We start from the raw sequence: 72,089 nt of genomic DNA, 5'->3' as shown, positions 1-72,089 counted from the left end.
TAATTTCCTGGTTGACCCATTCATTCTTTATCAGGATGTTTTTTAACCTCCAAGTGTTTGAGTTCCTTCCAAATTTCTTCTTGTGATTGAGTTCCAGTTTCAAAGCATTGTGGTCTGAAAATAAACAGGGAATGATCTCTGTCTTTTGGTATTGGTTGAGGCCTGATTTGTGACCCAGCATGTGATCTATTCTGGAGAAAGTTTTATGTGCACTCAAGAAGAATGAGTATTCTGTTGTTTTAGGATGGAATGTTCTGTATATATCTGTGAAGTCCATCTGATCTAGTGTGTCATTCAAAGCCCTCATTTCTTTGTTGATATTCTGCTTAGATGATCTGTCCATTGCTGTAAGTGGGGTGTTGAAGTCCCCATCTGTTAACATATTATTATCAATATGCTTCTTTACTTTGGATATTAATTGGTTTATATAATTGGCTGCTCCCACACTGGGGGCACAGATATTTACAACTGTTAGATCTTCTTGTTGGATAGACCCTTTGAGTATGATATATTGTCCCTCTACATCTCTTACTACAGTCTTTGGTTTAAAATCTAATTTGTCTGATATGAGGACTGCTACCCAAGCTTTCTTTTGAGGTCCACTAGCATGAAAAATGGTTTTCTATCCCATCTTCAATCTGGAGGTGACTTTTGGTTCAAAATGAGTCTTGTAGACTCCATTACTTATACTTAATGAGTCTTGAAGCAAATCCTCTGTATGTCTTTGTAGAAATGAACTGAATTCTTACACAACTGACTTCTAACAGTTAAAAATAACACTTCAGTCAAAACAGAGTTTTGCTCATGGTCATGTTTCTTATAGAAACATCAGATTCACCAGTAGTACTTACATGTATAAATTCTGGGCCGAAAGAGCCTGGGTTGTTTTTTAGTATTTTTTTTTAAAGATTTTATTTATTTATTTGAAGAGAGAACGAGAGCACACAGGAGACAGCACAAGCAGGGGGGCAGGAGAGGGAGAAGCAGACTCCCTGATGAGCAGGGTGCCTGACATAATCTGGGTTGGTTTTTAATAATCACCTCAGGTGATTCTCTTGTACATAAAATTTTGAGAACTACTTCTGAAGAGGCTTGAACTGCCCTACTTTGTTTATGTGAAATTAAATGTCCCATGGTCCATTCAGAACTCTGACGCCACATGACTGGTTTTTAACTTCAAAAATGCATTATAATTCACATCTTCCCATGGCTCCCTTTAATTCTAACTCTGATCCACTGATTGTTATTTGGCTATTTGTGGCTCATATTTTACTTTTATGTAACTTTATTCTCCAAAGCCTGGAGAATATAACAAAGAGAAATTCAATATAACAGTGTTCTCAACATATCATTGTTCTAGTCTAACAAAACATTTATTTGTAACCTTTGTGTCTTTGTAATTTAAAGTTTTTAAGAATGCATTTAAATACATTACCTAAGAGAACAATTTGTTCATTGTGATTATCACAGATTATTCTTCATCTAATACAAAACAAACTTGGCTGGCCCCTCACAGTTGGCTGAGCATATGAGAGAAGGGACCTGTGCCCCTTGTGGCCAAATCTACCCTAACATCCTAGAGTACTAACCCTGGAATTATGTGAGAGAATGATACATTTAAATTGCTTATGAGCCTTTTTTTTTTTTCTAACAGCTAAAACTAATCTTAACTGAATAGTTACTTTAGTATCACTTTGAGGGTGGGGGCCATACTTTATGCACCTTTTCATCTCAGGAGAAGTGATAAGGCTTAGGAAGCTGGTCTGTACAGATGGTAATAAAAGTAATGATAATATTATAAGTATTTTATTTTGAACAGATTCTGTCAACGTGACAAATATATTGTCAAGCACTTATCCTAGGTTTTCTCATTTAATTCTCTCAAATACTCACTGAAATATGGACTATAAGGTGCATGCAGGTTAAATAAATTGCCTAATGTACATCCAGCAATGGCAGCAGCACAGATTACAGGCAGCATTGTATGTTGGGAAGATGATCTAGGGAATCTGAAAAAAGGGGTGTAAAGTAAATCTTGTTGTATTTGCACCTGTTACCAAAGTTGAGCTCTTACGAGTGGAAAAGAGCCCCATGAAAAAAAAAGCATATGCAACAATGTGAAAGCATTAAAGGCTACGTGTTTTTAAATAATGTCCCCTTGGTATATGCTGCTGTACTGAAAGATTCTAGAATGATTTAACAGAGCCAAAAGTAAATGGGGTTCCCAGGGCATTAAGTAGAAATTCCTTTTTTTTAAAGGTTTTATTTATTTATTTTAGAGAGAGAGCACGTGAGCAGGGGAAGGGGCAGGGGACAGAGAGAGAGAACCTCAAGCAGACTGTGCTAAGCGCAGAGCCTGACATAGGGCTCTATCACACGACCCTGAGATCATGACCTGAGCTGAAATCAAAAGTCGGATGCTTAACCAACTGAGCCACTCTGGTGCCCCTCAAATAGAAATTCTAACTGATCGTATCTAATGTAAGTAGAAAATGGGTTGCTTTACCAAGGTCACTGCCAATTAGCAGGAATCCTACAACCATCCAAAGGGCTGACATAGACACATGCTGACCCAAAACTAGCAGATAAGCACAGACATAGAAACACTGCAGTCATTTCCAGGTGAGGATAGTCTGCCTGAATTAGCACATGGCATAGTGAGAATTCTCTTATTTTCCTACCTGGAAGCGTTTCTATCAGATTTCTGTATCAGCTTAGAAGTTCTCATTTTTCTTTTAACATATGGGTGAGAATTAATGCCATTCAGACCATGAGCTCTCTCCCAGTAGCATAATTTTGGCTAGAAAATCTCACAGAGATTGTCCTCTAACCTGATATAACACTCAAGTATCACCCTCATAATGGGTAAACAACAGGCAGGGCGTGATATCCTTCATGTTTTCTAGACTAAATCCAGCATCCTCTTGCATATGTCCTCTCATGATCTAATGAGAGAAAGTACCTTTAAAAGAAAAATACAGACAATTTTACAAATTGTTAATATAAAATCTTATTCATAAAAGAATGAGGATGTTTAACAGTTCAACTTTTACTAGCCAATCCCCTTGCTTTTAGATCCTAGTTAATAGGCTTACATCTAACAATAGTTAGAATTCTGAGTGTGCCTCTGGGGTCTACGTTTGGAAATAAAGCAACAGAATACACTTGAAAATAGAATCAAATGCATATGGGAATGCAGTCTACGTTAATCCTCCTTCATTCTGGTTACCCAGTGTTAAACACTATTTAGACTTCTATCACCAAGTAAAATTTCATCTGTTTCTGAAATTCATATAAAATAACTTCATGTACTCTTTTCTGACTGACTTCTTTACTCAATATTCCGTTTGTGGCAGTTATTCTTTTTTATTTTTATTTATTTTTTTTAGAGAGACAGAGAGAGCACAAGCAGTGCAGAGGGGAAGAGGGAGAGAGAGAATCTTAAGCACGCACCATGCCCAGTGTGGTGCCCAACTTGGGGCTTGATCTCACGACCCTGAGATCGTGACCTGAGCCAAAATCAAGAGTCGGATGTTTCACCGACTGAGCCAGGCAGGCGCCCCTGTGACCAGTTATTCTTATTGTGTCCAGCGGTTTATTCTTTCATTGCACTACAAATGTTTCTCAGCCTTGGCACTCATGGGGCTGAATAATTTATTGTGGGAGCTGCCCCGTGATTATAAGAAGTTTAGCAGCAACCCTGTCCTCTAATCATCTGATGCCAGCAGCACCTGTTCTACTAACCAATCCCGCTGTGACAATCAAATATGGCTCCAGACATTGCAAAAAATCACCACTGGGGCAAAATCACCATGGCTGGATACTACTGAGCTGAAATATATAAAACCATCTCTATTTAATCACATTCTAATCTCATAAGAGGTATTCCAGGGTCTAAGCAGCCAGAAGGACTGGGTGAAAGCATGGAAGGAGGGGCTACTTGACCAAAGGAAGAGGGCTTCTTTGCTTCAAAATATGTTTAAATTTACTCTCTATGGAGAAGATAATGGTAACATGAGCCAACTCACTAACACGAGGCATAAATCCTCCCAGTCTCTGTTTTTTTGTTGATCTATCAATGGGTAAGAATGCTTACCCAATTTTATCAAGCTTTTAAATATTCTGATGTGAAGTATTCTAATATTTAAATATTTTAATATTTAATAACCTTCAAAATGTCTAGTTCAAAATATTGCCAAATGTCAAAGGTTCTTGTAATTCTCCTTTTTACCTTCTTACTAGGGATAATATTAAGTAATTGAACTCAGAATAAAACCCAAAACTTTCATTTACTGGAAAGACATAACAAATCTAAGCCTCTAAACTCACCACCTCTGGTCCAACATATTTATCTCATAAAGATAAGATTAATTAATCTTTGGATTAATGACCCATGGATTGTAAAGATAACATGATAAGATGATGATGATGGCAATGACAAGGATGACAAGAATGTCAACACCAGGTAGGTTAGTAACACAAGCTCATATTCATCAAGTAATTTTTGAGCATTCTGGGATGGATTTTCCATAGTTTGTCTCATGAGATCAAAAAGCCAGGATGCTATGAATCAAACTCAAACATAGTCCTTACTAACACCAAAGCAGGGGCTTCTAAACATGACTGCATCTAGTTATTCAATAAATATATATTGACCCCTGACCATTTCCTACACAGTGTGGAAGGGAATCAAGGATTTCATGCTTAGCAAAACGACATTGGTCCCTGTGCTCATGCAGTTTTTCATTTAGAAATAAAACATTAATCAAATTGTTATACCAACAAATGAGACTTTGAACATCTGATAAGCATAGTAAAAGAAGACTAAAGAGTACTAAGAACAAATGTAGGAAGGAGCCCCAATTTAGATTAAAGAGTATGATGCATTTACAAGAGCACAACTAGGAAAGATAGGAGAGAAGTGAGTTTCAGGAAGAAGACTGCCTACTCGCTTAATGGGGAAAAGAGACTTTGTGTTTACCTGAATGATTATCCATGTAGTGAAGTAGAGACGACAGCCCACATGCCTTTAGAGAGGCGCAGGCAGGAGCCAGACTGTGCAGGATCTTACAGGCCTTGTATGGAGACTGAACTTTATCCTAACTACAATCAGAAGCTTTTAAGATTTTGTGCAGAAAAGTGACATGACTTAATTGGTACTTTTTTAAAAATCATGGAACACTGCATTGAAAACTAGTGATGTGCTATATGGTGACTAACGCAACATAATAATAATTAAAAAAAATCACTGTGATGACTGAATGGAGAATGAATTAGGTGTGGCCAATTCAGTGATGATTCCTGGCCATATCAGCAGCCCTGACAATAGATCAACTCACAGCTTCCTAAAATGACCAGCTTGTTTGTACAAAGATTTAAAATACTCAGGGCTAATCTATATACTTGGTCCTGACAAACAAAAAACATTTTCCTTCCCAATTGCACATACTTCCAGTCATTATTATTTCTTGGGCTTTTTTTATTTCTAACTATACAATTTAGTGTTAAATATAGACACATTATGATGTTACAGATCTCCAGAATTTTTTTATCCTGAAATGCTGAAACCATACCCATTAAAAATCTTAACATTTCCCTCTCCCCTAAAACCTCTGGTAACCACCATTCTACTTTCTCTTCCTATGTATTTGACAAGTCATTATGTTTTTTAAAAATATGTTTATGATTGAAGAGTATTGATAGTATTTTTTCCTCCCAAATTCAAACATTTGAAATTTTTTGTTAGGTTGGTACTTTTTTTATTTAAGAGGACTTTTATACCTTTTCTGTCCCTCAACCCAAAACAAGCTGAAATTTTCCACTCTCTCTTTTTTCATCCACATACTTCTATTACATACACCTGTATTCAGACCTAGACACAACACACTGATTTTTCTCTGTTTCCGTGGGAACCACATAAAACCCCCAAGGGGTTAGTCAGAAAGCTGACCCAATGGAAAGCAGATGCTTGTTGCTGTTACCGGGAGCTGCACCCAAACTCTGCCCTTGTTATCAACCTCTGCTCCACAGACTTTCCTGTCTGTTGCAATCCCTTATATCCTTTGAAACTGATACTCATGTGTTTTTTTTTTAATATTTTTTTTGATACTCATATGTTTTAAAAGAAACTCACATAAAGGTTTCAACCCAGAAAAACAATCTTGAGGTCATTCAAGTCCACTTGAAACAAACGGTCCTTCCTGCAATTTTAATTCAGGTCGAAACTGAAAACAATGAAGAGCTACTTTCGTAACAGGCTCAATTCTAGGAAATCAGTTGCTTTTCCTAGAGAAATTTTTAAATCTCTTGTGTAGGATCTTACAGGCCTCATATGGAGACTGGACTTTTTCCTAACTGCAATCAGAAGCTTTTAAGATTTTGTGCAGAAAAGTGACATGACTTAATTGGTCTTAGCAGACTGCATAAAGGTGTTCAAGGACAACTAAACCACTGTCCCTGAGGGGCCTTTGCAGACTCTCTCTAGACACCTCCTTCCATACACACCCGCCATGTTTCAGGACTTAGAAAAACGTGACTGCTACTACGTGTTTTAAAGCGTCACCAAAGCTCCAGAGCCCTCATTTCAGCTCCATGCTTCTGTCCACCTGTGGAAGACTGCGCCCCTGAGTTTCCAAAACAAGGGTGTTGTTGCCCCATTTGTAAAACTCACAGTTTACATATGGCCTCCTCTCTCACAGCAGAGTAACTATCGGGATAACATGATTATTGTCTAAAACAAAGGTTATTATTCTAACAGGTTATTATTCTTGACATAGAGGAAAATGCAAATGTTTATAAAAATACTTTGAAGTGCTTCCTGAAACATACGAGGAGACTACCAGGTTGTAAGTCCCACAGAAAGCTAAATAATGAAAAGTGACTGCTAACTTGCCTTGCTAGACCATTTTATTTCCTCCTAAAGCAGATCATGGGTAGAGAAAAGAAAACAGAAGATGTGGAGGAGAGAGAGACAGAGGACCCACAGGTCAAAAGGGTTTGGGCTTTGGAGGACCGGAAGGCTTATCATTCTCCCCAAAACTCAGAGGCAAAGATAGATGAGAAAATACCCCTGAATTAGAGGAGCTTGGGGAGACACAGGAGCAGGAGGACCTTGAGCTCAGCCCTGCCCAAGGTTTCTTGATGGAAGTCAAGAAACCAGAGAGCAAACCGAAGACTCGGCAGCACAGACTCCACAACTCAAAATAGAGAAGAAGCTGCATCTGGAAGGTTAAGAAGGTGGAAGGAAGGCAGAGGGAGGCTCCCTTCAGGAGGGAGGGAGCTGCATGCAATGAGAGGGCAGAGAAATGAGCCCTTACACCTGGGAGCTCACATGGGGAACTAATCCCCATAACTTATAGCTTTAAAAACTAGAGGGGCTGAATTCTGTGAGTTTGCAAAACCAGTGGGGCCTGGAGCCCGGAGTTTTAAAAGTCAGCTAACTCAGCACTGGGCGAGTTTGGAGGGCCACTGATGGCCAGGTTGCTGCTGCCCTTAAAGAAACAGCACCCTGCCCAGCAAGGCAACATAAGATGAGGAATTTACACAACCCCAGGGCAAAGGGGAAACAGATCTGTTCTAATTTTAGAACGTGTTGGGGAACTTCTCGGAAAACGGTGGAGCTCACAGATGCCATTTCCCTCCCCCACCCACTCCCCAGCATAAACATAGAGCCTTGTGCCAGAGGTGGGGCTGCACTGACTCCTTTAGCCTCCACCCAGGACTCAGGGCAGATTTTGTTAGAGCGGCATCCCTGCCCAGCTGCTGGGTGCTCAGCTGCCCCCACCTACAGCGCCCAACCATGCACCTCACCCACTGTTGCAGGCTATGTCCAGATGCCAACCTTGCATAGCTGGCACATCACACCCAACAGTGCCGGGGGGAGCGAGAAGAGGGGGCGGGCTGGCAGCCATTGTTGTGTGCTGCACCCAGCCTCCTCCTGGGACCCTGGCACCCAGCCCCCAGCCAAGGCAGCACTTCAGGGGATCCAACACAGGACTAGAGGCCCAACTCAAATTTTGCTAACACTGCTGCCCCAAAATATATAAAGAACTTACATAACACCCACAAAACAAATAATCCAATTAAAAAAGACATGAACAGACATTTCTCCAAAGAAAACATCCAGATGGCCAATAGACACTTGAACAGATGTTCACCATCACTGACCATCAGGAAAATGAAAATCAAAACTACAATGAGAGGGGCACCTGGGTGGCTCAGTCAGCTAAGCATTCAACTCTTGATTTTGGCTCAGGTCATGATCTTGGGGTCCTGGGATCGAGCTCCACCAGGCTCCACGCTCAGCAGGGAGTCCGCTTGAGGATTCTCTTGCTCCCTCTCCTTCTGCCCCTCCCCCGCTCATGCTCTCTCTCTCTCTCTCTCTCTCTCTCTCTCAAATACATAGATCTTTTTTAAAAAAGCATAAAAAAAAAACTACAATGAGATACCAGAATGGATAAAATAAAAAACACAAGAAACAACAGGTGTTGGCAAGGATGTAGAAAAAAAGGAATCCTCTTGTACTGTTGATGGGAACACAAATCTTTGCAGCCACTGTGGAAAACAGTATGGAGGTTCCTCAAAAGTTAAAAATAGAACTGCCTTATGATCCAGCACTTGAGCTACTGGGTATTTACCCCCCAAATACAAAAACACTATTTCAAAGGGGTACATGCACCCTTATGTTTATTCCAGCATTATTTACAATAGCCAAGATATAGAAGCAGCCCAAGTGTCCACTGATTGATGAATGGATAAAGAAGATGTGGTGTATGTATACACAATGGAATGTTATCCAGCTATAAAAAAGAATGACATTTGCAACGACATGGATGGAGCTAGAGAGTATAATGCTAAGTGAAATAAGTCAGTCAGAGAAAGACAAACACCATATGATTTCACTCATATGTGGAATTTAGGAAACAAAACAAATAAGCAAAGGGGAAAAGGGAGTGACAAACCAAGAAACAGACTTTTGACTATAGAGAACAAACTGATGGTTACTAGAGGGGAGGTGGGTGGGAGGATGAGTTAAATAAGTGATGGGGATTAAGGAGAGCACTTATCCTGAGCACTGGTGATGTATGGAAGTGCTGAATCACTATACTGTACACCTGAAACACCTGAAAGTTTTAAATCTCTTGTGTAGGATCTTACAGGCCTCATATGGAGACTGGACTTTTTCCTAACTGCAATCAGAAGCTTTTAAGATTTTGTGCAGAAAAGTGACATGACTTAATTGGTCTTAGCAGACTGCATTAAGGTGTTCAAGGACAACTAAACCATTGTCCCTTTTAAGTCCGGAAGCTTTGAAGATTTTAAGATTTAAAAGTGACATGATTCCAGACTCTCTCTAGACACCTCCTTCCACTGCATACCAAATCTAGAAAACAGTCTCAGAAAAAAACTAAAAAATTTTAAACTGCCTAAAGTATTTCAGTTGGGAAATACAAATGTTATATCTAAGCAGCTATTCAAGAATACAACACACACACACACACACACACACACACACACATGCATCACAAAGATCTCCAAATAGAAACATGAACGAGTGAAAAAAAGCATAATATTAAAAACAGACACATACATAAATGTCAATGTTTTCGTTATAAAAAATAACAAAAGAGAATATCCAAAAAGCTAAAAAACATATGAAAAGACACTTCATTTCATGAATTATTAAAACCACAACGTAAAACCACTACTACTCATCTACCAAATGAGGAAAAGGCAGATTTTACTGAGGTTTGATGATCTTGAACAGCCCCTGGAATGCTCTACACTGCTGGTGCAAATATAAATTTGTACAACTATGAGACTGTTGGACAGTGCCTGTCAAATCTATGGGCAGAACATATGCACTTCAACAATTCACTCATAGGTATATATGCAAGGGGAATGTGCACATATGTGATCTAAAAGATGCATGCAAGAATGTTTATAACAGCCTTTTTCATAACAGCCAAGAAACTAGAAACTACTCTAAAGTCTGTCAATAAATGAGTGGATAAATAAGTTATAGAATATACTTACTACTGAATACTATAAAGCAGAGAAAATAATCTACAGCTATACACAAAAATATGGACAGATCTCACAAGCATAATATTGAGTACAAGACATCGGATATTACAGAATACACACTTAAGGGATCCAGCTGTATCAAGTGCAAAAGCAGGAAAGTGTTACTTTGATGTGGGTATGGGAGACATGGTGATGACAGAGGAAGCATGAGGAGAGAGGGGTATCCTGCAATCCTAATGGTCTTAGCAGAGCTCTTAGTGTCTCAGGACAAGGTCAAAGCTTATGCATCAGGTTACTTATATTTGAAAAGCTATTTTGGGGTTGTTGTTGAGACTGAGCTCCTGGCTTCAGAATATCAAGTCAGTACAGGAGCAGAACTTTTCATCATGAGCTACATATGGTCAGACCATCCAAATCTCAAGTTTATTTGGGTGGCTATGGGACAAAACAAAGTTACATTGAGCAGGTGGCCTAATTTCCATTTCACCAACCTCTATTACACTAATGACTCTCCCTTCATCAGATGCTTTGGGCAATGAGGCATTCTCTGAGACTCCTTGAATTTCACTCACAGTACCCTGGCAGATCTGAGCCCCAGGGCTCAGAGAGGCTCCATAACACATCCTTGGATCTCTTTGCTTACTTTCCTTGCTTCACTCTTTCCTACATTCGCCTAGCTGAAAGTGAGTAAGGCTTTGAGTATGTAGAACTAATGCCTTCTGAAACCAGGGGTCGATAAAGGATATTTATCTATTCATTGGCTCAAGGTAAAGCATTACAAAAAATATATGAAAGAAAGAATAACCAGAAACATGCATGATTTGTGAAAAACATTAATCAACTCATTCAAGAAGCTCCACGAATTCGAAGACATAAAAGTACAACAGAATGCACACCTACCTGCATCATAGCCCTGAACGGACCCAGTTTGGGGAGTTACCCAAACTACCTACATTTTTACCTCAGTCTGTACTTTCTAACTGATTAAGTTCTCTTAAGACCAGCAAGACCCTGTGTGATTGACTCCAAGGCAACGACCTGACCTTTATTGCCCACCTGCATGTACCCACTGACCTTTGTCCCACATTTTCCTTATATGAACCTGGAAGTATTTCCAGCACTTTGGAGACAGACTTTGGGACACTAGTCATCTGTCTTCTGGGTGGTGGCCTCCCTGAAATAAATCCCTTTCTTGTTTCACCACCACTGGTCTCTCTGCTTTTGGGTTTTGTCAATGGCAAGCGGCCGAATCTGATCTGCTTGGGAGCCCTGGGGCCGGGCGCTCTTGTGCCCTTGGCCTCCAGTAATAGCCCATTTGTGGACATTTAGTAAGGCCCAAGTACAGAGTGACTGGGATCCTGTAAGCTCCCTCCGCCCTATACTTTCTCAGGCTCTGCTGGCTGGGTTCTGGCATGCCTTCTCCAAATATTTAACAAACAGTTAAAGTAGTTTTGTTTTCAGGTTCAGCTTCTTCCTCCTTTTCCGTTCTTAACTTCCTCAATCTGTTCTCCCGTTCTCTGGGCGGAAGAAACAGAACAAGTGTGAGTTGAGAGACAACAGGAAGCTCATTCTTGAACAGACCAGCAGTGCTGTGAAGCAGGTATGTTCATTTCTAAACTTTCTTTTACAGGCACTTTAGGTTTGGGCTTAAAACCTTAATATCTGAAATAAAAATGGGAACTGAGAAGAGGAATGCAAAAGATACATCAAACTATGTAAGATATAAAACCATGTATTTGAGATTTCTACTTAATGTTGTTTACATATTCTTGCTCTAAAATCTACATATTCAAAAAAATCTATGTATTTTTAAAAAATCTGAATTACAGAGGAAGCTTAAGACTACAATGAAATCTTATATACCATTCATTTAGATTCACCCTGTGGTGATATTTTGTGACATTTGCATTCTCTTTCTCAACAGATATAGAAGTTTTTCTATTTACATTCTTATTCTGATTATTATTTGGGGGGATATATATATATATATATATATATATATATATGTAACAGAGGCCGTGACTCTTCACCACTAAATACTCTAGCACCTATATCTTGGGATCCCGCCACTCCTTCCTCTCCCCTGCCTATTTCCATCACTCCAGTAAGTCCGCGCTCACTAAGGACATCCCTGGCCATCCTACTAATATTTGCAGTGAATTCTTTGGGTATTTAACATATCTAACCTCTCCCTGCTTCTGGATGCTCACTCTGTCTGCATTGCCTGTGAAACCCCATGCTCTCCCAGGACTCCCACCCCTTAAAATTCCCCAAGGCTTTTCTTCTTTTGTATTCTTAAACTGAATTAAGTCATCTCAAACACATAACTCAATTAGCCCCTATCACTCAATTATATCTCTTTCCTCAGTATTATTTCAGTTTCGCAAATCTACTATGTGCCCAACATGGGGACTGAGCAGGGAACAGAATAGACATGACACCTTTCTCCTCAAGCTTAGACTTAGTGGAGATAATTACAATTGTTAAGAAACAACAACATCGTTGTTGTTTTGTCTGTCCTCTCCCTAGTTTGAGATGGTTACTAAGAAACACTGCTGACTCTCCCCTTATCTCCATTCTTCCTTTCTCCTGTACTAGCAGGACTCCTGCTTACTTGCCAGGCACATAGTTTCCCAGAATAATATGACAAGTCCAGCCTGTCTTTTGGTTGGGTACGGGAATACAGACTAATCTAAGAAGCAATTTGTTTTATGTAGACATGGTGAGTTAGCAAAGGAGAGGCCTATCTTCCCCTTGTTTGTTCCCTGATTAGAATACAAATATGATGGCATACCATCTCACACCATGGACCACCCCTTATAGATGACTGAGCATATGATAAGAAGGTTCTAAAGCCTCAATCCTTATGAAACAAAAAGCATACCATCTCTAGATTATTGACCCTGAAATTTATGAGGGAGAAATCAATGTAAATTGTTGAGAAGACATTTTTTTCTAATTGTCACAACTAAGCATAATCCTAAGCAATATATTTACCTTAGTATCACTCTGAGGGCAGGGGCCACAGCTTATCTTTTTATCCAAGCGCACAAGCACAATGTGTAGCACATAACAGATGTTCAACCCATGTGTTGAAGCAAAAAAAAAAAAAAAGCCACAGTAAATGAGACTGAAGATCAAGGAATAAAAATATGAAAAGATATCTTTCCTAAACTTGAGGTGAGCTGGACCCCCTAGTGAGGCACCTGCTATGCCAGGAGAAAGCCAGGTCTGGAAAGTGCTGAGTGGTTTGTGGGATGACAACCTGACGCTGCAGAAGTAAGAGGAACCCATTAGGTCAGAATGATAACACATTAGAGAGGGTGTTTTGGGGATGAGAGAGTCAAGAGAAATCCTCTGGAGGTTACTGATTATGGAATATGGGTAGCCAATATTTTTGAGGAAAATTATCATGCCAGGTAATTGGGTGCAAAATATAGAACAGTAAAACAGATCTTCCAGGTTTCCAATCATGAGTATACCATTTATTTACTATGTACTTTGGAAAAACTCCTTACTTAGACTTTCTGAGCCCCACTGATCTCATTTGCGAAGCAGGTATAATAAGCCTACTTCGCAGGTTCTTGTATCAATGACAGCAAAACATTGCACACTGGTGTTACCCAGTATTTCATCCTTAGCTTCATCAGAGATTTGGAGAATAATGAAGGCAGCACTCTGCAGATGGCCACTCTGCATTCTGCGCCATGGAAAAGTACAGAAGTGTTAATGTATGCATCCTTTGGGTAACTCTGAGGCAAGACAATGACTTTGTGGTCTTATTCTACTGTGAGACTCACTCTTCTGGGTTTGCAAGTTTCCACTGTATCTGAGGAGACATGGTGTATGATAAATGCTCCTCTCAAAGCTTATATATATATATATATATATATATGCCAGACAAAACTAAATTTCCAACAATTGGTTCCTTAAAGTAGGTGGAATTTTATTTATTTTTTGAGAGAGAGAGAGAGAGCATGTGCACACAAGCAGGGGAGGATCAGAGGGAAAGGGAGGAAGAGAATCTTAAGCAGGCTCCATGCCCAGTGCAGAGTCTGACACGGGGGCTCGATTCCACAACCCTGAGATCATGACCTGAGCCAAAAACCAAGAGTCAGACACTTAACCAACTGAGCCACCCAGACCTCCAGTAAGCGGAATTTTAATAGGAATAAATATAATCTCATTTACCATGCCTCAGTTGTTCACCACTTATTCTATTTTTATTTTTATTGATACAACATCGTGTAAATTTTAGGGTGTAAAACATGTTGCTTTGATACATTTATATACTGCAATATGATTACCACCTTAGCCTTAGCTAACATCTCTGTCATGTCACTTAATTATCATATTTGCGTATATGTGTGTGTATGTGCTGGCAACAGTTAAGATCTAGTCTCTTAGCAACTTTGAAGTGTATAATCTGATATTGTTGTCTATAATCATTATGAAGTACACCCCCAGGCCTTATTTATTTACTAGTTGCAAGCTTATACCCTTATAAACCACTAACCTTCAAATTCCCTAAATCCCAGCCCCTGGTAACCACCCTTCTACTGTTTTTATGAGTTCAATCTTTTTGTTTTGTTTTGTTTTAAAGATTTTATTTATTTGACAGAGAGAGACACAGCAAGAGAGGGAACACAAGCAGGGGGAGTGGGAGAGGAAAAAGCAGGCTTCCCACTGAGCAGGGAACCTGATGAGGGGCTTGATCCCAGGACCCTGGGATCATGACCTGAGCCGAAGGCAGACGCTTAACAACTAAGCCACCCAGGTGCCCCAGAGTTCAATCTTTTTTACAAGATTTTATTTATTTATTTGTCAGAGAGGCACAGGGAGAGAGAGAGAGAGACACAGAGAGTGTGACAGGCAGAGGGAGAAGCAGGCTCCCCACTGAGCAAAGAGCCCAATATGGGACTCAATCCCAGGACCCTGGGATCATGACCTAAGCCCAAGGCAGACGCTTAACCAACTGAGCCACCCACACATCCCCAATTTTTTTTTTTTTTTTTAGATTCCACATATAAGTAATCTCATAGTATTTGACTTACCTCACTTAGCATAATGCCCTCAAGGTCCATACATGTTGCCACAAATAGCAGCATTTCCTTATTTCTCATGCCTGAACAATATTCCATTGTATATATGTAGACAACTTCTTTATCCATTCATCTATTGATGGACACTCAGGCTGTTTCCATATCTTGGCTATTGTCAGCTTTGTGGCAATAACACGAGAGTGCAGATATCTCCTTGAGATCCTGATTTCAATTCTTTTGGATAAATATCCCCAAGTGGGACTGTTGGATTATATGGTAGTTCTATTTTTAATTTTATGCAACCTCCATACTGTTTTACAATGTATATTCCTACCATCCGTGTACAAGCGTTCTCTTATCTCCACATCCTTGCTAATAATTATCTCTTGTCTTCTTAGAACAGCCATTCTAACAGGTGCGAGGTGATCTCTCATTGTGGTTTTAAGATATCCCTGATTTCCCAGATTAGTGATGTTAAATATCTTTTCATATACTGGCCATTTGGATGTCTTCTTTGGAAAAATGTCTGTTTAGTTCCTCTACTGATTTTGTAATCAACTGTTTGTTGTTGTTGTTGTTGTTATTGCATTTTATGATTACCAACTGTGTTCTTAATATGCTTCATTGGGAAAGATATCAAAGATATCCAAAAGATACCAGAGCATGTTAACTAAAGGAAGATACTTAAAATTTTTACCTGCAGTGATTGGAAGGAAAACACTAATTTAGTAGGAGGAGATGAGATTGATGAAAAGTTTCAAACTGCTTAGGGTCATTTAAAAAACTGTTTTAGAATTGTAGTCTGATTTTGGATCTCATTGATCCCCTAAATTTCTTGCCTCATTCAGGGCTGGGGATTCTAACAGTGACCTTTACGATGTCTTCCACAGTGGAGCAGTTCCTTGTCTGGACGACGTAGTGATACCCCTGTCCTGGGGTGAGATTCCCACAGAAATGGTCCTGGCACTCCCACACCTACACCATGAGGCAGCCTCCACAGCGCAGCACTCCCAAGATCACGAGCTACAGAAGCAGTACCTGGTACTTGGTTTTAATAGTTGATTCTTCATGTTACCCCCTCTACCTAGAGGCTACCTGATTGGCCACAGATTAGCTAGCATTTATGGTGGAAGGATTCTGATTCTTCTGAGTAAGAGAGTTATAAAGGACACTATCACTCTATTTTATCTCCTTCTCCAAACTCAGACACTTTGTCCAAAGCAGAGTCAGTATAGACACTCAGATGGCCTCCTTGACTGAATATTGGCAGTTTCCCTATGTGCTTGGAACATGCTTATGTTATTTTGAGCTTGCTGCTTTTTCTGTGCACTCTCTCCCATTCACAGAAACCCAAGTTTCTCTGAGAAGATTCTGCTACCAGATTAATTTATATTTTTACTTTGCTTTTAGTTGTATTACTGTTAATCATGTCTTATAGGTACAATCACAGGACGTTACAGTTGCAAAGAGCCATCGAGTTTATATAATGCAGACTCAACACATCATAAGGAAGGCTCAGGGAGTTCAGAAACGGACCAATAGTCTTAATGGAGTATTTCTTTCTGAGATGATAGTTACTCAAGTTTCTTTTAACACTAATTCACTGGTTGTTATACGCAACTAATGAATAATTGAACACTACATCAAAAACTAATGATGTACTATATGCTGGCTAATCGAATTTTTTAAAAAATCAGTAACTCACATACCATATATTTCATGCATTTAAAATGTACAGTTGACAAAAATGTACAAATGTCAATGTGCAATGGTTTCTTTCACATGGGGAAGATGGTCTAGGAAATCTTCCTGGAAGAGGAGTGTGACATAAATTTTGAAAGATTTGTACATACTATCCAGGGTGGGAGGTTACTGGAGAAGCCACAAGCAGAAAAAAAGAGCAGTATTTTGAATACTGAAACTGCCAGTATTCAGAGTGTCCGTACTGACTTTGCTTCAGATAAAGTGTCTGAGTTTGGAGGAGAAGGAAAACCCAAGGTTGTGTTTATAAAATTTCACATTCTTCTGGAGGCTGGAGGGGGTAGGGAGATAACTAGGATCTTGGAACATTCTATTTGTGGGAAGAGGGGGGTACTGGGGGGGGGCAACTAAGGAATGTTAAATCAGTTTTTTTCTCCACATATTTCAATGGAAATTCAGGTTTGACCTGCCTGATATGTCTTTGCCCTTGTGGTCCCCAGGACTTGCTGCAGATGAAGGAGGAATTAGAGGAAAGCTGTAAGAAGAAAGACGAGCTTCTTCGTGATGCACAAAGAGCCTTAGCAGGTACGGGGAGGGCTCAGTGCACGATGGGGCGGGAGGTTCCTTCCCCGACAGGAATATCTTCCTGAAGCAAGGCGTTTCCTCTCCTTCTGGGGAAAGCACACTCTACTAAATCTGAAAATACCAAGGCAGGGTGTGGTGGCTCATAGGCAAGGCGGTCAGGGCCTTTCCCACCATGTTCTCAACCTGCCCTCGAGGTGTGGTCACCAGTTGAATTCAGACATTGCCCTCTGCTCTTTCAAGGTGGTTTGGTGTCTGAGAGAGTGGGGGCTGTGGGACGGCGCTGTAGCTTTCAGGCCTAACCTCTGTGATCTCTCCTCTCTGACTGAAAATCTTCCTGGAGCAGAGGAGCGGGACAAAAGAGAGACGGCAGAGAGGGAAAAGCAGCTTCTTGAGGAAAGATGTACACGGTTGCGGCGACAGTTAAATCTTCTAGAAATATATTGCAAGGAATCCATGATCCAGATGAAAGAGGAGCTGAGACGGAGAGAAAAGCATGAGAAAGAGCAGGATGAGAGGATTCGGAGGCTTGAGGTAAGCCTAGCCTGGGACCGAGCAGGGTCTGCCGAACAAAGCCCTGAAACCCCAGAAAGGGAGGGTTGAAAGTTGGGCGAGGTCAGAGAGAGAAGCACCACGGCCACTTACTGCATTTGATTCACTACACGCCCTGAATTTGTCATGGCTTGTGTCAAGGCACTTGAGTTGTGTTCACATTGAGTTTTCGGAGAGTCCAGTAAGAACTTGGTAGCTCCAAGCATTTACAGATGATAAATCACCTTCCCAGAGCACGTGCTGCTACTCTGAGGGATTCCTGGATGATCTCATGGAGCAATATTAAATGGGGTCCCCAGATTTATCACGTAGATATTCTAACTGGGTGTATGTAAGAGAAGAAGCAATTGGTTCACTTTCCCAAGATTACTGCCAGTTTTCAGGCACCCTACTCACCCAGTGACCCTAAGACAGATCCCTGCTGACCTAAAACTATCAGCTCTGCACAGACTCAGAAATGAGGGGGACTGACAGCTCCTGACCTGGTGCTGTCTCCAGGTGAGGACGGCCTGCCTGAGTCAGCACACAGGGGACTCTCTCTTCTCCCGTCTGGAAGTGTTTGTATCAGATTTCTAAACCAGCTTACAAGTTCCCACTATTTCTAAGATGTGGGTGAGCATTTGTGCCATTCAGATCAAAGGCTATCTCCTAAAAAGCATGATTTTTAGCTAGACTATCTCACAACAAGTGTCCTCATGCCTGTTTCGCACCTTGCAAAACCCTAGTGATGGATGAACATAACTAAGGTTGTACTATGCCTCTTCTCATTTCCCTACCCTAAACCAGGAGATATTCCTGCTGTAAATGATCTAACAAGACAGAATACATTAAAAAGGAAAATGCAGATAATTTTATAAATTGTTAATATAAAACCTTATTCCTGAAAGTTTGGAGTTTTTAAATGTTTTCCTTTTATGCATATATCACACGCTTTTAGGCCAAAATGGAAGATTTGACTGAAAAAAAGCAAAACACTGAAAATTACGGCACTTCAAAGACAACGGCAAATGATAAAAAAGAAAATACTTTGGAGCCTTCATGGTGGTCTAAAATTTGTGAGCTGATACAAGAGCTGCATTTACTAATTGCCAAGTTTTTCTCTTGTGGATAATTTCAGGTAATTTTTACAACTTTTCAAAACAGCTTTTTGATGTGGCTTATTTTTACATGCATGTACCTTTTCTGCTTTTAGCAAAATTTTAATAGAAAAATATAAAATATCTACTACAGGGCATCAATGACTGGTAAATAGAAGATATAGGCAATGTGGCTGGACAGTTAATTCAAATGGACATGGAAGTAACAGATTTGAAGACAAAGAGGTCAAATCTGTAATATCCTGGAAAAGAAACATATTGGAATATATTTATCAAAAAACGCAAAATGCTTTTGAAAGTCGCACATGAACCGTTACACAAATGGCTATCCATACTGTGTTCTTGAGTAGGACAGGCCAGTTCCATATGCAAATCAATTCTTAGTTCACTTATAAATTTCATGTGTTCTGAATTACAATTTCAGAAAGGTTAATTGTAAAATTTAAATGGAGCTGATCAAAAAAAAAAAATCAAAAAGCCAAGACAATTCAGAAGAGGTACAATGAAATTTATAGAACTGCAGCAATTAGAAGAGTGTGTCAACTGAGCATAAAGACACAACAAAAGAACACACTGTGCGGTCTAAATGTAGAACCCCACCACATACAGGAATTAAGTGCAAGTGAACAGTATTACTTCAAATTAGTGGGAGAGCATGAACTGCACAATACCTGCTGTCAAACAACTGGACAGCCGTGCAGAATGAAAGAGTGATTAGATCTATCGTAAATTTTGCACAAAGTAAATTCCAGCTTGACCTCAGATTAAACATTAAAAAACTGCATAAAATCAGTAAATGTCAGATAATTTATAAATTGTTTTGGAATATCAAATTTATTTTTAAATGCCATCAAACCTGAAGACATAAAGGTACTGACAAAACTACATAAAAAATAAAGATACAATTTGTTGTGGTGAGAAAGAACCTAAAGAAATCCAGAAGGCAAAAATGTTCTGAAGACAGCCTTGATTTATGTCTGAGGAAAGAGCTGATTTTATAAGTTATATATCATAAAAAGCCACAAGTCAATAAAAATGGGCAAACTCTAGCTTATAGAAAAGATATTCAAGTAACTCAAAATAAGAGAAATAAACCTAAAACTATGAGATGTAGTGTTTCACCTCATATGCTATCAAACTGCTTTCCCAGTTTCTGAAAACGTTCTTTCATGGGAGCCCAAATGGTATAATATCTATTGCAGATTGTGTCTAGTATTTCTTAAGTTCTAATAGATGTCCATTTTGGCCCCACAGCTTCAGTTTTAAGGCATACATGCACTCCCTCTCATACACACAGAAAAATTATGTATTTATAAGATGTCCACTGCAGCACTGACTATAACTTTAAAGACTGGACCTATTTATATGTCCATCTATATGGGAGTGGTGATATAAGTTTCAGCACACTTATACAGTGGAATATTATATTGCCAGAAAATTGAGTAACAGAGTACTATTTGTAATGATATAGAACAATTTACTAGATATACTGTAATGTGGGGAAAGTGGGGTGCAAACCAATAGGAACAGTGCACTGCTTTTGCCAAAAATTGGCATTCATATCTACTTGTATGGATATGCTTAGGTGATCTCTGGAGTAACATGAGGAACTAACAATGTTGGTTCCTTCTAGGGGAAGCTAGGTTTCTGAGATCAGGAATAAGAGGAATACTTATCTTATTTTGTGTAAACCTTTGTATCTTTGGAAATTTTATAAGGAGTATGCAATTCTTGCTCAGGAGGATAAGAAAGAAAAAACAAGGATGACAGTTATGGTGATGATGGTGGTGGTGGTGGTAACAGGGAATTTTGCATTCTTAGGAAAGCATCAGCCAGTTCAAAAGATAGGTCTGATAGTGAGGTCTGACACTGGAAAAAACAAAACATGAATCCTAATCTTGTATTATGGAGTTGATTTCTACCTCCTCAAATGTGATTCTGAAATCCCGGCTGGTGTCTTTCACTTTCCAGCTGCAATTTACAGTTTTAGGTGTTAGTTGGATACTGGGTCTGCAGGGTGTCATTGGTGTTTTTGGACTTCCCTTTCAGCTGACTTAATATCTGCATGTTATGCTTTTGTTTTAATGAATTACTACCAGTTGCACAAGCTTGACAGGTTACCCCTTTACTCTATAAATAGCTGTGCACAGTATTCGGACTTCTTCAAACAACCCCTCTTACTGATCCTCACCTTTATTTTGCAGACTGGTTTCTCCTTGAAGCCTTGGATTTCCTGAATCCCCGAAAATGGGTAGGGTAGCCCTCCTTTACACTCGCTTTGCAACTGCAGCATGATTTTGAAAATTTAAATTACCCATTTAATCTGTCTCTGGCACCTGGTGATGCCTTGCTACCAAGGACTAGTTTATCTTTATCATTGTAATCTTAGCTCCTATTTCCATGTCCAGTACTTGATCAATAACTGGATAATGTTGAATAAAGTTTTCCACTTTCTATATCCTCATTATGACAGATGCCTCAAAGGACTCTTAAAACAATGAGTGTAGTTTCTGATATGGAGAACAAAGGCAAAAGGAAATGTACATAAAATTAAATTTCCTTATAACTTGCAGCCCACTGACAAATACTTGAGACAGGCAGAGTATGACATTGCTCCAGGAACTCCCAACTGTCTTAATATAATGCTTTGCTAGTGGCAAAACACAGCCTTAGCTTACACAACAGTCAGGCCTCCAGGATCCTGTAATGTTAGGAGTTAGCTGGACAGTTAGGTGGTCAGGGCCTGGGTCCCCAACAAGAAAATATGAAGTCAGGACAGCTAAAATAAAACAGCACTAATACACTGTTTTTGCAGCTTAGACAGGACTGTACTAGCATTCTGTTTTATAGTCTTTGCAAAAAATGACTTCTGCAAAGCATCCTAAAGTAAAACCTTAAAGCATTTGTCACCATCATGAGCAAGGAGCAGTTAAAACCTAAGCCCCCAAGGCACCTGGGTGGCACAGCAGTTAAGCGTCTGCCTTTGGCTCAGGGTGTGATCCCGGCGTTATGGGATCGAGCCCCACATCAGGCTCCTCCGCTGTGGGCCTGCTTCTTCCTCTCCCACTCCCCCTGCTTGTGTTCCCTCTCACTGGCTGTCTCTATCTCTGTCGAATAATTAAATAAAATCTTAAAAAAAAAAAAAAACACAAAACTTAAGCCCCCAGAAGTCAGCCAGAAAAAAAGACCATCACCACGGAGATTAACCTATAGGCAGAAAGAAACTTTGAAGCCACATGACCAAGAACTGCGGGCATTAAGGGGATACAAAATCCTGTATCAATAGGAAACTTGAACTGAATACATGGTGAATCAGCCCTTTCCTCCGGAAGAACATTGTGGCAAGTGTCAACTAGCACGCATGTCCTCACAGCCTTATTTTCTAGGAATTACAGTCCTAATTCATTCTACCCAGTGTGTATTAAGATATTAAAACTAATGTGATTTGATGTGGGGTTCAGGAGCAAACGGTCAAGACACAATTCTCAAGATGTTTTTGGTGCAAAAAAAGGTGGTTTTATTAAAGCATGGGGACATGATCCATGGGCAGAAATGACTGGATTATATGTGAGGAGTGACTGATTATATATTTTTAAGTTGGGAGGGGTAGAGACAAAGGAAGTTTCCAAAAGGATTTCCATATGTTAAAGAAGACTTACTGTTGCAGGACTTCTCTGCTTTAGTGCCCACAGTTCTTGGTCATGCCACTTCAAAGAATGAGGAGGTAGACCAGACAAAGAGTGGTGGGCAGCAAAGCAAAGTTTATTGAGTGATAGTACAAAGCTCCTGGAGAGGGAGGGTGTACCCAAGAGGGTTGCCCCTGGAATTTCTAAGTTTAGGGGTTTTTCTGAGCTCTTTTGTGGAACTTTTTAAGCAATCAATGTGTGCTGAGTTGTGCCAACCAGGGCTTTGGTCATGTATCTGTCTACCTATTAGGTTAATATCCACATGCTGATGGTCCCTTTTTGCTGACATCTCGGGGTTTAGGTCTTAACTTCCCCTTGCCCATGATATTGACAAATGCTTTTGGACATTTTAGGATGTTATGCAGAAGTCATTTCTCCAAAGGCTGCAAAGCAGAATGTCAGTGCAGTCCTGCCTAAGCTGCAAAACAGGATGTCAGTGCTGTTTTATTTTAGATGTCCTGACTATATTCTCTTGTTCAGGACCCTGGCCCTGACTACCTAACTGTCCAACTAACTCCTAACATTATGACAACTGCTCACAAATGATATCACTCACTTTTGACTCACACGTCAATTGTGAGGTTTAAATTTTAAAAGAACATATGAAAATATGCTCAATATCACTCATCATCAGGGAAATGCAAATTAAAACTACAATAAGATATCACCTCACACCGGTCAAAATAGCCACAAGTAACAACACAGGAAACAACAGGTGTTGGTGACGATGTGGAGAAAAAGCAACCCTCATGCACGGTTGGTGGGATTGCAAACTGGTACAGCCACTGGAAAACAGTAAGGAGGTTCCTCAAAAATTAAAAATAAAACCACCATCTGATCCAGGAATCACAGTACTGGGTATTTATCCCCAAAATATAAAAACCCAAATTCAAAGGGATACACGCACCTCTATGTTTATTGCAGCATTATCTGCAACAGCCAAACTATGGAAGCAGCCCAAGTGTCCATCGATAGATGAACGGATAAAGATGTGTGTGTGTGTGTGTGTGTGTGTGTGTGTGTGTGTGTATAACTCATCCATAAAAGAGAGTAAAATCTTGCCATTTGCAATGACAGAGATGGAGCTAGAGAGTATTATGCTAAGCAAAATAAGTCAGAGGAAGACAAATACCATATGATATCACTCATATGTAGAATTTAAGAAATAAAACAAAAAAGCAAAGGAAAAAAGAGAGAGAGAGAGAAACCAAGAATCAAACTCTTAACCATAGAGAACAAACTGATGGTTACCAGAGGGGGTGTGGGTGCAGAGATGAGTGAAATAGGTGATAGGGATTAAAGAGTATACTTATTATGATAAAAGGGAAGGAAGGAAGGAAGGACGGACAGTAAATACAATTTTACAAAAATATGAGTTACTCAGAAAAAAAAATATTTTAAAAGAAGATTCCTTAATTATGGAAATCTCTCATGTGCATCCTGTTCCTTCAGTCGGATGAGGTTCAACTTCTTACTGAACTAACCTCCAGGGAATTACTGAGGATTGTGACAGCCTTCGTCTACTCCCCACTGAGAGGGCCAAGAGGTCTCAGTCCTGCTCTTTGAGAAGACCATGAGGTCAGGATTCATCCACGAACCAGACGTTTCCAAACAAAAGCCATGGAGAGAAAAAATTCATGCAGCCATGTCTCCCCCACTGGTAACACCCAGAGGTTTGCGCCCCCACTTGGTGTTCCTAGCAATATCCCAGCTGTGTCATCTTGTAGAAGGGGCTGGGGTCAGGGCCAACCTCCCCTTTCCCATGAACCCACCGTGACCTGAACCATCCTCACCCTCAGGGCCAGTCCTTGATAGGCCTGGGCCTCTATGAAACTCCAGCTGTTTTTATCAGCAAACACTGCAAGTATAAGGAAACCTGCTACCCACACTTATTTAAAGCTCTTTGAGGGAAACAGGAGATTATTCTGCCTAAGAAAAAGATTTACAGTGAATAATGGAAGAGGTCATAAGTTGTTTAACTAATCACAGAAAAGACAGCAATGCCATTCTATAAAAGTTATCCCTTGAAGAGTTTGCTGAAGTTCATGCCAGCCTTTGTGGTTCAAGCTCATCCCTTCTCCTTTGCTAGGCTTCTAACACCTCGGATACATGCCCAGTATAGGAGGACTTTATAAGTAATTGTTAAATATATGAAAAAATAAAAAGTTTTCTTCAGTCTTTTTCCCTCACACATTTGAAGATGTGGGACTTATACAACCACTCTTGCACATGATTTTTAGAACTATGAAAATTCTGGTTCTTTGGCCATTTCTTACGTAAAGCATACTCTTCCCTTTGCCAGTCTGCCTATAGTCTGCCTCTTGGCTGCTACCTTTTCACCTGAAAGAATAAACTGTAGAATTTCTCACTGAATTTACTTACAATAGAACTACCTCAGCTCTGGGGGGCCATAAACTCTTCCCAGAGTCAAAGACCCACTCGAATACCCAGAGCAGGAATTAAGTTGAGATGTGTGAAGGGGGCAGGGAGAACTGACAGGTCCCCAGGTAAGTGGGATTCCTTGTCCCTTTCAGGGTCTGATGGAGAAAAACAAAGCAGACAGGCCAAAGAGAAAGCCCAAGTAAGATAATGATTTAAATCAAATATATCAATGAATACACTGAATGTAAATGACCAATATGCTTCACTTAAGAGGTAAAGATCCTATTTAATAACAAACCATATGCTAGTTAGAAAAGAATAATAGAAATATGAAAATAGGGATGCCTGGGTGGCTCAGTCAGTTAAGTGTCTGCCTTCAACACAGGTCATGACCCCAGGGTCCTGGCATCGCATCTGGCATCAGAATCCTTGCTCAGCAGGGAGCCTGCTTCTCCCTCTGCCTGCTGCTCCCCCTGCTTGTGCTCTCTCTGACAAATAATCTCTCTAACAAATAAATAAATAAAATCTTAAAAAAAAAAGAAAATATGAAAATACAGAAACATAAGAAGTCAAAGGATGTAAATGATGAATTATTGATGAGGGAGCAAAAGGAAAGTTGAAGGCAAAGCACAAGCTAACACCCCACAAACCCCTGCCCCCTGCCCCAGGTTGGATATATGTGACATTCCTCAGGCACTCCTGGCTGCCCTAGAACAAAGGAAAGGGAAAAATAAATGGTTAACTGATAGAGATCACAGTCATGCAAGACAGGAGTCTCCACCAGTTTGCAACTGCCTTAATGATTTACAAGAAAAAAGTAATCTCCAGAAACCTACAGACCCAATTTCCTGGAGCCCTAACATCACCCTCTCCTCCCCTCCTCCATAGGATAGAAAATCTTATATCATCAGTCACTCCTCACAATCCCAGTGCAACTCCTTCTGCCCACGGTCCTGTCCTCGTGCTATAACAAAACTATCTTTTTGCACCAAAAACATCTCAAGAATTCTTTGCTGGCCATTGGCTCATCGACCCTACTCCAAGCCACATCATTGTGATACACCGGACAAAGTAAAGCATCCATAACCAACTTTATATTGAACAAGTAGGCTTTACAACAAAGGAAAAATAAAAGACCAAACTGAAAAGCGTCATTTCATAATACCAGCTAAGTTTATCAGAATAATGTACGAAGTTGAAAACAACAGCTTCTAATAACATTGTCTAAGATGTATAAGAAAACAGAACTTATATAGAACTTTATGGAGAATACACAGATTCATAATCAACACGAGATTTTTACACATCTTTCAGTAACTCAGAAAAAATGCTGACCAAATATATCAATAAAGTTAGAAAATACTTGAGAAAAAAGATTAACAAATGTGGCTTATTGCATTAATATACAGACCTAAACCCAAAGAAGTAGGATAAGCATTACCTCAAAGCACACTTGGAACTTTCACATAAAATTTACCTGTACACAATCAAATAGCAGGGTTCAAGAAATTTGAAAAGACTGGGGCGCCTGGGTGGCACAGTGGTTAAGCGTCTGCCTTCGGCTCAGGGCGTGATCCCGACGTTGTGGGATCGGGCCCCACATCAGGCTCCTCCGCTATGAGCCTGCTTCTTCCTCTCCCACTCCCCCTGCTTGTGTTCCCTCTCTCGCTGGCTGTCTGTATCTCTGTCGAATAAATAAATAAAATCTTTTAAAAAAAGAACAGAAATTTGAAAAGACTAACACCATGCAAATCAATGCATATAAACTGGGAATTATTAATTTTAGAAGAGCAACTAGAAGCACCTCACATGTGAAAATTGAAAAGTACATTTCTAAACACTTCAAAGATGAAAGAGGTAGAAATGTTTGAAAGTAGAAACTATTTTGTTTGAACACATGAAAATGTCACATATAAAATGTAGGATGCTGCTAAAGCAGTCCTTTCAGAGAAATTTATAGCCTACAAATCTACATGTTAGGAAAAAGAAAAGTTAAAATATAGTTAAGCAGGCCATCTACTTAGAAAATTAATTAAATTTAATTAAAAATTAAAACAAAATAATCAAATCTTCTGGAAAAAGCTTAACAATTGCCACAAGAGCAGAAATGAATGAAACAACAAAAATGTACCACAGAGAGAATAAACCACGCCAAAACTTTGTTACTGAGAAAAACTAGGAAAACTAACAAAATTCTATCAAGTTTGATAAAGGAATAAAGAAAAGGGACAAATGTTCAATATCTAATATAAAAGAAGAGAAATCAATTAAGCTGTTGTTGACATCTTTTTATGCTTATTTACGAACCGTTGTACTTGAATTACTCACCAATATTTCCTAATACAAATATTCCTTTTTATCTGATAAAACTATGTGTACTTTTGATGTTTTGAAACTGTAGTTGTTTTCTTAATTCCCACATAGATACATTCTTTCTGATTTTGGCAGCTTTCCATATTTGCTCTCTCATGACAACATGAACAGGCTGCAAGGATGTGTAACATTTTTTTCTGTATGACTTTAGGTAATATTTTGATGAGGGCTTCAAGGAGCTCCAATTAACTGCAGATACTCTGAACCTCAATTAGGGATTTTAATCAACTTATCCATTAAAAAATCAAGCATATTCGTATTCTAGGGTTTTTCAACTGTGCTGTTATTCTTAGGGATAATTTAATGTAACAAGGAGCTGACGACTTTAATTAAAACAGTAATGATAAATTACTGAAAGATTAGGACTACATATAAATTCCAGAAATTCAGCATTTAGGACACTGTGAGACACAGCCGATCAATAAATTTTATGAAGGTACCAGTGAAATTCCAGATTAGAATTGCTTCATTACTTTGGTTTTTATGTCAATTTGTGGTGAAGAAGAGAAACAAAATCCAGCAGTTGTCAGGTTATAAGGTATTTATTTCAGTGCCTTTTTGTTAGTTATCATTGCTAGTCATGCCTTCATCATTTAAAGGAGATGTACCACGAATGTTTCATCTCTGAAACAGACAGGAAGGACTAGTTGGAATGTTTTAAAAGGATATGGAACAGTAAGTGTGAAGTGGCCTTATGCCTTCTCATCTTTAGGTATCTTTATAGAGAAGAAGGGACTCACATGTAATAATACAAATTTCTCTTAGCCAGTAATACTTAACTGCACAGATATTTGCAGATTCAAGGTCTTAGAAAACAAAAATGATGGGGTGCCTGGGTGGCACAGCGGTTAAGCGTCTGCCTTCGGCTCAGGGCGTGATCCCGGCGTTATGGGATCGAGCCCCACATCGGGCTCCTCTGCTGTGAGCCTGCTTCTTCCTCTCCCACTCCCTCTGCTTGTGTTCCCTCTCTCTCTGGCTGTCTCTATCTCTGTCAAATAAATAAATAAAATCTTTAAAAAAAAAAAAAAAGAAAACAAAAATGAAAGCAAACCATTGTATTCACCTTGGGAACTGTGATGGGATATAGTAAGAAATAACACATGAGATCATTGTCCCAGGTTCCTGGCACAGAGCTTCTAAATCTTGGAATTTCCTGATCAGAATGAGAGGAGTGCTTTTTGTTACTCATAATAAGCCTATGCTAATGAGTGACTCTAGGAAGAAGGAGGCTGGTTACCAGGGGAACTAACTGTGTGATTAGAGAGAATTTTCAGCACCTCTCCCCAAGGTACAGCAAGAGGTGAGGGGTTGCAGACTGACTTAATTACCAATCATACCTATACAATGAAGCCCCCATAAAAACCCTAAACAATGGTGTTTGGGGAGCTTCTGGGTTAGTAAACACATGGGAGATCCTGGGATAGTGGTGTGACCTGAGAAGGCATGGAAGATCTGTGCTCCTTTATACCTTGTCCTCCGTGGCTCTTCCTCTGAAGCTTTTCATTTATATCTTTTATGATAAACCAGTAAACATAAATGAGTTCTGTGAACCGTTCCACCAAATTATCAAACCCAAGGAAGGGGTCATGGGAACCCTCAAATCATGGTCAAGCTGGTCATAAGTACCACAGGCCTGGACTCATCATTGATATATGAATAGGACTTGATGTGGGAAACAAAGGCAAAAGAAAAGTTAAATTTCCGTACTACTTCCAGCCCATTGACAAGTCCTTGAAACAGGCAGTGACATTCCTCTAGGAACTCAGCTGCCTCGATGTTGATAACTTTGCAAAGGGAAAAAGGCAATCTTAGCTTAATATTATCCCCACCCCCCAGGATCCGGTAAGTCTACTTTAACATATAAAGACTCCTTTGGAAACTTCCTTTTGAAGAGGGAAAATTGACCAGAGCAGGCCCAGGCCAGGAGGCCCCAGAAGATGGAAAGTTACTAACAATAAACTAGAGATAACCAGAAGTCCTACTGGGAGCAAGAGATAACAAGCCGTTTCTGTTTCTGGACACAGGCTTCCCACCTAAAGCCCCCCCCCCCCCCCCCCCCCCCCCGGTTTAAACCCACCTACCAGCAGTCACCATAGCCCTTGGAACCTGACTGCCTGCAGTCCCCTATAAAAGCCTGGTAACCCCATTGCCCAGGGCCCAGAATTTGGAGCACAAGCTCATCTGGGTCCGCTGGCGTAAAATAAATCCGAGTTCTCCTACTTTTCCAAGTGTCACTTGGTCTCTCACTGGTCTGATTCTCATTTTTCTGCAACACTTTATCTCTACCCCCCCAAGATATAAGTTAGCCATCATCCTCCAAGCATATAATCCACTGATATACAACTGAAGGGTCTCATGCCTGAGTCTTTAACAGTAATAAATGACCTTTTCCTAAACAGAGCTAGCCCCCCTCGAAGTCCTGAAAACCTTGTTTCCAAAATACCTTGGAGGCTTGTGCTATCCCTAACCACCCCCCAACTTGAAAGTATATAATCTGTCACCTGTCACGACCCCAGTGCAGCTTGTTCTGCCCATGGATCCTGTCCCCGTGCTTTAATAAAACCACCTTTTTGCACCAATAATGTCTCAAGAATTCCTTCTTGGCCGTTGGCTCCAAACCCCACTAATTCAAATCACATCAGGACTGAGCCCTTAGCCTGTGGGTTCCGATGCTCACCCCAGGTAGGCAGTGTCAAATTGATTTGAATTGTACGACACCCAGGCAGTGTATGAAGAGCTGGAGAAGTGGTTGTTGGTATGGAAAAACCCCCATATTTCGTGTCAGAAGTGTTCTAAGTGCAGAGGAACAGTTTTCTTTTAGAAACCAAATTAATTTTTATGGAAAAATCTAAGCTATATTAGTGCATCCGTGGTTAAAGGACGGGGGATGTGTTAGGAATGCCAGTACCCTCTGTTTGCTTTAGATGGTGGTAGATGAGTTAATCACAGGACTGTTTGAAAAAAATAAAGACACTGAAATCTTTCCTTGCTTGTTATCTATTTACCATTCAATTCAGAAAACAAAAACCATTAGAGTCCTTGCCAAATGAAGACAAAGTCCTCGATTCTGTTTGCTGCAGTTCATATGACTGACTTCTAAAGGCCATGTAAAGAAAGAAATAACTACACTCTCTCCTCTAAAAAAAAGTGCACAATGTGGTCACCTACATAACAGTAATTTTAAAAAATCTCTGCCAGAATAGCATCTATTATTCATCTTGCCATGTAATATATACATAGACCTAAACAGCAACAGTAAAAGCTAAGCATCATCAGATTTAGAAAAAAATGAGATAAAAATAAGGAAATCAGAAAGTACAGTTACGAGGATATTTGTTTCTATCTTGCAAAACATTAAGTGTGTGATTTCAAAGTCTATAGATGTCAGAGTCTATAGCCATAAACACAGCAGACCTGTCTAAAGTCATGTTTCTGAGTCAGTAAACAGTGATATCAATGAAAAGACAAAATACACATACACACACACAAGATAATCAGACTTATTTCAGATGTATTCTTCATATATATATATATATATATCCCGGTAACTCCCACCAGATCAAAAAGGAGAACATTACTAATATCCCATAAATTTCCCTCATTGTGGCTAACCCAAAGTTAACCACAATTCTGACTTTTATCACTGTAGAATAGTTTCACCTGTTTCTGTACTTAATATAATTTCACGTAGTCTTTTCTGACTGACTTCCTTCACTCAACATTATGTTTGTGATGGTTATCCCTGTTTCATACAGCAGGAGTTCACTCTCTTTCATTGCCCTATAGATTTCTCAGCCTCAGCACTCTTGGCATAGGGACTAGACAATTCTTTGAGCGGGGACTGTCCCATGCATTGTAGGATGTTAAGCAGCATCCGTGGCACTACCAGTTTGATGCCAACGCACCTGTTGTGCTAACCAACTCAGCTGTAACAACCAAAAATGTGTGCAGACATTGCCAAATACCCTCCAGAGGGCAAAATCACCCCCTATTGGAAACCACCGAGCTAAATTAATTAAAATGGTTCTATTCAAACATTATCCCACTCATGGGGCGCCTGGGTGGCACAGCGGTTAAGCGTCTGCCTTCGGCTCAGGGCGTGATCCCGGCGTTATGGGATCGAGCCCCACATCAGGCTCTTCCGCTATGAGCCTGCTTCTTCCTCTTTCACTTCCCCCTGCTTGTGTTTCCTCTCTCGCTGGCTGTCTCTATCTCTGTCAAATAAATAAATAAAATCTTTAAAAAAAAAACATTATCCCACTTCATAAACGATATTTCAAGGTCTAAACAGCTATGAGAGCTAAAGAAATGTGAGGAAGGAGAGGTCACTTAACAATGTCTAAGAAGAAATCTTCTTTACCTCAAATATATTTAAGTTATCTGACTCTGCATAGAAGATGAGGTAACATGATCCAACCTGTGGGCTTATGCTTTATTTTCCCAGATCTCTGTTTTTTTTGTGGCTGTTTGTCACATTCTGGTAATTTTTTTCAATGTTTTTGATGAAAGAATTTTCATGTTTTCTAGTTCAAAATGTTGCTAGATTCAGGAGTCTTTTCTAATTCTCCCTTTCATTTTTTCCATGCAGAATAATATTAAGTAACTCAGAGTGAAATCCAAAACAAAACAAATCTAAACAAAATTTCTAAACATACTGCCTTTTGTACAATATATTTATCTCACAGAGACAGGGTTTTCTTTGGGTCACAGAACCATCATGGCCCAAACCAACAAGATAAGATTGGGGGGGGGGCAATGACAACAATGACAATGGTAACAGCAACAAATAGCTTTGTAACAGGAGCTCACATTCCCAGAATCATTTTTGAGCACTGTGGGATGGACTTTCCGTATTTTGTTTTACTAGGTCAAACAGCCAGGAAGCTGTGAGCGGAACTCAAATGTGGACCTCCCTGACACCAAAGCAGGTGTTTTTAAACGTGACTGTGTTTAGTCATTCACTGGGTATGTACTGACCCCTGATCATGTGCTGGGCACTGTGGAAGGTACCCGGAAGGCACTGAGAATCCTGTAATTAGCAAAATTGTCAAAGTCCCTGGGCTCGTGCTTTTATTTATTTATTTTTTTGATCGAAGTTAGACATTAACAAATAGTTAAATCAAACAATGTAAAAACTTCAATTTCTGACAAGCATTGTAAAGAACAAGTGCAGGGGGTCAGGGTCAATATAGAGGGGAGACCCAAGTTAAATAACCTGTCAGAAATGTCTCCCTGAGAAAAATAATTTTTAATAAGAGTGCAACTAGGAAATAAACTCACCGCCTGGTGAGTTCCAGGCGGAAGGTGAGCATGTGCTGAGTTGGTCCTGAATGAAGGTCCATGTGGCAAAGCAGAGAATATAAGATGCGCACCGGGTGACACATGGAACTGTCCTATCATTATATTGTACACTGGAAACTAATGTAACAGTGTATGTTAGCTATCCTGGAATGAAAATAAGAGCTTTAAAAAAAAGGTAAAAAAAATGATTAAAAGTCATGACATCCATTCCCTCTATGTATCTAGGCGAGAAGCTGTTAATGAGGGAAAGCCGTGGGAGATTTGTGAGGCAGAATTAAAGCCAATGCCGTTATCCTTGGGTAGTTGTGGCCTTGTTTACAGTGTTGGTTGGATAGAGCAGTTCAGCAGACTTCTCTGGTCCCACTTTGGCAGTCTGACAAGCATAGCCTTTTGGACTTGTTCAAAGCTTCACTTTGTCCATCCTCACCTGTGCTTTGGGCTGATGTGGTTAGTGATTTTAATCCTTCAAGTTATCCCCTTCCAGACCTTCACATGCCAGTTTTCCTACACCATTTTTGTCAGTCTTATAGTCATGTAATTCCTACATAAAAAAAAAATGTTCTCTCTGTAATGCTTGGTAGTGGTTCTGTTTTCCTGACAGAATTCATACCAATTCACCAAAATCATATGAGGACAAAATTCTAATAAAGAATAATTTCAACATTTTTTAAAGTGTTTACTGTCTCTTCCCTCTACATTGTTCACATAGTACGAGCACTGGACAAAAACAGATGAATAATTTCATTAGAGTATGGTGTCTATAGATCATTTTTTTTTATAAAGCCATCTTTTTGTTACGCAGAAGCAAAACTCTACTTTAAGGCCTTGTATACATTCTAATCCTGAAACAGACATTTTTGCATGCATATAAAGTAATAAAAGAGAAATTAAATATTAATAGGAACAACATAAATGATAATACATTATTACAAATTTTGTGCCCTGAAAATTTTCCTAGAGGGAGCATTATTTAATTAACAAGATCAAGAAATGTTTTGATTTTTTAGAGTTAATTAAAAGTTACCAATTTTTTTTTAAAGATTTTTTTTTAATTTTTATTTATTTATTCGACAGAGATAGAGACAGCCAGCGAGAGAGGGAAAACAAGCAGGGGGAGTGGGAGAGGAAGAAGCAGGCTCATTGCAGAAGAGCCTGACGTGGGGCTGGATCCCATAACGCCGGGATCACGCCCTGAGCCGAAGGCAGACGCTTAACCGCTGAGCCACCCAGGCGCCCCAAAAGTTACCAATTTTTAAGTGATCATGATGAGCTTGATACGTGGTAAGTCTTTTATATATATTATCTCAAGCCTCACAAGTCCTTATGAAGTGGGTATTATTGTACCTATTGAGAAGATGATGGAGGAGGTCACACAAAACCGAAAGCTGATGAAGGACAGTTGATTTATGTAAGTGTTATGTGGGCAGCTCCTTCTAGTGGTTGTTTTTCCTCCACTTTCTTAATTTGACAGAGTGTGAGGTCGATTAGATGCCCTTCCTGCTCCTTATTATGACTTCTAGATCATTTATCCCTTTTTTTTTTAGCCCCCCAGCCCTCCCATAAAAAACACAAAATAACAACAATAACAAAACACAAAGTATCTTTGAAGCACATGTCACTAGACTTCTATTACTCATTACTCCCTCTTATTCCAGGGGTCCTAGATCTCACGATCCTTTCATTCACCGAAGATTTTAGCACCTGATTCTTCCCCACTTTACTACTACTTTTGCTGTTAATCTTGGGGTCTTTAGCATCCAGTAGATAGCCATCTAACACCCTGACCTCTTGGTCCCTTGACTCTCTCATATCCAAAGTCTTGTCAACCATCTCACCTCAGCCTAGACATTTTTCCACTGGTAACTAAACCTCCCCCATAATCTCAATTTCAAGCATCTGACACAATCAGTCCTTCTCAAGACCTCCTCCATGCTGCCAGAGCAAGTGGTCAATTCTCTGTCCTCATTTTATGTTTCAGCAACACTTGACAAAACTTATCACCCCTTCCTTCCTTCCTTCCCTTCCTTCAGTATTTTATTTTTCTGGCTGCTTCTCTGTCACACACTCCTTGTTTTTCTTTATCTCCCAAGTAATTTTTTTCAGTTTCCAATTCCATATTCTCTTTACTTTTTAATCTGTAAATACTATAGCTTCTCAGTTCTAGAGATTGCTTTTTAAGATTTTCTTTCTTTATTTGAGAAAGAGAGAGCACAAGCAGGGGTGGTGGCAGTGGGAGAGGGAGAAGCAGACTCCCTGCTGATCAGAGAGTCCCACATGGGGCGTGATCCCAGGACCCAGGGATCATGACCTGAGCCAAAAGCAGATGCTTAACCTACTGAGCCACCGAGGCATCCAAAGACTTTAATTTTCTTTATCCTTGGAATTCAGAAATTCCAGGATTGGTCGAAGTTTTGTCTCTTATGATGAAGAAAATTTTCTTATAGTAGTCTTTGATTATTGTTTAGATTGCTTTTGCTCCTGTTCCTCTATCTGGAACTCCCAAAATGTAGATAATACACCTCCGGGACCACTCTCGGTGTCTATTTTCCTTCATGTTGTCTCTTTGTTCTTTTGCTCTGCTTTCAAAGACTCCTTGGTTTGATTTTTTTTTAATTTTTTAATTTAAATTTAATTAGCCAACATATAGCACATTAGTTTCTGATGGTTTGATTTTCTTATTAGTAATCAGTTTTAAGCAGTATCCATTTTTCCTCTTCAGTACCTCCTTTCATTTTATATGTCAACATATGCATCTTTTTATTTTGAGACTATTTTTGTGTCACAGGATAGTCCTTTTTCATGACAGCATTCTCTTCTCATTTAATTAGAGCAAAGGTACATCCATTCTCACTGAGGATGTGAATTAGAATTTCCTAAATTCCTGTTCTACTCCCCACATTCTTTTTTCAATTTTGTGTATTAACCCTGATTGTTTAGCATAGTCAAACTCTTTTGAATTATTGATTCACTAGACATGTCTAAATATATTTTTGTATGTTTGGTTGATCTATTCTCTCATCATGTCATTGAAAATCCAGATCAGTGGTCCTTAATCGAAGAAGCACTACTGAATTAGCTCCGTTCAGGTGCCCACCATTGATCCAGTGAACTGTGGACAGTGGGGAAATGACCTATGAAAGGTTATAATTCAATCAGCTCTCCATCCCAAATTGGTATCACATCTTACAAATATTATAGTTACCACAGGTTATTTGTTCATTCATCTATTTATTCACTCATTTAATCAGTATTTATTCATTTTATGTTATGTAGCAGTTGAAGTGTTAGGGATACAGCAGTGAACAAACCAGGTACAAAGACCCATTGCATGGATCATTCTAATAAATGAAGATAGGAAAAAAATAAACATATGAATCAGTAAAATATATCAGATGATGGTAAATGCTCTGGGGAAAAAAAAGGGGAGAGACAGAAATTTAGGTCAGAAAAAGTGGGAGGTTTTGTAAATTGAATTAGAGAGTAGCCATGTAGATATTTAAAGGAAGAGCCCTGCATGTGAAAGGAGCAGCCATGTACAATGTATTGAACCAACGCATCTCAAGAAACAGCAAGAAAGCAGCAGTGTGCACTGTACAACAGTGTGCAGAGGAGTTGACTAAGAGAAAGGGAGCCAGATTTATTGAGACAATATAAGAACTTTGGTTTTTACAGGTCTTTTAAAGATTTAGCGAAATCACTGAAAAATTTGGGGCAATGGAATTACAGTATCTGACTTACATTGTAAAAAGGATAACACTAGATGCTGACAGGGGGCAAGAAAGAAAGGGTGGAGGCAGAGAGACCTATTGGAGTTTCTTCAAATAATCGACTAGAGATGATGATGGCCTGTACCAGGGAGACAGGTGGAAAAGTGCTGAAAACAGATTCTGGATCTATTTTAAAGGCAGAGCTGTCATTTCCTATATACATGTCATTAGATAAATAAGCACATGGATGTCTAATATGGAGAGCAAAGTTGTTACCAGAAGTGAAAGAAATTGGAGGTAGAATGAAGAGAAGTGAGAAAACACCCTTAACCCAGTTTGGTAAAGTTTATCTAATATTGGTATACTCAGATACCTAAGATAATAAATTCATGTTTTCTTAGCTTTAGTTTCTCTAAAAGCAGAGCCTGAAAATAACAGTTTGCTCACTGGTGCTTTAATTGGGAATATGATCCTAGGGAGCAGGAATGAGAAACAGAATGAAATAGGGAAGGGAGGGAAGTCAATAAAAGAATGGGTTATCAAGCTGGGAACTTCTAGTATAGAGCTGTCTGCTTCCACTGGGATCTTTGGGGAGTGTTACAAAATGCACTGTTATCCCAAGAAGTTGAAAAAGGAAAGCATTTACCCATCAGCACCATCCCTTATTGACAAAAGAGGTCCCATAGGTGTTATCTTCCAGTTTGTACAAGAATGAGTGCTAAGCACGTTCTAAGGTAGATCCAGACTGCAGCATCAAAAAAGCCTCAGGGAAGGAAAGAAATGGCATAGGGTACTGGCTCCAGACAAATGCTCACCAACATGAAGCCTGTCCCAGCCTATGTGGAACTGGTTGCAATAACAGGACCTGATTATAAGGCAGAGCCATGAGAAATCTGAAGTGGTACAAAAGGGCTGCCTGTACAACTCACACCACCATCTGACACACTTGCCCTCTCCATTAGGATCAGTTATACAAACCTCTTCAATGTGTTCTTGGCTGGAAACTGCAAGGATTTCATAAAGCAGGCTTAGTGGGAAAAGCTATCTCCTGCTTAAAACAGCAGGTTTTGAGAGCATAATTGATTCTTCACCTCCTTCTTGTACCACTCATTCTAGACTTCTTTAACCCTCAGCCAGCACTTCGGATGTTCTAAGTTGCTTGTGGGGTGAGCTAAATTTCTCTCTGAGAAGTATGAACCCTTAGTTAGCGTGATTACCTTTGCTGGGTAGTGGGTGCTGCTATTGCCAGTATGAAATCAGTCAGAAAAAAAACTAAGCTCTGCTCTATGCTCCAAATGTACTCCTCTGTGTACCCATTATATAACTCCAGCTCCTCATTGTAATTAGGGTAAATTATTCTGGTTACATATTTCTGCTTAAAAAGTTACCCTAAAACTTAGTGGTTTAAAACAACAAACATTTTATTATAGCCAATGATTTCACAATTATCTATGTCAGAAATCTGGGCCAGGGTTGGCTGAGTGACACTTCAGTTCCAAGTAGTTCTGACTGAAGATACTCTGGTATTCAGCTGACAGATGGTCTAGAGGGTTCAGGATGGCCTCACTTACATGCCTGGGTCCCTCTGGGAATGTCAACTAAAATGTCTACATTACTTTCACCTCAGCGTAGGTGTACTAATACATTGTACTTCTTACATGGCATATTAGGGATCCCAAAAAACATCGTAAGCCTGTTGTTTTTTCTTTTCATTTTTTTAGATTTCATTATTTATTTATTTATTTGCGAGAGCATGAGTGGGGGGAGGGGCAGAAGGAGAGGGAGAATTAGACTCCCTGCTGAGCAGGGAGCCTGATGTGGAGTTTGATCCCAGCACCCCGAGATCACAACCTGAGCCCAAGGCAGACACAGCCAACTGAGTCACCCAGGCACCCCTATTTTTTTCTTTTCCTGGGTTTCTAAGCAACTAACAAGAGTCAGCAATTCCAAAATTCTTGTAATTTCATGGAGCCATACTGTTTAAAACCTCACAGCATAAACCAAAGCTCATCTTCCATCCTGCATCTCATCTTAATTCACTTACATGTTAGAATTTATTACGATCCCACCTATCACCACAAATAGAGCCCTTATAACTCTCTGATGAGTTAATGATCCAGTATGAATGCCACCATGAGGGTTGCTTGTTAAGATTTCCATTACCAGCTGTCTTAGTCTGGATTTCCCTAAATTCAGAGCCTGAGACAAAAGCCTGAGTGAAAAGAGCTGTTTTTAGAAAAATGATCCTAGGAAAGGCTATAGGGATTAGGACAGAGGATCAGGGGAATAAAACAGAAAAGGAGGGAAGGTCAATGAAAGAACAGTCAATGAAAGAATAAATCTTTGTGTTAGTCACCACTGTGAGTAATTGCTAACTGATCTCATCAGAACTCTCTGAGATACTTGACAAAAAGCATCTCAGAATGGAACACACAGGAAAAAAAAAAAAAAGAAAGCATTTCCTCATTGGCTTCCATCCCTATAAATGTACATTTTGGGGTTGTACATGAAAGAGTATGGAGTAAATCTTCATTAGAGCCCCACACTGTGAAAGTACAGAAGATGAGAAGCACCAGCCCAGGTGAGAAACCACCAATGACACCTATAAAAAGCTACTGAAATGGTAACAATGTCAGAGGCTAGAGTAAGATATGAGACAAAATTTTGGAATCCTGTGTAAGAAATTTTTAATACATTTGAGAACCTCAATTCAGGGTATGAAATTTTATGACTGTTCTAACTCCAGTGTTTTGGTTTTTCTATTTATAAAAATCAATTGAAAATGTATTGCTGCTGCATGTAAGGATGGCCCAAAAAGACACTGATGTAGAGAAATCTTGCCTGTAGATAGAGTTTCAAACAACAGGCTATCAGTTTTGTATAAAGGAAAAAGTGGTCTGAAGTAACCATATACATAGAATCCTGAGCAGTGGCAATGGTTTATCTAGTTGGCCACAGCTTAGAAGGATCATCACTGGATAATGAGAGATAAGGAGGTCTGTGGATTCACCTGGAGAGTGGGCATACAAGGTCTGTGGATCTTTATGTCGGTATTCACCGAAGACTATACACTCCATAGAGACACTGAGCAATCAGGTGGCTAGAATGACCCATCCAGTAGATTTGAGTCACTTTTTCTCCTCAGCCACCCATTTCTTCAGAGTAGACTTGGTAGCAGGGATAGAGGCTTCATATGAACACAATAGTCTGGACTACATCTCACCAAGGCTAATCGTATTACATGTTAATGTCTGATCTAAAGGCAACAGAACTCAATGCTGAGCCTTGAATGTGTTAGCCAGCCACTGAATGACAAGGTTATCACACCAGTCCCTTTATACCCTGAAGGAGGGAACAATTTTTCTTACTGGAATTAATGTGAATTCTGGATATGGGCTTGCCTCCTCTGCTTAGAGTGCTTTGGCTATCACCTGTTCAAGGACTCATAGTGTCTGGTTTGTTGTCATGGGATCCTATTAAACATCATCTTAGACAAGTTTCTGACTTTACAAGAGAAAAGTAAAACAATATGAATGTAACCACAGAATCCATTAGTCCTTTCTTATACATTATCCAGAAACTGTCCACCTAATAGAACATTGGAACGGCCACTTAAAGATGTAGCTAAGACACATTGAGATGCTGGGCACTGTCATTCAAGATGCAGTATATAATTGGTGAACTAATGTCCACTGTATAGTGCTGTGTCCGTAACAGCTAGTTAGAATAAAGTCCGGAACCAAAGGGTGGAGGTAGGAGTGCTCCCAATGACTCACTTGGCAATTTGTGCTCTACTGACCCACTACTTAAGTCTCTGATAGACTAGAGGACCTGACTCCCAGGGTGAGAGGTTAGCAGTAGTTCTACCCGGGATCACAGTAAGGTTCCACTAAATCTAAAACTATGGCTGCCACCTGATCATTTTGTGAACTTCATGCTAGTAGATTACCCAGCAGGCAATTAAGCAGATTGCTCTGCTGTACGCTTAAATGACCATGATTTTCATGCTGAGATGGTACATAATGGAAGGATAGAGTAGATCTAGAACTCAAAGGATTCACTGGGATACTCTAGGTGTTTCCATGGCCTATTGAAATGCACTGGCAGCAACCACAGCCTAATTTGAGCACAATAACAGGTTTTATGCTTCCTCAGGAATAAAAATGTACACTCCCCCTCCAGGAAAGCAACCTAGATCAGCAGAATTGCTGACCAAATATGAACAAAATCTAGAATGGATAGTAGAGGGGGAGACACTGAATATCAATTATGACTGTGAAATCAGTTGTAAAGGTGAGGACTGTATCTTTGACTATTGTGTGTGTATGTATGTATGTATGCATGTTGAAGAAGTCATGACTGGCCACTACACTGAAGCAGCAATGATGTAAGAGAGTCAACTTTATACGAGATATGAGAGGATATGAACAGTGCAAAATATAGCCTTACAGATACTGTGGGTGCCCCATCCATGGCCCCTTATCACTCACCATTTCTGAATTCCCAGTGGAACCTTACTATATAACCTGAGACCCTCCATCTGAGGGTCTGCTCTTGACCTTCACATGGGCCAGGCCAGGGAACTCACAAATTCCAGCTTCTCCTGGAGAAGAAAAGGATTTAGACCCCACTAGTGCCCAACTTTTAATACTTCCTCCTGAGAGATCTATGCCCAAAATACCTAGCTTTAAAAGCCACCAGTGCTTTTTATCCATGAGAACCACAAGGCTATAACAAATTCAGAGATGGTTCTTAAATGGTTCAGGTGAACTCAGCACTGCTAACTCCCAAGGCCCAGTGCTGAGGCAACAAACTGAAATGCACCAGTCTTTCCATGAAAGAATCCTATTAGTTTATTCTAAAGCTTAGGCCTCAGGGGCAGGCTTCTAACTTGAAACACATCTAGGAGCTGATTACAATACTCTCCAGAGACTATGGAGGGCACTAGATGCCATCTTCACCCTCTCGCTCACTTCAAGTCACAGGTATCTCCCAGAAATGAGCTTCTGTACTTATCTGGTGCCCGTTCTTGCAGCTACTGCCCAGAAGACACTCATTGATCACTTGGCTCTGGTGGCCAGCAGAACTTACATTCATAGATTTTCTCAAAAATCGAGAAAAAGTTCTTAATTGGATACTCTCCCACATGGTGCAGCACAGAGACAGCAGACACGAACGCCCAGTCTTTCAATGAAAGAGGCCTATTTGCTAATATTAAAAGCTCTAGCCTGAGGATCAGGCTTCTAATTTAACATACTTCAAGAGGCCCACTGCAATCCTTTCTAGAAAGCAGGAGGCAAGCAGGCACCACATTTGCCCTTTCCCTCTTACCCTGTCCCAAGTCAGTGGTGTTCCAAGAAAGGACCTTGTACATATGTCTGGTACCCTGGCTTTTGTGGCTGCCACCCAGACAGAGGACGCATCCCTTAATAGTCTGGCTCTGGTGGTCAGTCGAGCTTATGTTCATAGAATCAACAGGATGGTAGCAAACAAAGAAACAGTTCTTAAGTGGCTATCCCCTCAGGGCTCAGTGCAGAAGGAGCAGACAGAAACACCCATCTTCCAGCATTCCCCTAAAAGAAGTATACATGCATACTTTAAAAGCTTCTGTTTGAGAGCTTGGCTTCCAATCAGACGGCATCTAGGTGCTGACTGAGAGCCTCCCCTTTGGGAGCTGACAGGTCTTGGCACAATCTCAACTACTGGAGCCATTAAGAAAAAAGAAGGCTGCTTAGACAATCACAAAGATTTAAGCTGGGGAAGGGTTAAACAATAAGGTTTTCCTCCCAAACGAGAAAACTCCTTCAAAACTGGGATAGACTACCATTTTATCTAACACATAAAAACCAACACAGTGAGTCAAGGAAAATGAAGAAACAGAGGAATATGTTCCAAATGAAAGAAATGATAAAATCTCAGAAAAAGAACTTAATGAAACAGAGATGAATGACTGATTTACCTGATAAAGAGTTCAAAATAATAGTCATAAAGATGCTCACTGAGGTCAGGAGAACAATGCATGAACAAAATGAGAATTTCAAAAAAGAAAGAGAAAATGTACGAAAGTATCAAGCAGAAATTACAGAGCTGAAAAAATACAATAATTGAACTAAAGAATTCAATAGAAGGGTTCAACATCAAACTAGGTAAAGCATAATGAAGAACTGGCATAAGACTTCTGGGGAATATGGCAGAGTAGAAGGACCCTAAACTCATCTCCTCCTATGGATACAACTAGATAACACTTGCATAAGAGCAAACAACCCAGAAAAGGGCCCAAAGACTGGCTAAACAAACTCTACAACTAAATGTAGAGAAGAGGCCACATCAAAGAGGGTAGGACAGGCAAGGACTTGATGGGAACCTAAACCCCATGGGTCTTGACCTCTGGAGGGATGGAGCCACAGCTGTGGAGAGGGACAGAAAACAGACTACCACACCAGGGAGTCTGCAAGGGTAAGAGGAATCCCCAAAGCATTTTGCTTGGAAAATCAGAGGGGCCAAATTTCTTGAGTGCTTATGACCAGTGGGACTTAAAGCCTAGAACTTAAAAATCAGTGGGCTTGGCTCTGAGAGAGCCTGGAAGGCGATGAGAAGCTGAGCCCCTGCCCTTAAAGAGACAGCAAAGCAAACAGCCCACCTAGACATGGCTTGGAAACAGCAGCTTGGAAGGCACCTAGGGCTTACAGGAGAGAGAGTTAGTTACTTATCTCAGAGTTCACTGAGTGACTTCTCCAGGAACAAAGAAGCTGGCAGGCATCATTTCCCTCCCCCACCCTCATCATAAATACACAGTCACCTAGGGGAACCAGTGTGACACTGGCATTCACTACCTAACTTGCTTACACTGTGCCTCACCCCCTCTAGCCAGGCCTGCCTCAGTCCTGGTCCTGCAGATCCTTTCCCTCAGACAACCCACACAAACTCTGCCAACACTGCATCTCCTGACATCCCAAGGAGAACATTTTTACTTTGTTAAAACTGCATGCCCCACACCTGCATGCTTTGCAGGGCAGACCCAGCAGGCCCCAGACCCCCCATTGTATATGCATCCACCGTGGAGGAGGACCAGCACCACAGTCGCCTCCCCCCACTTACCAACGTGTGCTCTCTGGAGCAGCCCCAGCAGCCTCAGTGTCCACACAGTTTCATGTCCCCTGTGGAGGAGGACCAACACCACCTAGTTAAAAGTGCACAACCCACCCACTATTTTCACGAGCAAGAGGCAGAGCTGACTTTCCTAACATATAGAAAGACACAGACTGTTAGGTAAAATGAGGAGACAGAGGATTATGTCATAAATGAAAGAAGAGAACAAAACCACAGCAAGAGACCTAAATGAAGTGGAGATAAGTAACATGCCTGATAGAGAATTTAAAGCAATGATGATAAAGATATTCACTGGACTTGAGGAAAGAGTGCAGAGCATCAGTAAGATCTTTAAGAAAGAGGTAGAAAACATAAAAATCATCAATCAGAAATGAAGAACATAATAAATTAAAAATACACTTGATGGAGTAAATAGGCTAGAAGAAGCAGAGGAATGAATTAATGAACCAGAAGACAGAGTGATGAAAAGTAATCAAGTTGAACAAATGAGAGGAAAAAGAATTATGCAAAATGAAAATAGACTTAGGGAACTCAGTGACTCCATCAAGTGTAATAACATTCATATTATAGGGGTCCCAGAAACAGAAAAGATAGAAAAGGGGGCAGAAAATTTATTTGAAGAAATTACAGCTGAAAACTTCCCTAATCTAGGGAAGGAAATAGATATCCATACCTAGGAGGCACAGAGATTCCCCAACAAAATCAAATGAAGGTGGACCGTAACAAGACAAGTAGTAATCAAAATGGCAAAAAGTAATGGTAAAGAAAAAAAATTTTTTTAAGATTATTTGAGAGAGAAAATGCAAGTGGGAGGGAGGGGCAGAGGGAGAGGGAGAGAGAATCTCAAGCAAACTTTGCCCTAAGTGCAGAGCAGGACACAGGGCTCAGATGCTTAACCAATTGCACCACTCAGGCACCCCAAAGAAAAAATTTTTAAGCAGCAAGAGAAAAGAAGACAGTTACATGCAAGGGAAACCCCATAAGGCAATCAGCTGATTTTTCAGCAGGAACTGTGCAGGCCAGACGGGAGGGGTATGATATAGTCAAAGTGCTGAAAGGGAAAGATCCATAGCCAAGAATACTCTATCCAGCAAGGACAGAGTTCAGAATAGAAGGAGGGATAAAGAGTTTCTCAGACAAACAAAAACTAAAGAAGTTCATGACCACTAAGCCCATTCTACAATAAATATTGAAGAAGACTCTTTGAGTGCAAAGGAAAGGTCAAAGTGAGAGTATGACAAGTAGGAAACACAAAAGCAGTAAAAATAAATATTTCTGTAAAAAATCAGACAAGGGATTCACAACATAAAAGGTTTTAAGATATAATACCATATACCTAAAATGTGGGAGGGGGGAGAAGAGTAAAGAATGGGTTCAAACTTCAGTGACCATCAACTGCTATATGCAGAATATATTACATATAAACCTAATAGCAACCAAAAATGAAAAACCACCAATAGATATGCAAAGAATAAAGAGAAGAGAATCCAAGTAAATCACTACAGAAAATCAGTAAACCATGAAAGAGAGAAAGACAAGAAAGGATCAGAGAAAAACTATGAAAACAACCACAAACAAGTAACAAAATGGCAATAAATACATATCTATCAATAACTACTTTGAATGTAAATGTACTAATTGAATGTAAATGGACTAAATGCTCCAATCAAAAAACATAAGGTTACAGAATGGAAAAACAAAAAACAAAAAAACACAAGACCCATCTACATGTTGCCTACAAGAGACTCATTTCTGACCAAAAGACACCTGCAGATGGGAAGGGCAGGGATGGAAAAATATTTATCATACAAACAGATGTCAAAAGAAAGTAGCAATGCTTAAAGCAGAAAAAAATAGACTTAAAAGCAAGGACTGTAACAAGAAACAAAGAAGGTCACTATACAGTAATAAAAGCACAATCCAACAAGAGGATACAACAATTGTAAATATTTATGGACCCAACTTGGGAGCACTCAAATACAACAAAGGGTTAATAACAAACATAAAGGAAATAATCCATAGTAATAAAATAATGGTAGGGGATTTTAACATCCCACTCACATAGCTGGATAGATCATCCAAACAGAAAATCAACAAGGGAACAGCAGCTTTGAATGACACACTGAATCAGATGGATTAACAGACATATTCAGAACATTCCATCCTAAAACAGAATACACATTCTTTTCAAGGACACATGGAACATTCTCAAGAAGAGATCACATACTAAGCCACAAAACAAGTCTCAACAAATTCAAAAAGATCAAATACTATGCATTTTTTCTGACTATAATGCTATGAAACTAGAAAGCAACCACATCAAAAAAAAAAAAAATCTGGAAAGACCACAAATAGATAAAGGTTAGATAACATGCTACTACATCATGAATGGGTCAACCAAGAAATCAAAGAAGTCAAAAAGTACACAGAAACAAATGAAAATGAAAACGCAATGGTCCAAACTTTTGGGATGCAGCAAAAGCAGTTATAAGAAGAAAGCTTAGAGCAATACAGGCCTACCGCAAAAAGGAAGAAAAATCTCATATGAACAAACTAAACTTACACCGAAAGCAGCTAGAAAAAGAACAACAAAACCCAAAACCAGCAGAAGGGAGGAAATAATAAAGATTAGAGGAGAAATAAGTGATGTAGAAACTTAATAGAACAGATCAATGAAACCAGGAGCTGGCTCTTTGAAAGACCAAGAAAACTGAAAAACCTCTAGCTAGACTCATCAAAAATAGGACTCAAACAAAATCACAAATGAAAGAGGATAAATAATAACCAACACCACAGCAATACAACTGTAAGAGAATATTATTAAAAACTATATAACAAATTTGACAACCTAGAAGAAATGGATAAATTTCTAGAAACATGTAAATTACCAAAAATGAAACAGGAAGAAATAGAAAATTTGAACAGACCAATTACCAGCAATGAAATTAAATCAGTAGTCAAAAAACTCACAACAAAGTCCAAGACTACAAGCCTTCACAGGTGAGTTCTACCAAACATTTAAGGAAGAATTAATAACTATTCTTTTCAAAGTAGTCCAAAAAATAGAAGAGGAAGGAAAACTTCCAAATTCATTCTATGAGGTCAGTTATCGCCCTGACACCAAAACCATATAAAGATATCATAAGAAAAATCTCTGATGAACACAGATGCAAAAATCTTCAACAAAATACTAGCAAATCAAATCCAACAATACATTTAAAAAAACCATTAACCATGATCAAGTGGGATTTATTCCCAGGATGCAAGGATGGTTCAATATTTGGAAATCAATCAAAGTGATACATCACATCAATAAGAGAAAGGATTTAAAAAAATGATAATTTCAATAGATGCAGAAAAATCATTTGACAAAGTACATCCATTCATGATAAAAGTCCTCAACAAAGCAAGTTTTGAGGGAACGTAGCTCAACATAATAAAGGCCACATATGAGAAACCCACAGCAAACAACATCATACTCAATGGGTAAAAACAGAGCCACTGTGAAAAACAGTATAGAGGGTCCTCAAAAAATTAAAAATAGAACTACCACATGATCTAGTAATCGCACTACTGGGTATTTACCCAAAGGATCCAAAAATACTAATTCAAAGGGATATATGCCCCCATATGTTTATTGTAGCATTATTTACAATAGCCATATTATGGAAAGAGCTCAAGTGTTAACTGACAGATAAATGGATAAAGGAGACATGGTATATACATACAGTGGAATGTTATTCAGCTGTAAAAAAGAATGAAATCTTCACATTGCAATGATATAGATGGAGCCAGAGAGTATAGCTAAATGAAATAAGTCAGAGAAAGGCCAATACCATATGATTTCACTCATATGTGGAATTTAATAAACAAATGAGCAAAAGAAAAAAGATAGAGAAAAACCAAGAAACAGATTCTTGACTACATAGAACAAACTGATGGTTACCTGAGCAGAGGTGGGTGGGAGGATGAGGGAAATAGGAGATGGGGATTAAGGTGAGCACTGGTTGATATATGGAATTGTCATACCACTATATTGTACATCTGAAACTAATATAACACTGTATGCTTTTCTTCAAATTTTTATTTATTTATTTATTTGAGAGAGAGAGGCACAAGTGTGAGGCAAGAGGAGGGGCAGAGGGAGAGGATCTCAAGCAGACTCCACACTGAATGCAGAGCCTGACACGGGGCTCAATCCCATGACCCTGAGATCATAACCTGAGCCAAAATCAAAAGTCAGACACTTAAGTGGCTGAGCCACCCAGGTACCCCTTTCTTGCTTTTTGTATTAAATTTTTATTTTAATTCCAGTATAGTCAACATACAGTGTTATAGGGGTGCCTGGGTGGCTACATCAGTTAAGTGTCTGACTGTAAATTTTGGCTAGGGTCATGATCTCAAGGTGGTGAGTTCAAGCCCCATATCAGGCTCTGTGCTGGACAGGGAGCCTGCTTAAGATGCTCTCTCTCCCTCTGCCTCTCCCTCACCCCCTTCTCTCTTCAATAATAAAAAAAAAAGGCGAGAAAGAATCAGCAAACTCAAAAAGATAGGGCAGTGGAATTCATCCAACTGAGGAGCAGAAAGAAAAAAAACAAGGAAGTATGAAGATAGCTTAAGGAACTTATAGGATAACAGCAAGCTGACCAATATTTGCACTGTAGGGATCCCAGAAGGAGAAAAGAAAGACAAAGGACCAGAAAACTTATTTGAAGAAATAATGACTAAAAACTTCCCTAACGTCAGGTAGAAAACAGACTCCCAGATCCAAAAATCCAGACAGTTCCAAATAAAATGAATCCAAGGAGACCCACAAGACACATTATAATTAGTGAAAAATTAAAGACAAGGAGAGGATCTTAAAACCAGCAAGAGAAAAACTACTTGCTAGGGAACTCTTTGCGAGACCATCAGCAGATTTTTCAGTTGAAACTTTGCAGGCCAGATGGGAGTGGCAAGATATATTCAAAGTGCTGAAGAAAAAAACCTACCAACTGACAATACTCTAGCCAATAAAGCTGTCCTTGAGAATGTAAGAAGATGAAGAGTATTTCAGGCAAGCAAAAGCTGAAGGAGTTCATCACCATAAAATGTTGAGGGTGTTTCTTTAAGCAGAAACAAAAAAAAAAGCACTAATTAGTAACAGGAAAACATATGAAAGTATAAATCTAAGGTAAAGATTAAGGTAAATATATAGCTAAATTCAGAATAAACTAATGTAGTGGTGGCAAGTTAGTCACTCATAAACCTAGTATAAAGGTTAAAAGAAGTGGTAAAAATAGATAACTACAATAATTTGCTAATGGATAGACAAGACAAAAATGTGTAAACTGTAGTGTCAAAAACATAAAATGCTTTAGGTGTGAGGGAGTAAAAATACAGAGCTTTAGAATGCATTCAAACTTAAGCTGGTTTCAACTTAAAATATACCATTATCACTCTGTTTTACGTACTCACAAGGCAAAAACCCATAGTAGATACTAAAAAGATAAAGATAAAAATATTTTGAGCATACCATTACAAAAGATCAAGTTGCAAAGGAAGAATGCAAGAGAAGAAAAAAAAATGTGTGAAGATGGTCAAAAGGCATAAGCTTCCAGTTACAAGATAAATATGCATGGTGACTACAGTTAGCAATGCTGTACTGCAACGTGCTAAGAGAGTAGATCTTAAAAGTTCTCTTTATAAGAAAGCAAAATTTGTACCTATTGTGGTGATGGATGTTAACTAAACCAATTTTTTTTAAGGATTTTATTTATTTATTTGACAGAGAAAGACAGCCAGCGAGAGAGGGGACACAGGCGGGGGGTGTGGGAGAGGAAGAAGCAGGCTCCCAGCAGAGGAGCCTGATGTGGAGCTCGATCCCAGAACGCCAGGATCACGCCCTGAGCCAAAGGCAGACCATTAATGACTAAGCCACTCAGGCTCCCCACTAAACCGATTTTGATAATCATTTCATGATATACACATATATCAAATCATTATGTTATACACCTAAAACTAATACAATGTTCTATGTCAATAATATCTCAATAGTAAGAAAAGACTCAGAGTACTTTTTATCATTAATATCTTCGGTGGTTGAGAGTTGTACGTAAAGCTAAGTTATGAAGCTCTGAAAAATGTGCCAACACTATTAGACAATGGTTGAAAATAAAGAAGACAAACCAAAAAAAATATTTACATGCTTGAGAAAATGGATTTAGGGTTGTGGGAGAGGCAGCAGATTGCACTTATCAAGACAGAAATTTCCTCACAGAGATTATGATGTGTTTGTCTCTTGCTTGTCTTTGAACACTGCAGTATATGGTTGGTATTCAAAGTATTTAGTTTGAGTATTTGCTTGACTTGTGAAAGATACAGTTGCAAAAAACTGTTGACCCAGTAATGACTGATCATTTTTCAAGTTAGTTAAAACTTGTCAGCATTTATCTCCTTAGAAAGTTAATTTTCTTTCACTGAAATTATACAGCAATTTATTCTGTGTGTAGCATAGAATGGCTGCATCCTGGGGTGCCTAGGTGGCTTAGTAGGTTGAGTAACCGACTCTTGATTTTGGCTCAGTTCATGATCTCAGGATCACGGGATCGAGCCCCAGGTTGGGCTCCATGCTCAGCAGAGAGTCTGCTTGGATTTTCTCTCTCTCCCTCTTCCTCAATCCCTCCCCCAGCCCTGTGTGCTCTCTAAAATAAATGAATAAATCTTAAAAAAAAAAAAAAAAAAGAATGGCTGCTTCCTCAAAAACAAACAAAAATGGTATATTCACAAAACTCAGACATACTTTGGGGTTATAGTCACTGTAACTGTGGATTTATTATGGTTCCTTACAGCCCTGAGGACCAGGCTTAGAGTAGCAAAAAAAATTACAACTGATATCAGTCTCAAAAATTGCAAAAACAAGTCTCTTCCACTAACAACATGCAGTTTCTGAGAATTCAGGGCAAACATCAGCCATCCACCAGAAAACACTCAGGAAATTACTGTTGAAATGACTAGTCACTGAGCTTGCCTTGTGGTTTTAGTTTCTGTAGTCAGGTTTTGGAGACTCTTACTTTTGGTTTGTATTTCATATTCTAATCATCTGTCCATGATGCGTCTGGGGGAGGGGGCGCTGGTAAGAAATCCCCAGGACTAGGAAAGAAGTAGATCAGAAACCAACACACCTAAAGTGAGGGACAAAGAACCCTTAGCACATTCTCAGGGAAGCAGCTTTCTTACCAGCTCTAAAGGATCCCTGCTGCTGACTTTACAGTTAAGGTAAGACTGGGGCAAGGGTGGAAAAGATTTGCAAAGGTCAGAACGTTTTCAAAACTTTCTATCCAGGATAGGGTGCAGCCGAGCCTGATGTGGACCATTAGACACCATTAAAGACTAAATTGTGATGTTCTAAGGCAGGTAGCAGAATTCATTGAACCCCAGCTACATCTGCTTACTGCTGAATCAGACACAAGCATGAGTGGGGACTAAACTGACAATCTGAAATGTCTTAACACTGCTTTCCTTTCTTTGCCACCTTGAGAAATACGGAGATCATAACTGCCACGTAAGTTACCTTTTTGATAAAACCTGATTAAGTTATTTCAAGCTGTAGTCTGAAAGTTTGAAGAACTACAACTATTATTTTTATGAGAAAAAGCAATGAATGAGATATAAGGTAAATAGCTTGCTTACATTGTTAAGAACGGAAAAAGAAAAAAAACTGAAACTCAGTGAACAATGAAGAGGTTTAATGAAAACAGCTATATACTTGTAGTCATAGTCTTGTACCTAGTAAGATGGATTTCTTCCTTTAGAAATAGCCCTGGATTAATTAATTTTTATTTTCTGTCACACACTCATTCCTTAAGGTTTCTTGTGCTGGATTCTGTTTCTACTCAATTGTCTCTACTATTATGAATCATTTAATTTGAGTTGCCCAACTTGACCCATCAATACTGTCTGGCAATTTTGTTTGCTCCTCAGAGCTCATACCTTTGAATTTCTTATCATGACACATGCTTCACGTATCTTCTTCTTGTTTGATTTCCATTTATCTCCTTGCTAAAAGCCTTTCCTCCTCCTCCAAACTCAAACCAAAAACAATGCAAAACAAAGCAGAACCAAACAATAATAACAAACAAACAAAACCAACTAGAATTGTATGGCTGATAACAGAGATTGTTTCCTCTAGAAACCCCATCATTAGCACTACTGAATATTTTCTCCTATATTTCTTGGCATTTTCCTTCTTTATACTTTTTTCCCCTTCTCCTTCAGCTCTCTTTTCTAAGCTAGAAGTTATACTGGTATAAATAAATATTTACTTACCTCTATTTTTTCACAAATAGGCTTAGAGTGTTGAGTAGAAATCCCAATGTCGTACAAATAGCCAGTTGTAGGGCTAGTATTGGAAATTAGGTCTGCCTTACTTCAAAGCCAAATTTTGTGTGTGTGTGTGTGTGTGTGTGTGTGTGTGTGTGTGTGTATCCATTCTTGCATTTTTAAAAAAGATTTTATTTATTTATTTGAGAGAGAGAGTGAAAGTGAGAGAGATCACAGAGGGAGAAGGAGAAGCAGACTCACTACTGAGTAGAGAGCCCGATGTGGGGCTTGATCCCAGGACCTTGGGATCATGACCCAAGCCAAAGGCAGATGCTTATTAACCTACTGAGCCACTCAGGTGCCCCCTTTGCATTGTTTTTATTTACGAAAGTTTAGCAGGCTCTAACAGAGTTAAGAAGGATGCATCTCAGAGCATACATCACAGGCTGGGCTAGGAAAGGCAGAGCAACAGTTAATTATATATGGGTTGTGTTCATGTTGAATCTGCAAAGATGTTTGAGAGACTGGGCTCTCCTAAAAGCATTAAAGATGTCACCCAGATAACATCTGGGAGCAATGCGCAAAATACTTCTATTACGATAAATACACAGTGCTAATGTTATTCTTTAGGAGGTCTGAAAATTCAGACCGATTAGTTCCCTCTCCCATTAGTGGCATCACCCTAAGGCACAAGAGCTTGTAAGCCTCCAATATCTGCAAACAGACTTAGATTGTGTATCTTCTGCTTTTCTAGCCAACTGTTGTAGATCATCACTGCCAGTTCCTCATATCTTTGTAATCTAAAAATGATCATGACCCCTGCTCTATATAAATCAGGCAACCAGAAATCTACAAATGTACGGTACCAATACTGTATTGGAGATGCTTTAGAATGGAAACAGACTTGGCATTTGAATCTGTAAAATCATGGAATCCCTCCTTGGGTTCGGGTTGGCCTGGGCATTTCCTGGCTCCCGCGTCCATGGTGCTGTGCCATTTGCAAAGGACCACCTATGATCTGCTCTTAAGCAGTTTGTTATTTGTCGCCTGAATAATCTCCAAAACACCAGCTATGAGGAAGAGGGGAGAATAGGTTTTTATAATTTTTAAAAAGTAGTTTCTACCACTGGCTAATAAGGGAATCCATAACTTTTCATTGTAAGATTTTAGTGAAAGAAAAAGTCAAGCAAATATTGGATTTTTAGCTTCTATAGTAAATAACCACTTCTAAAATGGAAGAAAATTGCTCTTATAAAAAGGCAAGGCAAAAAACCAAATATTTGCTTGAGTCTCAGCCTAAAAATGCTTTATCAGCAACTCTTCAAGTTAAAGGAACTGATGCCCAGAAGTCAATGGCCAAGTATTATTTACGAAGGTATTTTCACTCACTCTCTCATTCATAAAACAATCACGCATTGAAGTTTTGATTGAAGAAGGCACTACTATAACTATACAAAAAATTCTTTAAAAGTACAGCTATGAGGGGTACCTGGGTGGCTCAGTCTGTTAAGCACCTGACCTCTGGTTTCGACTCAGGTCATGATCTCAGGATCCTGAGATGTAGCCCCAAGTTGGGCTCTGTGCTGGGCATGGAGGCTGCTTGAGATTCTCTCTCTCCTTCTCTTTCTGCCCCTCCCTGGCTTGTGCACCCTCTTTCAATAAATAAATAAATAAATAAATAGTTTTTTTTAAAGTACAGCTATAAGAAGTAAACAATTATGATTTGTTAGATTATGCTACATAATGACCTGGCAGGATTTAGTATAATACAGTTTGACTAGACACAGCCCTACATTAGAGGGAAGCAAGTTGATAAAGGGTAAAAGCAAGAAATATAACAAATGGTGGTCATAAAGATTCAATGTAAGGATTCAAGGAGGTAAAATCTAGGGAACACAAGCAAGCCAAAAAACCAAAGGGAAAGAGCCAGATTTAAACTAGCAATAGGTAAAACTCAGGAAATGGATTTCCTTATGCCCACCAAATACTTAAGAACCAGTGGGGTAGCCTATAAAAGTCCTCAAAAGGGCCTAGAACTTATTTTACTATGATCCTCTTTTTTCAAAAATTTCTTCAGAAATTTTGGCCATTTTGGGAAGTAATATGTCCCCAAGTTCAGGAAACAAAATGACTCTTTTCTGTAAAACTGGAAATTTCAATCTATCTCATCTCTTCCCTTGCAGACCAGGGAACACTCTGAACATGGCCTCAGACAGCCACATGCTGGCCCCAGTGTGCCTCATTGAGAACACTGGAGGGCAACTGGTGGCTAATCAGGAAGCTCTGGAGATCCTGTCAGCCAATAAGAATCCTCTTGTGGTGGTGGCTATTGTGGGCCTCTACCGCACCGGCAAATCCTACCTGATGAACAAGCTGGCTGGAAAGAACAAGGGTGAGTAGCACCAGCATAACTCTGCTGAGTCCCTTCTGTCCGCCCACACTGCCAGCATGGAGCACGGTGATGCAAGGAGAGAAAGTCCGAGATAGGGAGTAATACTGAAAGCTACTGTTTGGGCCACAGGTGGGTACTTATCTTCTGGGAAACAAAGGCAGAGGTCTGTTCCTGACATATCGCCTACTTTTCTTCTCTTAGTTTCTCCCTGGAAAAAGCATATTTTCCTATCTTAAGGAGTAAGACATCAATAAAATAATTTCTATACATGCAATTATAAACCACTAAAATTTTAGGCATGTGACATTCCTATAAAAAGGAAAAACATCAAATTTACAACCGATAGTATTCGATACTCTCATTTTCTCATTCCTCTATTCTAATCCAGGTCAATACTGGTTATACTTTTTGATGTGTCCTCATCTTGCATTCCTTAAACCCTAACTCAGTTGCCAAGAAGGTCTTCAACTTTCAGATCCCCTCCTCTGTGACTACATCTCCCTTTTCCCTTTCAGGCTTCTCTATCGGATCCACGGTGCAGTCTCACACCAAGGGTATCTGGATGTGGTGTGTGCCTCATCCCAAGAAGCCGAACTACACCCTAGTTCTTCTTGACACAGAGGGTCTAGGAGATGTAGAAAAGGTAAGAAACAAGAATTCCTTTTGATTCCTCCTCACCTCTGAACATTCTTTACACAGAGAGGTTTGTTTTTGTTTTTGTTTTTCTGAATTTGTACTTCTGTTTGACAGAGTATACATTTTCCCTTTCTATTTTTAATAGTCAAAATTTGGAAATCTGAGATGAGAAAAATGTATTTGTAAGCCAGAATCATGACTGGGACAAGACACTAAGATAGAGCTAGGCAGTTAACTGAAATGTGGAAAAGATGGCACAAATAAAACCACTGTCACGAGTCTGATCCTACAGAGAAGAGTGATTAGTAGTGAGCTCAGGGTCAGAGGATCCCGGGTTCAAAAAAGGGCTCTGGCACTTGTCACCCTCTGACTCTGAGAAGCAAATCTCCCCTGATCTTTCATTTTCCTTTTGGTCTTATCCAACTTAGCACTTGAATAGTAAACACATGTGCTTTTTCCACTTCTATGCTGGTATTTAACAACCAGCCCACTGTGTGGGGGTTAAGGAGGAAGGCTTGCCAGTTTTCTAAATATTCTCATCAAAGCTGATTCCAAGCTTCCAAAGTGAAGTGTCTAAACTCAGGGTTCAGAACAGATGTGCATAATCAGCTCTTGTAAGCTCGTGGGAGCTGGCTCTAGCACCCAATGGAATCTTCCCCTTGCACTTCCCTTGTTTTTCATGTTTTCATCTTGCTTTTCATTTGCCACAAAATCAAAATGCTTACCTCACTTTGTGCTTTAGTTTCCACATCTGTAACATGAAAATAGTAGTTATAAACATATCTCACAGCATTGCTTTAGTATTAGACGAGATCAGTAATGTGAATTGTCCTGTGTAAAATAACTAGTCCATAAAATATACATATTATGTGTATAGGCCAAATTTATTTTACACAATTGAAGATCTTGATTTTTTCCTTTTATTTTTTAATTCCAATATAATTGATGTACAGTCTTACATCAGTTTCAGGTGTATCATATAGCAATTCAACAATTCTATACATTACTCAGTGCTCATCACTGTAAGTATACTTTAATCCCCTTCACCTATTTCATCCATCCACTACCCCCCCCCCACTTCTCCTGTAGTAATAATCAGTTTGGTCTCTATAGTTAAGAGTCTATTTTTACTTTCATTTGTCTCTTGTTTTATTTCTTAAATTCCACATATAAGTAAAATCATAGGGTATTTATCTTTATCTGACTTATTACACTTAGTATTATACCCTGTAGGTCCATGTTGTTGCATATGGCAAGAATCCATCTTTTTATGTCTGAGTAATATTCCACTGTATGTATCTATACCACATCTTATCTATTCATCAGTTGATGGACACTTGGGTTGCTTCCATATTTTGGCTATTATAAATAATGTCACAATAAACATAGGGGTTCATGTATCTTTTTGAATTAGTGTTTTTGTATTCTTTGGGTAAATTCCCAGTAGTGGAATCACTGGATCATATGGTAGTTCTATTTTTCATTTTTTGAGGAAACTCCACCCTGTTTTCCCCAGTGGCTGCAACAGTTTGCATTTCCACCAACAGTGCACAAGGGTTCCTTTTTCTCCACATTCTCACCAATACTTGTTCTTGTGTTTTTGATGAAAATCTTGATTTTAAGTGCTCTGGTTACCACACTAACTTTGACTATCCACTGCAAATACCCAACTAGTTCTAACAAAAACTAATAAGGGGGGAGGAGTTAAGATGGTGGAGAGGTAGGAGGCTCCTGAGCTTGTCTCACCCCTCGAACATAGCTAAGTAGTTATCAAACTAGTCTGAACACCCAAGAAGTCAATCAGAGGTCTGAGAGAACAAAAACTGCAAGTCCACAGGTAGAAAAGCCAACACCTTTGGAAAGCCTTCAGGGAGCAAAACAGTCCACCTACTGGAGGCTGAAACTGATTATACCAAGCCCCATCCCTGTGCCCCTGGAGAAGCATTTCCACGGAAACAAGTCAGCCTGAGAATCAGCACAGCAGGCCCCTCCCCCAGAAGACCAGCACAAACAACTACGTTGCACCAAATTTATTGATCATGAAGTGCTGCAAAGCTTCAGTTCTAGGGGAAATAGGATTGAGCTTCCTTTTTACTTTTATTTCTTTTAAATGTGTTATTTTTTCATTTATTTTCCTATAGTTCCAAATCTTTTATTAATCTTTTATTAACTTTTTAAATGTTTATATACTTTTCATATTTATTTTTTTCTACTTTCATTTATCTTATTTTCCTATTTTAGGATCTAGATTCCTTTAACAAGCAGACCAAAATACACCCAGGATCTAGTGGTTTTTTCCTGTTTTCTTATTTTGTGTTTTTGTTTTCCTTCCATTGTTTTTTGCTTTGTCTTTTTGTATGTTTGGGTTTTCTTCTGTTGTTGTTTTTTCTCTTTCTTCTTTTCTTTTCTGGACAAAATGACGAGAAGGAGGAATTCACCCCAAAAGAAAGAACATGAGGTAGAACTCATGGCCAAGGATTTTATCAATACAGACATAAGTAAGATGTCTGAACTAGAATTTAAAACAATAATTATAAGGATACTAGCTAGTTTGTATAAAAGCATAGAAGACACTATAGAATCCCTTACTACAGAGATAAAAGAACTAAAATCTCATCAGGCCAAAATTAAAAATCCTATAACCGAGATGTAAACATAAATGGGCACATAAAAACAAGGATGGATGAAGCACAGGAACAAACCAGTGATATAGAAAGTAAAATTATGGAAAATGAAGCCAAAAAGAAGAGGGAAAGAAAGGTAATGGAACATGAGGGTAGATGTACGGAACACAGCACCTTAGTAAAATGTAGTAACGTTCATATCATAGGAGTCCCAGAAGAGAGATAAAGGGGCAGAAGGTGTATTCCAACAAATTATAGCTGAAAAATTCCCTAATCTGGGGAAGGACACAGACATCAAAATCCAGGAAGCACAGAGACCACCCACCAAATTCAACAAAAGCCCACCATCAGAAAGGTATATCATAGTCAAATTCACAAAATAGACAAGGAAAGAACCATGAAAGCAGCAAAGGAGAAACTGTCCTTATCTTACAAGGGAGGATGGATCAGGTTGGTAGGGGATCTGTTTACAGAGACTTGGCAGAACAGAAAGGAGTGGAAGGAATATTCAATATGCTGAATGGGAAAAATATACAGCCAAGAATTCTTTATCCAGCAAGGTTATTATTCAGAAGAGAAGGAGAGTTTTCCAGACAAACAAAAACTAAAGGAGTTCATGACCACTAAACCAGTCTGGCAAGAAATATTAAGTGAGACCTTGAGTAGGGAAAAAAAGAGCAAAAGCAACAAAGACTAGGAAGGACCAGAGAACATCACCAGAAACATCAACTACAGGTAAAACAATGTCACTAAATTCATCTCTCTCAATAATCACTCGGAATGTAAATGGACCAAATGCTCCAATCAAAAGACATAGGTAACAGAATGGATAAAAAAGCAAGATCCATCTAAATGCTGCCTACAAGACACTCGTTTTAGACCTAAAGTCAAGACTGAAAGTGAGGGGATAGAGAACTATCTAGCATGCTAACAGATGTCAAAAGAAAGCAAAGTAGCCATACTTATAGCAGACAAACTGGATTTTAAAACAAAGACTATCAAGAGATGAAGAAGGGCATTTTATCATAATGAAGGCGTTGATCCATCAAGAAGATCTATCCATTGTTAATATTTATTCCCCCCTACTGGGGAGCACCCTAATATATAAATCAATTAATAACAAACATAAAGTAACTCACTGATGATAATACAGTCATGGTAGGAGACTCTAACATCCCAACTACACCAATGGACAGATCATCTAAGCAGAAGATCAGCAAGGAAACAGTGGCTTTGAAGGACCCACTGCACCACATAGACTGAACAGATATATTCAGAACATCTCCTCTTACAACAGCAGAGTACACATTCTTCTCAAGTGCACAAGGAACATTCTCCAGAATAGATCACACGCTGGGTCACAAATCAGCCCTCAACGAGGACAAAAGGATCGAGATCATACCATGCATATTTTCAGACCGCAACACTATGAAACTGGAAGTCAACCACAAGAAAAAATTTGCAAAGACCTCAAATACATGCAGGTTAAAGAACATCCTATGAAAGAATGAATGGGTTAACCAGGAAATTAAAGAAGACATTTAAAAAATACATGGAAGCAAAGGCAATTGAAAGCACGCCAGTCCAAAGCCTTTGGGATGCAGCAAAGACAGTCCTAAGAGGGAATTTTATTGCATTATAGGCCTACCTCAAGAAGCAAGAAAAGCCTCAAGAAACAACCTAAACTTAACACTTAAAGGAGCTAGAAAAGGAACAGCAAATAACACCTAGAGTCAGCACAAGAACGGAAATAATAAACACTAGAGCAGAAATCAATGATACAGAAACAAACAAACCAGCAGAACAGATTAAGAAAACTAAGAGCTGGTTCTTCAAAAGAATTCATGAAATTGATAAGCCCCTACCAGACTTATCAAAAAGAAAAGAGGACGGAGACAAATAGATAAAACCACAAATGACAGAGGAGAGATCACAACCAACACCACAGAAATACAAACAATGACAAGAGAATAATATGAAAAAGTATATGCCAACAAACTGGGCAATCTGGAGGAAATGGACAAATTCCTAGAAACTCACAAACTACCCAAACTGAAACAGGTAGAAACTGAATATTTGAACAGACCCATAACCAGCAAAGGAACTGAAAGTAATCAAAAATCTCTGGGCTGGATGGCTTCCCAAGGGAATTCCACCAGACATTTAAAGAAGAATTAATGCCTATTCTTCTCAAACTGTTCCAGAGAATAGAAATGGAAGGAAAACTTCCAAATTCATTCTACAACGCCAGCATTACCTTGATTCCAAAAAACCCACTAAAAAGAAGACTTACAGGCCAATATCTCTGATGAACATGGATGCAAAAGTCTCCATAAAATATTAACAAATCGAATCCGACAGTACATTGAGAGAATTATTCACCACAATCAACTGGGATTTCATCCTGGGCTGCAGGGCTGGTTCAATATTCCCAAATCAATCACATTAATAAAAGAAAGGATAAGAACCAGATGATCCTCTCAATAGATGCAGAAAAAGCATTTGACAAGATACAGCATCCATTCTTGATAAAAACCCTCAGCCAAGTAGGGATAGAAGAACACACCTCAACGTCATAAAAGCCGTATATGAAAGACCCACAGCTGATATCATCCTCAGTGGGGGAAAGCTGAGAGCCTTTCCCCTATGGTGAGGAACAAGACAAGGATGTCCACTTCTCACCATCACTATTTAACATAGTACTGCAAGTCTTAACCTCAGTAATCAGACAACACAAAGAAATAAAAGGCATCTGAATTGGCAAGGAAGAGGTCCAACTTTCACTATTCACAGACAATATGATCTCTATGTAGAAAACCTAAGGACTGCACCAAACATGGCTAGAAGTTATACGTGAATTCACCAAAGTAGCAGGATACAAAATCAATGTGCAGAAATCTGTTGCATTTCTATACACCAAAAACAAAGAAGCAGAAAAAGAAATCAAGGAATCAACCCCCTTTGCCATTGCACCCAAAACAATAAGATACCTAGGAGTAAATCTAACTAAAGAACTAAAAGATCTATACTCTGAAAACCACAGAACACTTATGAAAGAACTTGGACACAAAGAAATGGAAAAGCATTCCATGTTAATGGATTAGAAGAACAAATGTTGTTAAAATATCCACATTACCCAAAGCAATCTACACATTTAATGCAATCCCCATCAAAATACCATCAGCATTTCTCATAGAACTAGAACAAACAATCCTAAAATTTGTATGGAACCACAAAAGACTCCAAACAGAAGCAATTCTGAAAAAGAAAAAAAAAAAACTTAAGGCATCATGATTCTGGATTTTAAGCTATATTACAAAAGCTGTGATCATCAAGACAGTATGATACTGGCACAAAACAGATACACAGATCAATGGAACAGAATAGAGAAGCTAGAAATGGACCCACAACTATATGGTCAACTAATCTTCGACAAAACAAGAAAGAATATCAAATGGAAAAAAGTCTCTTCAACAAATGGTGTTTCAAAAACTGGACAGCAACATGCAGAAAAATGAAACTAGACCACTTTATTACACCTAACACAAAAATAAATTCAAAATGGATAAAAGACCTTGATATTAGACAGGAAACCATCAAAATTCTAGAGGAAAACACAGGCAGAAACCTCTTTGACCTTGCCCGCAGCAACGTCTTATTGGACACATAGCCACAGGCAAGGGAAACAAAAGCAAGATAAACTATTGGGACTTCATCAAGATACAAAGCTTCTGCACAGATAAGGAAACAATCAACAAAACTAAAAGACACCCTACAGAATGGGTGAAGATATCTACTAACAACATATCTGATAAAGGGTTAGTATCAAAAATCTACAATGAACTTACCAAACTCAACACCCCAAACACAAATAACCCAGTTAAGAAATAGGCAGAAGCTATGAATAGACACTTCTCCAAAAAAAAGACATCCAGGTGGCTAATAGACACCTGAAAAGATGCTCAACATCACTCATGATCCGGGGAAAAACAAATCAAAACCATGATGAGATAGCATCTTACACCTGTCAGGATGGCTAAAATTAACACAAAAAACAACAGGTGTTGGCAAGGATGCAGAGAAAGGGGAACCCTCTTGCACTGCTGGTGGGAATGCAAACTGGTGCAGCCACTCTGGAGAACAGTACGGAGGTTCCTCAAAAGATTAAAAATAGAACTACCCTATGACCCAGCAATTGCACTACTGGGTATTTACCCAAAGGATACAAGATACAGATTCAAAGGGATACATGCACCCCAATGTTTTTAGCAGCATTATTAACAATAGCCAAACTATGGAAAGAGCCCAAATACCAATCAACTGATGAATGGATAAAGAAATAATGGTACACATATACAATGGAATATTACTCAGCCATCAAAAAGAATGAAATCTTTTTTGCAATGACATATGGAGCTAGGGTGTATTATGCTAAGTGAAAGAAGTCAGTCAGAGAAAGACAAATACCATGTGATCTCACTCATATGTAGAATTTAAGAAAGAAAACAGATGAACATCTGGGAAGAGGGAAATAAGCCATAAGAGTCTCTTAACAATAGAGAACAAACTAAGGGTTGATGGAGGGAGGTGGGTGGGGGACAGGTGATGGGTATTAAGGAGGGCACCTGTTATGATCAGCAGTGGGTGTTTAGGTAAGTGACCAATCACTGAATTCTACTCCCCAAACCAATATTGCACTGTATGTTAACTACTTAAAATTTAAATAAAATAATAATAATAAAATAAATTTTAAAAAAAGAAAACTGGTGAGTTAACGATATATGGTTCTGTATAAATTTATCAATGCTAATAGAACTATATTATTCAATGTTCATATGTTTCTCATAATCATTTTTGTTTATCTTGTTTAGCATTTGTAAGTCAAGGGCCTATTTTTAATGATTGCTCATCTAAAAATACCATGAGACATGATTGAAGTTTGTTCTTTTAGGGTGACAAGAAAAATGATACCCAGATCTTTGCACTGGTAATACTACTGAGCAGTATCTTTGTATACAACACTATGAACAAAATTGACCAGAGGGCTATTGACCTATTGCAGTATCCTTTTGTGGTCCAAGATGGCACCAACGCCGAGAGAACAATATTTACCAACTGTGTTTGTGAGCTTGTGAATCAAACACAAAAATGAAAACATGTAAGCATTAAAGGTATAATAAAAAGAATCCTTAAATTTACAGATGAAATAAGGAGTTAAGACCCAAAGGAAAAATAAAAGTATAGGGAGACATGGAATTAAATATATGGGCTTAGATGAAGTTCTATATCCATCAAGTTTTCCTTAACTGCATCCCAGCTATGTGACAGAACTGTCAAATCTGCTCAGGAAAGTATCCACACCTGATCTTGAAGGGGTTGAAGATGCAACTAACCTTGAGAGCTTCTGTCCAGACTTCGTGTGGACTCTGAGAGATTTCTACCTAACCCTGGAAGTAGATGGGCAACTCATCACAGCAGATGAATACCTGGAGAATTCCCTGAGGCTAAAGCAAGGTAACAGGAACTTCAGTTTTAGAAAGAGAAAAAAGTAATAAAAGAAATAATTTCTCAGGTGTAGGTGGTTAAATTCTTAGTTTCCTATATTTACTCACCTGGCTAAACTACCAAATACTAATTTATAGTGAACTAATAGACTCAATATAAAATTGTATTACTCCTCTGTTCTTGGAGCAAATTTTTCTTTTTTCCTTTCCCTGATTAGTTACCTTTTAGCTTTTTGCTTAGAGTCTGTGAAGATGTACTGAAATAAATAACATCAGGTGGAAGGCACATTTATTCGAGGAGAATAAGTTAACACAAATGTTAATCTTGTACTAAATAAATTCTATTTTTCTTTCCCCAGGCACTGATCAAAATGTTCAAAATTTCAATTTGCCCCGTCTATGTATAAAAGAATTCTTTCCAGTAAGGAAATGTTTTACCTTTGACTCTCCCACTCACCGGAAGAAGCTTGCTCAGCTGGAGACACTGCCTAATGATGAGCTAGAGCTGGAATTTTTGGAACAAGTGGCAGCATTCTGTTCCTACATCTTCAACCATTCCAAGACTAAAACTCTTCCAGGAGGTATCAAGGTCAATGGACCCCGTGAGTATCTTTTCTAGGATTTTCCTTCAATCCAACATAAAGAATGGGACACTATTGTAAGTTTCTCCTTCCACTGTCAATATTGAAAATGCATAGTCAGTTACTACCAAGAAAATCATGTGTATCATAGTTATTAAATTATTTCTGGAGTTTAGTAATCCCTTCAAAGTAGGAAAAAATAGAAATGTAACCTGAAAAAAAAGGTCAAGTTAAAAAAGTTCTCCCCATAAGTGGTCCACCGTTGAACTAGACTAACCCACATGGGTTGGCACCATTTGTTCAACCAATATAGTAGATACTTATTATATGTCACAGTCTTTGCAAGACACAAAATGAGGACCACATATACATTCTCTGTAGAAATGAAGGGAGTTCATACAAACATTAAACAGAGGCCCAGGTTGTCTAGAACTCTAAAAGAAATCTAAGCAGACTTCTAGATCCAGTTTCTCCTAAAGTCTGTATGTCTCAGAAGTCTGTAAAATATTACTGCCTTTTAGAAGGAAGTTGAGTGCAAACAAAAGTATGCAAAGAACAAGAAAGACAACAGGAAAGTTTCAACAAAGGGTAAAGGAGACCTGGCCTAATGTGCTCACTTTGTGCTTTTTCAGAGCAGGGTAACACTTATCAGAGTGAAAGACGAAAGGGAATTCTGAAGGGAAAAGAAACCTAGAGGGAAAGAAAGGGAAGAGTAAAGAGGCAAAAGGCCTGTAGAGCATCCTAATCAAACAAATATGCCCATGTTTACATGACCATTTTCTTATTTCTCAATGAGAAAAGGATGAAATGGAGGTGATCACATACATCTTGAATTTTCCCCTGTGAGTACTCTTTTCCCAAAGAAAGAACAATTTTTCTTTTGGTCACACAGTTTCCCAAAGGACCTTATTTGGACCACATGAACAGTGCACAGAAAGCCGAAAAAGTGCAGGCAATGCATTGTGAAATTAACATTCATAGAATTACCCAGTTTAGAGCATGCATTCTTTCTTGCAAATAATACAAGCATATCTTCCCCCTGTGAAGAACTAAAGAGCCTGGTGCTGACCTACATTAATGCCATCAGCCGTGGGGATCTGCCCTGCATGGAGAACTCAGTCTTGGCCTTGGCCCAGATCAAGAACTCAGAAGCAGTAAAAAAGGCCATTGCCCACTATGACCAGCAGATGGGCCACAAAGTGCAGCTCCCCACGGAAACTCTCCAGGAGCTGCTGGACCTGCACAGGGAAAGTGAAAGAGAGGCCATAGAAGTCTTCATGAAGAACTCATTCAAGGATATGGACCAAAAGTTTCAGAAGGAATTAGAGGTAATTATCATCTTTTTTTTTCCCTCTAATTCATGGGGCTTATAAACAATAAGAGGCAAAGTTGCTTTTTATTGCTATGAAAGGCAAAACGGGGACTCAATAAAGAAAAGCAATCCTTACTAGACTGGAAAATAATGATTATCACTTACCTGATCAAGATATCACCTATTCTGGGGGCGCCTGGGTGGCTTAGTCGTTAAGCGTCTGCCTTCGGCTCAGGGCGTGATCCTGGAGTTCTGGGATTGAGCCCCAGGTCAGGCTCTTCCTGGGAGCCTGCTTCTTTCTCTCCCACTCCTCCTGCTTGTGTTCCCTCTCTCACTGGCTGTCTCTCTCTCTGTCAAATGAATAAATAAAATCTTATTTAAAAAATTAAAAAAAAAAAAGATATCACCTATTCTGAAAACAAACAAACAAATACGTAACTACTCTGGACCCTACAGATTCTAAAACTTTCACACACACACGACTCACCCTACCATGTTACAACCATGGACTAATTTTTTTAAGCCATCTTTTCCTTAAAACGTTTTATTCATAAAGTATATTCATAAAGTATTCATTAACTTTCCTTTTTTATTAATCAAGCACACAGAATTGCCAAATGGGTCTACTAAAAGATTATATCTCCAGGTTTGATAGCATACACTACATCTGCATTCCCCCTACTCACTGGGAATCTCAGGCTGAGTGTCATACTAAAACCAGAAATGCTGTAAAACAGCAGGTTGCATTTAAAATCATGGCATGTTGGGACACCTGAGTGGCTCAGTCGGTTAAACGTCTGCCCAGGTCCAGGGTCCTGGGATCGAGTGCTGCATTGGGCACCTTGCTCAGTGAGGAGCCTGTTTCTCCCTCTGCCTGCTGCTCCCTCTCTCTGGCAAATAAATAAATAAAATATTTTTTAAAAATTTAAAATTATGGCATGAGGCTAGAGATCTGTAGTCTAAAGATTATATCTAAAGCAGAAATAGCAAAATAAAGGTTTCAGGGGATTTCAAACACAAAAGCGAAGTCATTTTTCTACAGTGTATCATCTTTGGAACTTTTCTAGGCTAGGTAGGAAGAATATAGTCTTACTTGTAGTCCTCTAGTTTCTATTAAAAAAAAAAAGATTCTTTTTGAGAACCATTTCTAGAAATGCTGAAGTGTTGGCTAACATCTTTTCCTTGGAACTCTGTCCCTCTGAAGACTCGGCTAGAAGCAAAAAAGAGTGACTTACATGAACAGAACATGGAGGCATCATCACACCATTGCTCAGCTTTACTTCGGGCTATTTTTGATCCTCTAGAAAATGAAGTGATGCAGGGGATTTATTCAAAACCAGGAGGACATCGTCTCTTCATTCAGAAGACAGAGTTGCTGAAAGCAAGATACTATTGGGAGCCCAGGAAAGGAATGCAGGTATTCCAAGTTTTATCTGTCAATTGCAGGAAACTGTTAAGGGGCTTCTTTCAAAAACCAGTGAGGACAGGAAGAAAGTATTTATTCTCTAATGATAGCTGTGGAATCAAACCATATCACCATAATCACCAGACTTTCACTGCAATCATGAACATTCATTTATAATGAAGGGACTTTCTTGGTTACATGGCACAGAATCTCAGTAACTGATGCTAACTAAGAAAAAAAATGATAATTCACTGTCTTATATAAACTAAAAGCAAAACATTTAAATGTCATTGCAAGGATAGCTACGTTCAGGAGTTCAAACAATATCATAAATTTTACCCCTTCCTTCTCTCTTTCCAATCTCCACTTCAGTTTTTTGTTCTGTTTTCCTCACTAATGGTTTCATTCTCAGACAGGCTCAGCCCACATGACAGCAGCATGAGGCCAACAGCTCAAAATCTTAACTAGTCTTTTGTGCTCGCCATCTTGGGGAGAGAGCGTATCTTCCCAGCATCCATATCAGTCTTTCAGACACCCAGGGTGCAGTCTTTTCCCACCTGTACCCAAATTCTTTGCATCGAGTGACCTTGGGTGCTCTGACTGGCCATCCCAGAGCTTGGGGCCACCCCTGAGACAAAAGAGGCTTTGTTGGGAGTGTTACCAAGTACAGGGCTCAACACTTCCAGGAAGGAAAAGATCCATGGATGAAAAAGAAATAAAGGTTTACAACATTCTTAATCCCCATTTGCTACTTGTAACTGCATGTTTTTGGGGTCCCCAGGCTGAGAAAGTTCTGCAGGAGTATTTACAGTCCAGACAATCTACCAGCGATGCTATCCTACAGATAGACCTGGCTCTCACACAGAGGCAAAAGGAGATAGAAGGTGAGAAGGAAATGGACGGCATGCAAGATACATCTTTCTACACATTTTAAATTAATTTCACCTGGCTCAGCTGTGATCCCTAAATCAGAGCAAGAATGGCAAAGAAGATTCCTGGCTCCTCGGGCTGAATCTGAGTAGGGCATGTACTGTCAGCTGCAATATGGTTCCCTGGAAGGGAAACAGTTCCAGGAAATTTTATTTATGTGATAGTAGCAATAACAAGAGTGGGAAGCAGAAGGAAGAGGCTCTCTAATCCTAGAGACAGTTGTCATTTTCTTCTTTTTCAGAGGCACGTATGAAAGCAGTGGCTGCGAAGTTTGAAGCACAAAGGCTGGAGGCAATTCAGAGGTATAACCAGCAAATGATGGTGCAAAGGGAGTGGCTCCATCAGCAACGAATGAGACAGATAGAAATGATCAAAGAGTACCAGTTGCAACAACAGCAGAGGGCCCTAGAACGTCGATTCCAGGTATTCATCAAGAATTCCGTCTCAGGATTTTAATCATGTCTCCCCTCCCTGTATCGATGAGGGCATGAAGCAGTGACAAGGGGGAGAGGCAGCACAGTATTATGGCACTGGTCAAGGACTCTGGAGTCAGACATTGTGGGTATGAATCCCAGCTCCACCTCCTATGATATACATGGTTTGGGCAAACTATCTGTCCTCTCTGTGCCTCAGTTTCCTCTTGTGGAATACAGAGACAGTAATAATGCCCATTTTATAGGGTTATTTTGATAATTAAATGAGAATATTTGTGTTTAGAATTGTGCCTGTTCTAGAAAGAGCACTAAAATTTGTTAAATAAAAGCCCACGACCTTTCAATCCCCTGGCAATTAGGTTTTTGTTGTTGTTGTTATCTTGTTTATTGCTCTAGACAGTCTTCTTCTTTGGTTATGATTACCTTATTAAATTAATTCATCCTTTTGTGTCTGTGCCCCTGTCCTTGCCTTGATCATCAGTGGTCCTAAAGGCCTTTAGCTTGCAGTTTATTTCATTCAGTCCTTTACTATTACCATCACTCAAAAAGCAGTAGCTCCTATTTACCAAGCGCTGTACAATGCACTTTGCATTCATGCTCTCATCTATCCTGTTCAATACGAAGCAGAAATATTAGGTGTGATGAGAAAAATGAAGTTTCAAAGAGAGCTAACTCAATGCCAATATCAGTTTAGCAAATTGTCTAAACTGCCTTCTGAGAAAGCAGGATCTGCAGTGGTTTGTTTCTACAGACCTGGTACGAAGATCTCAGGTGAATACCCTTATGAGACAACCCTTCCCTAGGGAGGCCAGTCTACCTGCACATCCCAGTTTTCCAGGCACTGCTCCAAGACTTTCTGAGATTACAGCCCTGCACCAAGGGGCAGTACAGTTAACCTGGGGTTCTTGATCTCCTTGCTGCCCTTGTACTTCTTGCCCCCTAACTGTGGAGACTTAGAACAAATTGCCTCAGCAAAGGCTCAGACTCCTCGCCTGATTGTAGAGGTCACCTAGACACCCAGGCTCTCCTCTTCAAACTAGATCTGACATTCCTCTCTGCATAGATGAGAATTAAAGTTGGGCTGTGACAAAGGTGCCTAGGGAGGATGTATAAAATAAAGGGACAAGGGTAGGGGGCCTCAGGATATAATTCTTGGGACACCAATATTTCAGGGATTGGGAGATGATGATGTTTCTGGAGTTAGAGAAAGAGGTAAAAGGAGAGGGATGACGGAAGTAGGAAACCAGGAATGAGGAATGCACATGAATGGAAAAGAAGAATTCAGCAACTATCTTTTGTTACTTACTGACAGATTAAAATAAACAAAGAAAAGTCAAGGATTGGGCTTTTTCCCCTCAAGTGATACAGACATTACTTTCTGCTAAGCTCCACTGTTTTATTAACACTCTTTAGGAAAAGGCTGAAAATCTCAATAAGGAAATCGAAGCTGAACACAGAAGCCTTCAAAATGACGTCGAGAATCTCCAGAGGAATGCTGCTTCACAGGATGATACATGCATCTTACTCTAAAGAGTTAAACATCAGAACTAACTCTTCTTGTTCTCTTTCACTAAAGACACAAAAGGATGAGAAACTGTAGAACCTGAGACAATCACCACTTAAAGAAACTTCATAATTATTGTATCAAACTTCTGTATAGTTATAAAGATATAAGGCTTGTAATTAGTAAAATGTACATTTCAATAATTCCATAGTTTACATGATGATCACTTCCTTTAAGAGACTGTGAATTGTATAATAAGGGAATTTTATCACTATCTCTATTTGGGGTGATACTAGGTTGGTTCCATCAGGGGAAATTGTCTTATAACCCAATTCCATCCCTCCAATTTTCCATTTTTGGTTTGAGGGGATTGGAAGTGGCCTGAGGGGTGTTATCCACAATGGACTAAGTCAAGTACAATTAGGCCAAAGTCATGGGCTTGGATGGGCATTGCTCCTACCAAGTGGTCTTGTGCTGGGTGCCATCAGAGGGAGGCACCAATAGTAAGGACTACTAATCTAACTTCTTAGTGGAAACAATGTATGGTTCTCATGTGGATGGACATTGCTCAATCTATGGGCAATGATGTGACTTCTGGGTACAGTCAGTAAGCAGTCTGCTTAAATTCTAAGGTGTAAACAAAACAAAAACAACAAGAAAAAAAAAAGCATGGTAATGAAATAGGGATACTCCGTAAGATGGAAAGAACTACCAGCATAGACATTGTGTCATAGGCTGAGGCCTAAATAAGACTTTTCCTTGTTCATCCTCACAAAGGGCATAACTTAAACAGAATATTTTATATCATGAAGCAATTTATATTGGACTTAATACTGTGTGTCACATGTTTATAATCCTTCAGAGCCTGTAAATAAATGGTATAAGGAATGCTGGATAAGGTGCCAAAAAGTCTGACGGGGATCATTTCATTTTACACTTGTCTTAGTGCTTAAGTTAAATGATCTTAATTCTTTGCAATCATATATAAAAGCCTACTGATTTTTTTCTAAAATTATAGATTGTTTAAATATATTTGTATATAACTTAACTATAAATAACAATTAAATTTTTCAAAAACATAACTCTACTACTTAGTTTTTATCTTCTCCAAAATTGGAAAAATTTGGAAGGTCATAAATACTGAAGACACATAACTGTACCCTGAGGCTATACACTTGCACAATTGCTCTCTCCCTACATGTGTGTAACATGTCCTCTGCATAGCACGGCATTCTCACATGACCAGTTTCCAAGACAGTGTTTCAAGTAGCAAAACTATAAGCTTAAGATCTCTTAAGACCCAATTTTGCACTCAACACTCCTTTTGTTGCATTCCATTGTATCAGTATAGTTCATAGGGACAGCCCAGATTCAAGGCAACGAGAAATGGAATCTACCTCTCTATATGAGGTGTGGCAATACATTTGCAGACATTTTTTAAAAGATCTATTTATTTGGGGCAGGGGAGGGATGCCTGGTGGCATCTGCCTTTGGCTCAGGTCATGGTTCTGGGGTCCTGGGATCGAGCCCCATGTCTGGCTCCCTGCTCAGTAGGGAGTCTGCTTCTCCCTCTACCTCTGCCATTCCCCCTGCTGTGCTCTCTCTCTCTCAGATAAATAAATAAAAAATTTTTTTAAAAAAAGATCTTACTTATTTGGGTGCCTGGGTGGCTCATTTGGTTAAGCATCTGACTCTTGATTGGGACTCAAGTCATGATCTCAGGGTTGTTAAATTGAGCCCTGTGTTAGGCTCCCACTCAGTGGGGAGTCTGCTTAAAAGACAAACAAAAACTAAAGGAGTTCATGACCACTAAACCAGTCCTGCAAGAAATATTAAGTGAGACCTTGAGTAGGGAAAAAAAGAGCAAAAGCAACAAAGACTAGGAAGGACCAGAGAACATCACCAGAAACATCAACTACAGGTAAAACAATGTCACTAAATTCATCTCTCTCAATAATCACTCGGAATGTAAATGGACCAAATGCTCCAATCAAAAGACATAGGTAACAGAATGGATAAAAAAGCAAGATCCATCTAAATGCTGCCTACAAGACACTCGTTTTAGACCTAAAGTCAAGACTGAAAGTGAGGGGATAGAGAACTATCTAGCATGCTAACAGATGTCAAAAGAAAGCAAAGTAGCCATACTTATAGCAGACAAACTGGATTTTAAAACAAAGACTATCAAGAGATGAAGAAGGGCATTTTATCATAATGAAGGCGTTGATCCATCAAGAAGATCTATCCATTGTTAATATTTATTCCCCCCTACTGGGGAGCACCCTAATATATAAATCAATTAATAACAAACATAAAGTAACTCACTGATGATAATACAGTCATGGTAGGAGACTCTAACATCCCAACTACACCAATGGACAGATCATCTAAGCAGAAGATCAGCAAGGAAACAGTGGCTTTGAAGGACCCACTGCACCACATAGACTGAACAGATATATTCAGAACATCTCCTCTTACAACAGCAGAGTACACATTCTTCTCAAGTGCACAAGGAACATTCTCCAGAATAGATCACACGCTGGGTCACAAATCAGCCCTCAACGAGGACAAAAGGATCGAGATCATACCATGCATATTTTCAGACCGCAACACTATGAAACTGGAAGTCAACCACAAGAAAAAATTTGCAAAGACCTCAAATACATGCAGGTTAAAGAACATCCTATGAAAGAATGAATGGGTTAACCAGGAAATTAAAGAAGACATTTAAAAAATACATGGAAGCAAAGGCAATTGAAAGCACGCCAGTCCAAAGCCTTTGGGATGCAGCAAAGACAGTCCTAAGAGGGAATTTTATTGCATTATAGGCCTACCTCAAGAAGCAAGAAAAGCCTCAAGAAACAACCTAAACTTAACACTTAAAGGAGCTAGAAAAGGAACAGCAAA

The 72,089-nt window shown here is 39.3% G+C and overlaps 2 protein-coding genes across 10 annotated transcripts; both read left to right on the top strand.

Annotated features, from left to right (window-relative positions):
- The first annotated feature begins 11,471 nt into the window (after positions 1-11,471).
- LOC117801008 (guanylate-binding protein 6-like) lies at positions 11,472-21,467 on the top strand. Of its 3 annotated transcripts, none has more exons than XM_034653840.1 (6): positions 11,472-11,626; positions 15,959-16,109; positions 17,270-17,354; positions 17,698-17,885; positions 18,841-19,020; positions 21,205-21,467. In XM_034653840.1, the coding sequence occupies exons 2-5, from the start codon at positions 16,023-16,025 to the stop codon at positions 19,012-19,014; spliced, it is 534 nt and encodes a 177-aa protein (XP_034509731.1). In that variant the 5' UTR covers positions 11,472-11,626; positions 15,959-16,022; the 3' UTR covers positions 19,015-19,020; positions 21,205-21,467. The 3 variants fall into 3 exon arrangements, with proteins under 3 accessions (XP_034509731.1, XP_034509732.1, XP_034509730.1); XM_034653841.1 differs by having other exon boundaries at positions 11,515-11,626; positions 15,917-16,109; XM_034653839.1 differs by lacking the exon at positions 11,472-11,626 and adding an exon at positions 11,704-11,741.
- A 2,504-nt stretch (positions 21,468-23,971) lies between these two features.
- Positions 23,972-70,714, top strand: GBP5 (guanylate binding protein 5). 7 transcript variants are annotated; one of them, XM_034653834.1, is made up of 12 exons: positions 23,972-24,264; positions 32,309-32,406; positions 54,044-54,252; positions 54,768-54,895; positions 62,464-62,573; positions 62,830-63,026; positions 63,376-63,618; positions 64,645-64,925; positions 66,114-66,326; positions 67,096-67,198; positions 67,486-67,667; positions 69,092-69,226. In XM_034653834.1, the coding sequence occupies exons 3-12, from the start codon at positions 54,063-54,065 to the stop codon at positions 69,206-69,208; spliced, it is 1,764 nt and encodes a 587-aa protein (XP_034509725.1). In that variant the 5' UTR covers positions 23,972-24,264; positions 32,309-32,406; positions 54,044-54,062; the 3' UTR covers positions 69,209-69,226. The 7 variants fall into 7 exon arrangements, with proteins under 7 accessions (XP_034509725.1, XP_011215459.1, XP_034509726.1 ...); XM_034653835.1 differs by lacking the exons at positions 23,972-24,264; positions 32,309-32,406 and adding exons at positions 33,908-34,023; positions 51,079-51,102; XM_011217157.3 differs by lacking the exons at positions 23,972-24,264; positions 32,309-32,406 and adding an exon at positions 33,876-34,023.
- Positions 70,715-72,089: the final 1,375 nt, after the last annotated feature.

Source organism: Ailuropoda melanoleuca, chromosome 2 (assembly GCF_002007445.2).
Source record: "Ailuropoda melanoleuca isolate Jingjing chromosome 2, ASM200744v2, whole genome shotgun sequence".
NCBI lineage: Eukaryota > Metazoa > Chordata > Mammalia > Carnivora > Ursidae > Ailuropoda > Ailuropoda melanoleuca.
The sequence above is the reverse complement of the archived record's forward strand: the minus strand, read 5'-3'. Positions and strand labels throughout refer to the sequence as shown.

Excerpts from the sequence above, each read along its gene's own strand:
- LOC117801008 (XM_034653839.1), top strand. The coding sequence starts at position 11,719 with ATGCAAAAGATACATCAAACTAT. Across the intron at positions 11,742-15,958 it reads CAAAAGATACATCAAACTAT|TGGAGCAGTTCCTTGTCTGG; the intron begins GTAAGATATAAA and ends TGTCTTCCACAG. Across the intron at positions 16,110-17,269 it reads AGCTACAGAAGCAGTACCTG|GACTTGCTGCAGATGAAGGA; the intron begins GTACTTGGTTTT and ends TGTGGTCCCCAG.
- GBP5 (XM_002930364.4), top strand. The coding sequence starts at position 54,063 with ATGGCCTCAGACAGCCACATGCTGGCCCCAGTGTGCCTCATTGAGAAC. Across the intron at positions 62,574-62,829 it reads AGGGCTATTGACCTATTGCA|CTATGTGACAGAACTGTCAA; the intron begins GTATCCTTTTGT and ends ACTGCATCCCAG. Across the intron at positions 67,668-69,091 it reads CCCTAGAACGTCGATTCCAG|GAAAAGGCTGAAAATCTCAA; the intron begins GTATTCATCAAG and ends AACACTCTTTAG.